This window comes from Pituophis catenifer, unplaced genomic scaffold, assembly GCF_029215685.1.
Source record: "Pituophis catenifer annectens isolate HBS135680 unplaced genomic scaffold, rPitCat1.0.hap2 SCAF_2, whole genome shotgun sequence".
NCBI classification, from domain to species: domain Eukaryota; kingdom Metazoa; phylum Chordata; class Lepidosauria; order Squamata; family Colubridae; genus Pituophis; species Pituophis catenifer.
The window spans coordinates 40,860,923-40,932,046 of record NW_027256882.1 but is presented as its reverse complement, the minus strand read 5'-3'; the positions used below and the strand labels follow the sequence as shown (position 1 = coordinate 40,932,046).

The 71,124-nt window shown below is 43.4% G+C and overlaps 3 protein-coding genes and 1 long non-coding RNA gene across 6 annotated transcripts; all 4 read right to left on the bottom strand.

Annotated features, from left to right (window-relative positions):
* Positions 1-11,628: 11,628 nt before the first annotated feature.
* Positions 11,629-21,178, bottom strand: LOC139309413 (cholinesterase-like). Of its 3 annotated transcripts, XM_070933476.1 has the most exons (7): positions 21,131-21,170; positions 20,895-20,965; positions 19,700-19,765; positions 17,941-18,041; positions 14,892-16,397; positions 13,732-13,895; positions 11,629-11,813 (listed from the first exon to the last, which is right to left on the bottom strand). In XM_070933476.1, the coding sequence occupies exons 5-7, from the start codon at positions 16,340-16,342 to the stop codon at positions 11,803-11,805; spliced, it is 1,626 nt and encodes a 541-aa protein (XP_070789577.1). In that variant the 5' UTR covers positions 16,343-16,397; positions 17,941-18,041; positions 19,700-19,765; positions 20,895-20,965; positions 21,131-21,170; the 3' UTR covers positions 11,629-11,802. The 3 variants fall into 3 exon arrangements, with proteins under 3 accessions (XP_070789577.1, XP_070789576.1, XP_070789578.1); XM_070933475.1 differs by lacking the exon at positions 20,895-20,965 and having other exon boundaries at positions 21,131-21,178; XM_070933477.1 differs by lacking the exons at positions 20,895-20,965; positions 21,131-21,170 and adding an exon at positions 20,966-21,049.
* A 759-nt stretch (positions 21,179-21,937) lies between these two features.
* On the bottom strand, positions 21,938-26,172 carry LOC139309412 (uncharacterized). Its single transcript, XR_011599861.1, has 3 exons — positions 25,924-26,172; positions 24,604-24,745; positions 21,938-23,702 (listed from the first exon to the last, which is right to left on the bottom strand). It is a non-coding gene; the product is annotated as an uncharacterized lncRNA (long non-coding RNA).
* Positions 26,173-26,561: 389 nt separating this feature from the next.
* On the bottom strand, positions 26,562-40,300 carry LOC139312140 (cholinesterase-like). Its single transcript, XM_070936694.1, has 4 exons — positions 40,093-40,300; positions 31,257-32,721; positions 29,882-30,045; positions 26,562-27,782 (listed from the first exon to the last, which is right to left on the bottom strand). The coding sequence occupies exons 2-4, from the start codon at positions 32,708-32,710 to the stop codon at positions 27,751-27,753; spliced, it is 1,650 nt and encodes a 549-aa protein (XP_070792795.1). The 5' UTR covers positions 32,711-32,721; positions 40,093-40,300; the 3' UTR covers positions 26,562-27,750.
* Positions 40,301-48,336: 8,036 nt separating this feature from the next.
* LOC139312144 (cholinesterase-like) lies at positions 48,337-64,282 on the bottom strand. The gene is made up of 5 exons (XM_070936699.1): positions 64,161-64,282; positions 60,802-62,311; positions 54,747-54,910; positions 50,163-50,211; positions 48,337-48,494 (listed from the first exon to the last, which is right to left on the bottom strand). Exons 2-4 carry the CDS (start codon positions 62,283-62,285, stop codon positions 50,177-50,179), a joined length of 1,683 nt encoding a protein of 560 aa, XP_070792800.1. The 5' UTR covers positions 62,286-62,311; positions 64,161-64,282; the 3' UTR covers positions 48,337-48,494; positions 50,163-50,176.
* Positions 64,283-71,124: the final 6,842 nt, after the last annotated feature.

Sequence of the window (71,124 nt, the reverse complement as noted above, 5' to 3'; positions counted from 1 at the left end):
ACAGATGGCATATGGCCCCAGCTAGGATTGCGAAGATCTACCCCAATTCGAGCCCTAAATGTTGGAAATGTGATCACCAGCAGGGTACTTTCTATCACTGCTGGTGGACTTGTAATCAGGCACAAAAATTTTGGAGGATGATATGGACGTGGATTAGAGAAATAATAAAAGAAAATTTTGATTTCGAACCAAAGGCCTTTCTCCTGGGAATCCTGAAAATTGAATATGCAAAAAAGAAAAAGTATTTAATTATACATATTCTGACAGCCGCTAGAATTTCCTTTGCCCAGTATTGGAAAGAAAAACAAATACCACCTCAAGAACATGTTATTGGGAAAATACTGGAGTGCGCTGAAATGAACAGACTGACTTCAGAAATTAATGACAGAGAAGATTCGGAATTTTATAGCGTGTGGGACATGTGGTATGAATGGATGGGGAAAAGAAATAAAGAAGGAAATAGAGTATAGATATTAAGTAATAACTAATCAACAAAGTACATAGAGAAATGAACAGTATTATATCTATCTATAGAGATAGGAGTACCATTATCCCTAACTGTCTTAAAACGAAATTTAGCTTTAAGAAACAATATCAAACAAAAGACAAGTAAAAATGCATGTATATATTTATATGTATGCATGTATGTATGTATTTGCACCACTGAACTGAAAATGTATTGAGTGTATCACTACTTGTAATAATAAAAATTCTATAAAAAAAAAAGATAATCTGTTTGTTTGTTTTCTTGGCTGTCAATCAGTGGTGGGTTGCTACCGGTTCGCCCTAGATCGGGCGAATCGTTAGTAGCGGGAGGCTCCACCCACCCTCCCAGACACTTCTGTGCATGCGCAGAAGCATCGCGGGCGCATGCAAGCACCCACAAGCGAACCGGTAGCGGCGGGTTTTGAAACCTGTCCCTGCTGTCCATGGTACTTTCCAGGAGTCTTCTCCAACACCGAAGTTCAGGGGTGTCAATTCTTAGCCTGCTTCTTCAAAGTCTAACTTTCACTTCCATAGAGTATCACAGCAAATACCTTTCCTTGCACTATTCTGATCTTTGTAGACAGAGACACATCATGGTATTTAAATGTCTTTTCCAAGCCCTGCATAGCTGCTCCACCAAATTAGTCTGTGGTGTATTTCTTGATGCTTCTTCCTTTAGTGTTGGTGGTTAAAAGGCAGACGCTACCCTTCACTTCAATATGTTCATTGGGCAGTGTGATGAATACTACAGAAATGTAACAAATGAATAAATTGCCAGTTCTGGTTGTGGTACCTGTTGTTATTAATTTGGTCGTCTTCTTTATATTTGATTTTAGTTCCATTTTTTTTCACTGAAAGTCTAATTAGATATCACCAAAAGTCACTAAAACAGGAACAGTTTTAGGAAAAATGGCTTGTTTCTCTCAATAGAACCTTTCCAACAGTGGTGAAATCCAAATTTTTCTACTACTGGTTCTGTGAGCGTGGCTTGGTGGGTGTGGCTTGGTGGCATGGCAGGGAAAGGATACTGCAAAATCCCCATTCCCTCCCCACTCTGGGACCAGTCGGAGGTGGTATTTGCTGGTTCTCCGAACTGCTCAAAAGTTCCGCTACCGCCTACCGGATCTCCAGAACCTGTCAGAACCTGCTGGATTTCACCCCTGCTTTCCAAGCTAGATTTAAGTTGGTTAATAACAAATAGGTAAGACTTAATTAAGGAAGTGAAAACATGAGGATCTTTGTGGGAAATGATCATATCGTGGTGTAGTTCCTAACCGTACGAGAATTTAAAATAGAGTGTGACTGAAGGTTTATCTTGGACTTTCAGAATGCAGATTTCAATAAACTCAGAGTAATGATAAATGGTATTCCATAGAAGGAAAAGCTAAAGTAAAATGAACACAGCATGGATGCATTTTCCTACGAAAGGAGACATTAAAGTACAAGTAGTCCTTAACTTATGACTACAATTAAGCCCCATTTTTTTGTCTCTAAGGCAGGCAACTGTCAAATGAGTTTTGCCCAATTTTACAAGCTTTCTTGCCAAAGTTGTTAAGTGAATCACTGCAGTTGTTAAGTTAGTAGAAGGTTGCAAAAGACACTTCAACCCCCCACGCCCACCCCCATAAATATGGACCAATTGCCAAGCATCCAAATTTTGATCATGTGACCATGGGGATGCTGCAATGGTCGTAAATGGGGATGCTGCAATGGTCGTAAATGGTCACATGTTGCTTTTTTTTTCAGTGCTCTTGTCATTTCGAACAGTCACTAAACAAACTGTTGTAAGTCAAGGACTACCTGTACAACACAACTGTAAATTATTCCAGTGGAGGATTGAAAAACAGCAGAGGTCAACATGGCCGTGGAAAAATTTTAGTAAAGATCTGAAAACGAAAAGGATACCCAGGGGAGATATTTTTAAAAAGGCCAGTCACCAAAGAAAGATACGTAGAGACAAGTGATAGAAAGCCTAAAGCAAACAATAACAATGGATGCCAAGTGAAGCTAAACATTTTCAAATACAGTATATTCTGACGCACATGTATTGATTTGTACTCAAGGCACCCTTTGTGGTTGTACTCAGCATCCTTGATCCTTATTATTCTATACGCAACTGCAGGGGTGGGGAATGCTGGCCCCTTTATGACTTGGGTGGCTCAGGAATTCTGGGAGTTGAAGTCCACAAGTCATAAAAGGCCATAGTTCCTCACCTCTGCCATATTGGAACACGGCTGTTCTACAATATTTCAACTTACTGTAAATAATTTGGATTTTTATGCATCCGTGTTCCTTCTTTGGAAAGCAGATAGTGGCTTTCCTATGGCAGCTTTCCCCAGGATCCTTCCGAGGACAATAGTGGCACTTCAAACTATATGCTGCAGAAGCAGAAAGACAAAACTCAGCTGGTTTGGTGATTATAAGCTGTTGTGTATGAAGGTACCATGTTTTTATATATTTTTGGAATGTTATTGCATGCATTGGCTGAGTGCCTATTCTTCTTCTTGAAGAGAATGCTTAACGCATTGTAAGCTGCCCTGAGTCTCTGGAGAAGGGCGGCATATAAATCAAATTTAAAAAAAAAAGAAGAGAGAGAGAGATCTGATAGATGCAAGCAGCCATTTCTTGGTGCCCACGAACTCTCCAGAATTACAGTTTACATCAGGAGTATCCAAGCTTGGCAACCCTCAAGAAATGTGGACTTTCAATTCAGAATAGAGCTGGAAGGGGCTTGGAAGTCTTCTAGTCCAGCCCCCTGCTCAATCAGTTCAGTTTAGTTTAGTTTTATTGAACTTCTATACCGCCCTTCTCCCAGAGGACTCAGGGCGGTGTACAGCCATATTAAAACACATATAAATCCATAAAATTAAAAACAATTTAAAATGAATATATAAAATTTGGCCCAACAAGGTTAAAAGCTAACAAAACGCCCAATTTAAAATTCATATTAAGCCAGCTCGGCCTGTTGGAATAGAAGAGTCTTGAGGGCGCAGCAGAAGGTATGCAGGTCGGGGATCATACGAACCTCTAGAGGCAGCTCATTCCAGAGGGCAGGTGCCCCCACAGAGAAGGCTCTCCCCCTGGGTGTCGCCAGTCGACATTGTTTGGCCGACGGCACCCTGAGGAGTCCCTCTCTGTGGGAGCGTATTGGCCGGTGGGAGGCTATCAGTGGCAGAAGGCGATCTCGCATATACCCAGGTCCTAAGCCATGGAGCGCTTTAAAGGTGGTAACCAACACCTTGAATCGCACTCGGAAGACCACCGGGAGCCAGTGCAGCTCGCGCAGGAGAGCTGTTACATGGGTGCGCCATGTTGCCCCCATAATCACCCACATGACCGCATTCTGGACCAGTTGGAGCCTCCAAGTGCTCTTCAAGGGGAGCCCCATGTAGAGAGTGTTACAGTAGTCCAGACGTGACGTGACGAGGGCATGAGTGACCATGCGCAAGGCATCCCAGTCCAGAAAGGGACACAACTGGCATATCAGGCGAACCTGATAAAAAGCTCCCCTGGCCATGGCCATCATATGGTCTTCGAAAGACAGCCGTGCATCCAGGAGAACACCCAAGTTTCGAGCCCTCTCTGAGGGGGCCAAGATGTCGTCCCCAATTGTCAGCGATGGAACCAGCTGACTATACTGGGGTGCCGGGAACCACAGCCACTCGGTCTTGGAAGGGTTGAGCCTGAGCTTGTTTCTCCCCATCCAGATCCGCATGGCCTCCAGGCACCGGGACATCACGTCAAGGGCATCATTGGGGTGGTCCGGGGTGGATATGTACAGCTGAGTATCGTCAGCGTACTGGTGGAGCTTCACCCCAAAACCACGGATAATCTTACCCAGCAGCTTCACATAAATGTTGAACAGAAAGGGTGAGTGCCCTTGTGGCACCCCACAAATAAGGCACCTCGAGGTCGACCTCTGTCCCCCTGCCAACACAAACTGTGTACGGTTGGAGAGGAAGGAGGAGAACCACCACAACATGGTGCCTCCCACTCCCAACCCCTCCAATCGTTGCAGCATGATACCATGGTCGATGGTATCAAAAGCCGCTGAGAGGTCTAATAGGACCAGGACAGAGGAACAGCCCATGTCCTGAGCCCTCTAGAGATCATCAACCAATGCGACCAATGCCGTTTCCGTGCTGTACCCTGGCCCTCACTAGATCGAGCTCTAGCCCCCTCCCTGGTGTCCACCCCTGCACCCCTTATGCCACTGCCCCCCACCGGACCCGGTCTCGACCCCATGGGTTATCCCCCAAACCCACTCTGGTCATCCCTGAACTCCTTAAATTTATTTTAAAAAACATATTTAAAAAAACCCTCAATCTCCTCTTTGCCGCATGCCATCTCTCGGGGTTCCAAAACCCGTCATCAAGATAGGCCCTTATAGCATGGAGGGCCAGACCTGCGAGAGGGGGGAATCTTGCAGCACAAGAAGCTCGGCCGCTGAGTACATCAAAAGGCCGCAAGGGATGAGGATGAAGACAAATCCCGACCGGGTTCCATACGATGGTTTAAATGGTCCGGAGCGAGGATGACAGTTCAAAACGGGTGGCTGGGCTCTCATGCTCTCTCATGCTTTCTCACAGGAAGAGGAAAAACCATGCCATTTCGACAAAGTCAGGGGACTGCTCCTCCAAGTCACTCTCTCACAGTGGCTAACAGTGGAGAGTTCGGTGGTAAATTCCTCTGAAAGTGAGATGGCAGTATAAACCCATTCCCACAGCCATACGTCTTAAGCATCCACGCTCCATCAGTCCAGGGTGTCAGTTGGAATCGGCCGCTGAGTCATGAAGGCAGAATAACACTAAGTCCAGGGAGGGCAGATGAGAAAAAATCCAGAGTGGACAGGCTTGCAACATAGGAGCAGGCTGGGGTGATAATCGGGGTAAAACACGAAATCCCAGCAAAAAAGGGGTGGGTAGAAAAGGGGGAAAGGGGGAACAGCCAGAGGTGACCACAAGGCCCTCCTTCCGCCGTCCTCCAGCCTCCCTGCCCCCAGATCTTCCGCCTTCTGGTCTTCCGTGCCCCCACTCTCCAACCCCATGATCTCCATCGGGGGGGGGATGACCAAGTCCCCTAACAAGGGGGCCTTCAAAATAGGCCCAGCCCCTGTCCAGCCAGGCAGCCCTAGAAAACTAGCAAGCCTCTCCCGGCCAACGCCCAAAAATGCCGTCAGCCGCCCGCCGCCAGCCACCGGCCCAGCACGCTCGCCCTCATCCAGCACCCACCAGGACCACCACAGCATCTGCCGTCGCCATTGCTGTCTCTGCCAGGACTCCCCTCTCAACCCTGAGCTCCCAACATCCCAGGGAACCCAAAGTTCGAAGCGGAGACCACCACATCTCCATCGACGACAACGCCAGGCCGCCACCCCAACCACCACCAACTCAAGTAAGCAAGAAAGGCCGCCGCCGGGACTGGCCGCCGCCACTGTCTTCCCCCGGTGCCTTCAGCCGGCCGTATCTCCACCGCCCCGATGTCCCAGAGGGCGGAAAACCCCTCTATGGGTGGGGAGGGAACTCCCCTGGCTGGGACCAGGACCAAGCTGACCCAATTGGTCCCCAGGCACCCCGAAAAAGCCAGGAGTCACCCCATCCTCCGGGCGCGCCTCAAGCGGTATTGGCCATCTTGGACATCAGGAGACCCTATACTCTTTAATAGCTGTCCAGTCTCTTCTTAAAAATCTCCAATGATGAAGTACCCACAACTTCTGAAGGCAAGCTGTTCCACTAGTTAATTGTTCTCACTGTTAGGAAGTGTCTCCTTAATTTCCTGCTTTGTAGCGAATTTAAATCGTGCGGCACAGCTGATCGTCGGAAATACCAGTTCGGACAAACTGGTAGCTTTTTTTTACTACCAGTTTATCTGTAGTAAACCGGTACCAGTAGTGCGAACTGATAGCATTTCACCACTGCTCCAAGGTCCCTCTCAGAGTTACTGTTTTGGAGCCGCGTGTTGCCTAATCTATGCTTGTACCTTTGGTTTTTCCACACGGTGGAATGTGTGACTGACCTTGGGGAAGGAGGGGAAGAGATGCTGCCTAGGAAACAGTGACTGTGAGTTCTAGTCCTGGCTTACATGAAATGGTTGATCGTGGGACAGTCACCCTCTCTCATCCCCAGGAAGAAGAGGGCAACAATTTATTTATTTATTATTGATTGATTAATTTGTTTGTTTGTTTGTTTGTTTATCAACAAGCACAAGAAAACAAGTAACAGTATAGACATAGACATGGACACGTGAAAAAAATTGGCACAAATAAAAGGAAATAAATAAGCAAAACATAGTCATAAACACATAACATGAGTACATATAAATGGGGACAGTAGGACATGGACGGTAGGCACATTGGTGCGCTTATGCACACCCCCTTAGGGACCTCTTTAAAAACATGAAAGGTCCACAGTAGACAGTTTAAGGCAAAAGGTAAGGGGGAGAGACTAACAACGGGATCAGGTAGAGTGTTCCAGACATTTACTACTCTATTGCAGAAGTCATATGAACTACTCTCAAAAATCCTGCCAAGAAAACTACATGGATTATACTCCTTGTACCTGCTAGTAATAAAGAAAGTCTTGAAGGCATATAATTGTAGTTTAACAGGACTTACCTATGAGTGCAAAGCCAAGGCAAATGCAAATTGTGAGATGAAGGACTCTCTGCATACTTAGACTGCCTTCTAAGGTGCCACGGAGCATTTGGCTAAGTGTTCTTCAGGCAGACAACCTGCTTACCAAGCAAAATCTGGAGGAGGGATTGAGCCCTTGGTCTTCCTCCTGGGTAGTTTATCATGATCATTAGGATCTAAATGAAATGGAATTCCTCAGGGTCTGAGTCTGTTTTGTACTAAGAACTGTAAGAAGTGGTACAGCTAACATAAAGGAAGTGCCCTTTAAAGCACCTATCAATAAGCAAAGACTTTTTTTTTAAAATTAGGGTTTATTGTAATAAAAAGTACAAATAAAAATAAAGGTCAGAAAAAAGGGGGGGGAAAGAAAAAAAAAGAGCAATACTTCCAATATTTTTCAATGCAATAGGATACAAAGCACAGTTTCAACCTCAATTTATGCTTTACATTTCTAGTACATCTGTGCAATTTCTATAGCTACAAAGTTAATTTGGTTATCAAAACTTAAAATCAAGTTTTCATATATACATAAACATAAACATAAACATAAACATAAACATATACATATTTTGAGCATAAAGTCCAGAAAAAGTTTCCAAGTGAAAACCAAACTGAATAAGTGCTTCTCTTTAATTAAATCAATTAGCTTTGCCGTCTCCATCAATAAATAAAGACTTGAAGAGAATTTTGCTTTTGCCATCACTAGAGATGCTGGTTTTTGAAGCATTCCCAAACCTTAATGTAACATGACTCTGAGATCCCTTTCTTGCTTCTCGAATTTTGGGCAAGCACTCAGACATTCAGGAATCCACCGGCTATAATTATTCTTTCCTCAACCAATACTGCAAAAAAAGAAGACATCACCAAATCTCTGAAATCTGGAATGATCTAACTGGATCAAGAATGGTTGCAGGAGTTGGGTATGGCTAGTCTAGAGAAAAGAAAGGCCAAGAGGTGACACAGTGTTCCAGTATTTAAGAGGTTGCCACAAAGAAGAGGGAGTCAAGCTATTCTCCAAAGCACCTAAAGAAAGAACAAGAAAAAAAAGGAGATAAACTAAGCAAGGAGAGAAACAACCTGGAATTAAGGAGAAATTTCCTAATAGTTAGAACAATTAATCAGTGGAACGCCTTGCCTCCAAGATCTTGTAGATGCTCCAACACTGGAAGTTTTTAAGAAGAGATTAGACAACCATTTGTCTGAAATGAAACTGGAATACTGTGAATTCTAGCCTTGGCCAAGAAAGCAACTGGGTGAACTTGGGCCAATCAGTCACTCTCTCTCAGTCCAACACCCAACTCACCTCACAGGATAATAGTTGTGGGGAAAATAGGAGGAGGAAGGAGTATTATGTTTGCCACCTTGAGTTGTTCATAAAAATAATAAAGCCGGGATATATAAATGAATAAAAGGCTGTCAAACTGTGTTTGGGGTTCACTCCAGGAGTGGGTTCTAAATTTTTTTACTACCGGTTCTGTGGGCGTGGCTTATTTTGTGGGTGTGGCTTGGAGGTCATGTGACTAGGCGGGCATGGCTAGTTGATCAGAGTCATTTCTGGAAGATCCTCGCACTTACGACCAGTCCTCGCACTTACGACCCAACTCATTTGTTTGCTTTTAACACCGATCAGCTGTAGGACGGCCTGTTGAAGCCCGGCGGCAAGAGTTTAAACAGTTTTTTCCCCCTCTAGTCATCAGCTGGGACTCAGGAGGCAGCAATAGATTGGGGGTGGAACCAAATAAAAGGTAAGAATAACGTGGGGGGGGTGGGAGGGCGGGGGGGTGGAGAACCAGTTCAGTGACATCATATCGTCACCACTACTGGCTCGGCCAAACCGGACCGAACCAGGAGGAACCCACCACTGGTTCACTCCCACTTTGCTAAGTTTCTGACAATAAATAATTGTCTGTTTGAACATCATTGATATATATCATTTATTATTTCAAGCCTGGGCCATGAAATGTTTTTTCGGAGGTGTAAATGATACTTAAAATTGCTGATGAAGAAAGGCCTAAAATGGGCATTTTCTGCACTACTAAGTAACCAAAACTAACCCACACAACTGAAATCCGGAGGAAGAGTTTTTAACGTCATTAGTCAACATAGTGTCTCTCCTGAGTAGGTGGATGAAGAGAACAAAGAGTGATACAAATGTTATTTTGGGACATATTAAGAGCAGCATTAAGTCCAGATCTCAAGAAGCAATCATCCCATTCTACTCTGCCTTGGTTGGACTCTGCTTGGAATACTGTGTCCTGTTCTGATACCTCAATGCCATCTAAAAAGGACTTTGACGAATTCACAAACTATAGATAGTCCAAAGGAGGGCCACTACCTTGTTTCCCCGAAAATAAGACCCTGCCTTATATTTTTTTTTGAACCCTGAAATAAGCGCTTGGTCTTATTGCCATGTGCTCAAAAGCCCAATTGGGCTTATTATCAGGGAATGTTTTATTTTGGGGAAAACAGGGTACATGGTGGATGGCTAGCCCGCAGAAGAGAACACTGAAGGATAGCAGTCTTCATACATTTAAAATGATGTTAGAAGACTTGTTCTCTGCAGCTCAGCAGGACAGGCCTCCAACCAAAAGGTTGAAAGTATGAAGAAGGAGATTCGAGTTAGATATTGGAAGGAGTTTCTTGATGGTAAGAACTGTGAGCCAATGCAATAGGTAGCTTCTTCTGAGATACTTTCCAACTATGTAATTCTGTGCACTCTTTGTGTTTTCCATAAGAACCATCCAGCAAACTTTCTGTCTACTAATTTCTTCATTAAATATGTTGGACCGTTATGTTGTTATGTTATGTTACGTTGTGTTATGATGTGATGTGATGTGATGTTATTGGATTTTATTATTATATTATGTATTTGGATAGACATAAAGCCTCATAATTAAGGTTAATGACTTACACAGGAGTTGCAGGATCCAATCTGGGTCAGTCATCAGGACCAGAGGTTTTGTCTTCCGAACTTTCAGGCTCATGCTGGAGCCCATCTTCATGGGAACTTCCCTCTGGCAGAGGGTGTGTGTCTCACCAACCCAGATTTGATCCTGCAGCATTATCCTGGGACACGTATTTTTGCCTTCATTCATTACACAGGAGTCTTTGAGGAGACATTTACATAATAATCAAAAGGGCAGAAGGAGGTTGTCGGTCCATGAAGTTAAGACTACAGGTAGTCCTTGATTTACATCCATTCATTTAGTGACCATTCAAAGTAACAACTGCACTGAAAAAAGTGACTTATGACCATTTTTCACACTTCAAAAAGAAGGCTGTGAAAATATTTACAGACCCCTCGCATCCTGGACATAAACTGTTTCAACTCCTACCCTCAAAACAATGCTATAGAGCACTGCACACCAAGACAACTAGACACACGAACAGTTTTTTTCCGAACACCATCACTCTGCTAAACAAATAATTCCCTCAACATTGTCAAGTAGTTACTAAGTCTGCACTACTATTAATCTTCTCATTGTTCCTATCACCCATCTCCACCCACTTATGACTGTATGACTGTAACCTTGTTGCTGGTATCCTTAAGATTTATATTGATATTGATTGTTTCCTGATTGCTTATTTGTACCCTATGACTATCATTAAATGTTGTACCTTATGATTCTTGACGAATGTATCTTTTAATTTATGTACACTGAGAGCATATGCACCAAGACAAATTCCTTGTGTGTCCAATCACATTTGGCCAATAAAAAATTCTATTCTATTCTATTCTATTCTATTCTATTCTATTCTATTCTATTCTATTCTATTCTATTCTATTCTATTCTATTCTATTCTATTCTATTCTATTCTATTCTTATTACTATTGCAGCATCCCCATGGTCACATTTTCAAAATTCGGATGTTTGGTAATTAAGCTCAGAATTATGACAGTTGCAGTGTTCTGGGGTCATGTGATCATCTTTTGTGACCTTCTGACAAGCAAAGTCAATGGGGAAGACAGATTCACTTAACAACTATGTTACTAAGTTAATAACTGATTCAGGACTGTCATTCTGCTGCACCAGCCATGTTTCACCAGATGCCAGTCTGCCATAGATAAGGGGGGTGGGGGAAGAGTTGCAGGGAGATAAAGGGGAGGTTTGGATGAGGGGACTTGAAACTACTCTTTGTGTTATTTGTTTGAATGTAATTGGACACTTTGAGATAGCCAGGGAAAAAGTGGGGAGAAGGGAAAAGTTCACTAGCTGCTTTGAGCAGGAAACCTCAGATCTGGCTTTGCTACTCTGTAACCACTTGGCTTTAGTAAAGTATACTTTCATTAACAATGGATTCAAGAGTCTTTTTTTTCTAACTGACCAAGTTAGGATGGCTGACAAACTGTATGGCTCACTTAACAACTATGGCAAGAAAAGTTATAAAATGGAGCAAAACTCACTGAATAACTGTCTTGCTTAACAACAGGGATTTTGGGCTCAATTGTGGTCGTAGGTTGAGGGCTACTGGTGTACCACACAAAATCATGCATCTGAATTTTCCATCACTCTTTTATTTGAGTCTGATTTTTAAGAAAATCCTCTCCATTCACATCCACTTTCAGTTGTTCTCCGTATATCTCCTTTACTATATTTTCCTGTACACACTTCACAGTAAAGTTGCCTGAGAATTCCTTTCATTAAATTCTGGTCAGTGGTTGTCTTTGGTTTGGTCTGATCTCTTTATGCTGCACCTGAAAAAAGGAAAAAGAAAAGAAATTATTAGAGCCATTACTGTGTAACTGTCAGTGATTCCACAATGTATGTACAGTAGTAATGATACAAAAACACCAGAGTTCAGTGGAGTTTCCTTGTACAAATGCTTTGCAGAAACACTGGCATAATATCACCCTACTTAAAATAGCACAACTGCTATGTCCATTTTCAAGCTATTCACAGTTTAATCAAATCATAATAAAAAATATTCAGATTTATACCACTCAGTGGCATAAAGCTAGAGATGAAACTGTTGTGGACCGCCAACAGCCAGCGGAGCTGGTGGCAGACTCAGACAGTGAGGAGGTTGGGGAGGAACGTGGGCCAATCCTGGAGTCTGGGGAAGTTTCTGCGTTGGAGGCAGAGAGGGAGCCAGGGCCATCTGACAGTTGTCAGCTGCCTTTGGAGTCGGACATCAGTGGGGCAGAAGAACAACTGGAGCCTGTACCCAGTGTGTGCATGTCAGAGCTGCCAGGAGAAGGGAACAGCTCTGGAACAAGGGTCGACTCAGGAGTAAAGCCACAGACGGTGAATGGCCCCTCCCATAAAGAGGAGTGAAAGGGGAGGGGAGTTTGCAGGAGACAATTAGTTCACTTAATTGGTTTGTGACTCTCAGAGACTTCTTGCCAAGTTTTGAAGATATCGGCCTGGCAGCTCTCCAAGCCAGATAAGGTCTGTGACTGTAAATTCTCCCTTGAAAGACTTTGCTGGGTGTGAATGAGAGGAATTCACAGTAACTTAATAGAAAGGGGTTTTTGTCGGGACAAGGAGTCTGCTTCATGCTCTTGGGAAGCCTAGGTCAGAACAGAAACCTGGAGACTATGAGTTCTACTCCCACCACAGCCATGAAAGTCAGCTGGGTAGCTTTGGGCCAGTCATTCTCTCTCAGCCCAACTCACCTCACAAGGTTGTTGTGGGGAAAATAGGAGAAGGAAGGAGTACAGGTAATCCTCAATTTACAAATGTAATGGAGTCTGCCAATTACATTCATAACTCGAGGATTCATAGGAGTGAATCACGTAACTGGAGCATGACCACTTCCTGCTTTCACCCATGCATTCACTAATAAAATGTGCGGGTCGTTAAGTGCACAAAGTATCTCGGTGCGGGGAAGGCCATGGGGGGGGGCTAGTGATGGAACAAGCCCCCAAGGCCTCCCCTACTCCCTGAGATACCTCATGCTTCCCCCCTCCCCACAAGATCATTTCACTCTTGGCATGAAAAGCATTTGCAAGCTGACCAGTCACTGGATGCAAAATCATCCTGCTCTCCTCTCCCTCCAAGGGAAAGAAACCACGGCAGAGAGGAGACAAATCTTTGCAAGTAAATGAGTCTGGTGCAGCAGGATGGGAGGGAGGAAGCAGTTGTGGGGAGCGGAAGAGGGGGGAAATAGAGTGAATGTTGCAGAGCCTCTGCGGTCATTCATAAGGGCGAATGACTGCCATGGGGCTACAACATTCATAATTTCAGGACTTTGTCGTAAACACTAGGGGGCGCTTATTGTGTAACTTCAAACAGTCACTACTTAAACTTGAGGTTTACCTGTATGAGATAGGTTTGCTGCCTTGAGTTAACGGTATTTGTAAAAATAATAAAGGCAGGATAAAAAAAATCTAAATTAAAATCCTTAAAGTGATACAACTGCCTTGTGCATTTTCAAGCCACTCACAGTTTAAATCAAACTTTAATCAAGACGTAATCCAAAATATTCGGATTTACACCATTCAGTGACACAAGGCTAGTGATACATGTCAAAACACCCTCTACACTTAGAATGACCAATTCTGGGGGCCAATTGAGATCAAATGCATCTTTGGCAACTATATATGATAGGAAGGAAAAATGGGTGATGTGAAGTGATTTGAGTTGACATAAAGGAACGGAGTAGTAACTCACCAATTCCTGTTGTGTTATAAACATGGGTTTCCAAAAAACTGCACTTCTCGCATGGCAAAAACTGCATGATTTGAGGTGCCTCAGTGCTGATATGGTAGATGTTTTGTTCAGTAGCATTGTAATGTGGCCATTGAACTTCACCGGGTGTGAATTTGGAAGGATTCCTGTCAAGGAAATAAAATGATCAGATTACAAACAACAGTCAACTTGAACTACAAGATTAAGGATACAGTGACTGACATGTCAACTTCACATTCCCTCCTGACGAGCATTTTCAAGTGATATTAGTTTTGGTTACTCCTAAATCAATTATTTTCAGCAGTGGAAGTCAATCACAAGGCAGATCACAATGCCTAGAGCAGAAGTCTTCAAACTTGGCAGCTTTAAGACTTGTGGACTTCAACTCCCAGAATTCTCCAGCCAGCATAGCATAGTGGTGGCTGCAGGAGGCTCCACCCACCCATCTGGACATCATCACGTCCTGTTTTTGATGCTCTGAGCATGTGCGGAAGGCCCTGCGCATGCGCAAAGGTGGTGTGTGCGAGTGAAGCAAGCGCACGAGCGCGCACGCTCACATTTGCGAACCGGTAGTGAAGGTAAGTGAATACCATCCCTGGTATTTACTATTCATTCCTTCAGGAATAGAAGTTGATGTGAGCCAAACTTGACTTTGGTGAAATTGTCATTTCAGCATCAGGATGACAGAGTTGGAAGGGACCTTGGGGGTCTTCTAATCCATTCCTCTGCTCAAGCAAGAAACCTTATATACCATTTCAAACAAATGGTTATCCAATCTCTTAAAAAACCCCAGTGTTGGAGAACTCACAACTTCTGGAAGTAAATTGTTCCACTAATTAATTGTTCTCACTCTCAGGAAATTTCTCCTTAGTTCTAAGTTGCTTCTCTCCTTGATTCGTTTCCACCCTTTGCTTCTTGTCCTGCCTTCAGGTGCTTTGGAGAATAGGTTGACCCCCTCTTCTTTGTGGTGGCCCCTGAGATATTGGAAGATTGCTATCACGTCACCCGTAGTCCTTCTTTTCATTAAACTAGGCATACCCAGTTCCTCCATACTGTCTATCTAATAAAAATACCAGAACCCCAGATTCATGGAAGAACTGCCCTAGTGCTGTGCTTAAGCACATCTCACAAGTGTGTCTTACCCACTTCTGGCAAACTGGGCCCAGTAGTGCATCACCCGTTGACTTAGTACCCTGTCAGCTTCTTCATCTGATTGATTGAGTCCTGGAAGTGATGAGAGGGTTCCAAAGAGAAAAGGGACCTCAACTCCATGAGCTGCACCCATCCATTCTTGCCAGACGGAAGTGGAAATTTGGTGATCGAAGGAATAAACATACACAGAGCCCTCCGCTGCTGCCATCCTTGCAGCAACTTCAATGAGCGGGCACACAAAATAGTAATCTCTGCTAAAGTGAGCTAAGATCTGACGGTTCAGATTTGACCCGTGTTTCATTTCACTGTACTTAAGCAATACAGCCTTGACAATATCTTCTTCAAAATCTCTTCGTAATATGATGCCTACAGCTGATAAGGCCTGCTCCCAGGTCCTATTTTTGTCATCTACATTGTTCAGAACTCGAGGTATAAAGACTGTGCCGTCCTCCCTTGTAATACCTATAAGTAGTGGCTTTGCTGGAATTTTCCCCTTCTGTAGAAGTATCTTTGGATCTTCGGGAAGGAAATCGCCATCATAGGTGGGTAAGAAAAAAGAACTGAAATTCAGAAACGCATCGGCTTCCTTATTTTGGAGACAGCTCATCACAGCACTGTCGTTCCTTTTTCTGCAGTTCAACAGACCAATTATATTAACGGTACGTTTCTGGATCTTTTCAGGTGGCATCGAAGCCCAGGGTGCATTGGGAGCTCCACTCTGGAGCACCGCTCGGTCAAAAAGGGATTGGCTTATAGGAGAGAGGAGGTGGAAACCCACAGAGGCTGCTCCAGCACTGTGGCCAATGAGAGTCAACTTATCTGCATCTCCACCAAAGACTGCTGCATTTTCCTTCAACCAATTCAGTGCCAGGTATTGGTCCCATAAGCCCATGTTCCCTGGGGCTTCCGGTGGGAAGAAGAGAAAGCCCCAAATCCCCACCCGATAGTTCATAGACGCCACAATGACATTTTCGGTAGCAGCTAATGTTGACCCATTGTATAAGTCCAAAGACCCTGCACCAACAGTAAATCCTCCACCGTGGATCCAAACAAGGATAGGGACTGACACAGAGGGCTGGGGGTGAGGCACCCAAATATTGAGGAAAAGACAGTCTTCGGAATGGGGCTTATTGGCAACCCATATTCTTGAAGAAGGATAGCCAAAAAAGCTCCATTGGTGACAAGGTTTCCCAAAGCGGGTAGCCTCCAAGACATGGCTCCACAGTTGATGTGGGACAGGTTTCTGGAAGCGCAGTCTCCCTACCGGAGGCTCAGCATATGGAATTCCTAGATAGGCATTTACGGCACCAGATCTAGTTAGGACTGTCATGCCTTTAATGGATCCAGAGCTGGTGACCACCACGGTGTCATTTTCAGAGATGTCGCCGGAAATCAGTTGGCAGAAACAAAGTCCCAGGAATGCAGGGAGGAGAATAGGCATGACAGCAATCGGAACGTATATGACCCAGGATCAGAATTTACACCTTGGCTCTGATCTGTTGAAAGACAGAAAGAGACCAAAAAGAAAAGAAAAGAAAACCAGCTGCTGTAAAATCTAGCCCATCATCTTTAGTCATTAGTCAATGGGATACAGCATATGGCAGTACCTGGCCTCAGAAGACAAATAGGGTTGCAGTTGGTTAGGGAATTCTTCCAGGAATGGTAAGGCTATGGGCTTGCCTGGGAAATAGGAAAGCTATCTCCAAAGAAGGAACTGAAGAGGCCTTCCATATTTTTGCTGGAAGAACTACAAAGACATGCGAATGAAGTCATCAGAAATCAAGTTTGACTCAAAAGGTCCTGTCCATAATGTGGATCAGCCAAACCTGTAGACATTTGTTTGCTTGTTTATATTACATGTTTCTAGACCAAGGGTGTCAAACTCAATTTCATTGAGGGCTGCATCAGGGTTGTGTTTGACCTCGAGGGGCCGGAGTGGGTGTGGCCAACTCGACATCACTCGTGTCTCCTGAGCTCCATTTTCAGCTGCGACGGCCTCCTGCCAGTGAAAGCGGAGCTTGGGAGGCCCGCCCGCAGCCCTCACAAGCTCTGTTTTCTGCTGCAACTGCCTCCTGCAACCCTCTGCCAGTGAAAATGGAGCTCTGTTTTCACTGGCAGAGGCACCGTGGGCCGATCCTTTGCCTTTTCCAGGGTGGGCCCATAGGCCGGATCCAGCCTGCGGGTCTTGAATTTAACACCCCTGTAGACAATCCATCTCTCTCATATTTCTAAACATACCAAAGTTTAAAATAAACAAACATTCGCAGCTGGTCAATAGTTAAAACAATAAATGATTACACAACCTGAGAGTCCCCAGTTGCATGATATTCGGTAAATATGCCTCATACACTAGATCTAGACCTCTGGCTGCAGTACCCATGAGACTATTTATTTATTTATTTATTTATTTATTTATTTATTTATTTATTTATTTATTTATTCATTCATTCATTCATTCATTCATTCATTCAATTTATATGCCACCCCTCTCCAAAGACCCAGAGCAGTTCACAATACACAATACACTATGACTCTTTGTGGAGAAGAATTATCCAGTTCTGCTTTTCCAGTATAGATTGACAAACGAAGAAGAAAAGGAAATGCAATTATACAACTAAAAAAAGTTAATTTTTCGGGATCTGTTGCTCCATGACAGCCGAAAGATACCACTGATTTAGCCAACCTTGAACTTCTTTAGCAAATAAAGCTGTAGCTATTCAACAAAGCTGTGGCCTTTGGGATTTTGCGTCATCCTGTTTTGCTCATTTGGAGTAAATTTAAAAAATTTACTCCAAATTCTACCAAATTCTACCTTTTGGGGTACATAGTAAGTAGTAAGGCCTAATGATCAACATTAACAACACACAGAAAGATGCATGCCCCTGTTCAATATTTCCTGTCAATGAAGATTCATCTAAATACACAATTAATTTCCAAAATACTAAACAAAAGAATGGAGTGGAAGCGTATGAGGCTAAAACAAGATTTTATCTTCCTTTCTGGGGCCATACCTTCTCTTTTTTCCCCTAAAGCACGCACCTGTTCTCCTCCTTTGAAGTACATGGACCTTCTTTCCACCACAAATTCACATCTGTTCTCCCTTGGAGACACTCTTGCTCCTCAGAGATTCCTGTGGTCATCTGAAAAGAATAAAAGCAGGTACAAAAACAACCAGTTGGTTACAGCCGAACAATAAACGAATGAATGAAGTTGTGGTATAACGTGGCAGGTATTCGAAAAAGAAAAGAAAAGGGGCTGAATGCTAGATTCTTGTTGTAGCGGTCTGGAAGGAAAGAGAATAAATAAAGAAAATACTTGAAGAGACGAAAGCAAAATAGAGAGAGAGATTAAGGAAGAGATAAAGATGCTTTTTTAGACAGCAGGGAATTGATAAGGAAAACTGGAGGCATCTAGAAAGCAGTAAACGTGTCTCAAACAGAAAAACCAAACCAGTTGTTGAGTTTTTATTCCATTTTACAACCTTTCTTGTCATATTTTCAGTTAAGTGAATCACTATAGTTGTTAAGTTTATAACATGATTGTCAGTGGTGGGATCCTCCCGGTTCGGCCCGGTTCCACTGAGCCGGTAGCGGTGACGATATGACATCACCGAACCAGTTCTGCCCCCCCCACCCCCCGCCCCCGCAGTTATTCTTACCTTTTATTTGGCCCCACCCCCAATCTATTGCTGCCTCCTGAGTCCCAGCTAATGGCTAGAGGGAAAAAAACTGTTTAAACTCTTGCCGCGGGGGCTTCAAAGGGCCGCCCTACAGCTGATCAGTGTTAAAAGAAAACAAATGAGTAGACCGGTGCCTGCAAAAATACATGAGTAGACTGGTGCCTGCAAAAAATAAATCAGTAGACCAGTGCCTGCAAAAATACATGAGTAGATCAGTGCCTGCAAAAATACATGAGTAGACCAGTGTCTGCAAAAATAAATGGGTAGACCAGTGCCTATAAAAATACATGAGTAGATCAGTGCCTGCAAAAATAAATGGGTAGACCAGTGCCTGCAAAAATACATGAGTAGACCGGTGTCTGCAAAAATACATGAGTAGATCAGTGCCTGCAAAAATAAATGGGTAGATCGGTACAGCTCTGCAAGCAGTTAAAAGCCTGATAGACCAGTACCTCTGCTAAATCCTAAATAATTGTCACATGACCATCAAGCCACGCCCACAAAATAAGCCACGCTCACAGAACCGGTAGTAATAAATTTTAGAACCCACCCCTGATGGTTGTTAAGTGAATCTGGCTTCCCCATTGACTTTTCTTGTCAGAAGGTCACAAAAGGTGATCACAGGACCCTGGGACATTGCAACCGTCATAAATACAGGTCGGTTGCCAAGAGTCTGAATTTTGATCCATGGGGATGCAGAAATGGCTGTAAATGTGACAAACGGTTATAAGTCATTTTTTTAGTGCCATTGTAACTTAGAGTTGTCACTAAACAAATGGTTGTAAATCAAGGACTACCATTAGTTGGAGACTTGGGAGTAGGCTTATGTAAAAGGAATTGAACAGGAGTTGAAATGGATTCTTCTAGACCAGGGCTGTCAAACTCGCGGACCTCAGGCCGGATGTGTCACGTGCTGGCCACACCCACCCCCGTTTTAGCAAAGGGGGGGAAAGCCATGATACATCACGTGACAGCAATGTGATGACGCAAGTTTAACACCCCTATTCTAGGCGATCCCATTAAGAGTCAGTTCCTTAAACTCAGAACCAGCCACTGTGTTAAAGCCGGAGCTACACAAACAACAACTGCAGAGGAGACCGCCTTCTACTATGTACATACCAAGGGCATTGACCACTTGAATTCTGCTTACTCTTGAAGTGAAAACAGCATTTCAGTTAAGAGCACCTGCCAGAGAGACAAGATAGATGGGAAAGTGAACAAAACAAATGCCAGAGATGGCTAGTAATATTCCTGGCTATGAATAACAGCAATGGAATTTTCAAGAATAAATTGAAAACTATTGCTTAAATGGAACCTTTGGCAGATTAGATACTTACTGCTAATAATAATATTTCCTAGTATGTGATTGTCCCATCATGAATATTTGTTTCTAAAGAGCAGCGGCAAGGCACCTGCACAATTATTTCCTTCTTCTTTTTTCCTTCTTGTAATTGGAGTGCCATAATTTTTTGGGGAAAGGGTAGGTTTATACTTATAAACATAAGCTATGAAGCAACAAGGAAACCATAATATCAAACCAGTATCGAGAGTAAAAATAATGCAGTGTATAATGTCAAAGTAAAAACAGTAGACAGTAAGACTGTGGCAAGATCTAAAGTCATTATAGATCCGTTCAACTGCCTGCAAGAACCAAAAGGTCTTCATGTCAACCAAGATGATTCGAAAGCAAGAGTCCCCAAACTCTTTAAGTTTGGACACTTTTAAGACTTGTGGACTTCAACTCCCAGAATTCCCCAGCCAAAATTCTGGGAGTTGAAGTCCACAAGTCTTAAAGTTGCCAAGATTGGACATCCCTTTAAAAGGGATGTTTTAAAAGTTTCATAGTCGAATTGGTCTCTGTCCATTTTCCTCATTACTGGGACATCTGGAGAGAAGCCTTGAATAACGAACTTAGAGATGTTCTGAATGGTATCCACCAACCACTTTTTCTTCCTTAGTTGCTAACAAAAATATGGGGCAAACTTTATGAAAGCAGGAGGATAAGTATGGCGATTGCATCTTGACTTGTGAAGAGGGTTCATTTGTCTTGACCTAGTTTTCATCAACAGACTGGAATAAGCTCGTAACCAGAGCATTTTGGGGTTGAGGAGAGAGAGAACTGGGTAGCAAAGGAAGTTGTTTACCTAGTCAGTGAATTCCCAGCTAATCTGTCTTCCCTGCCTGTGATTCGACCTGTTGAAATTCTTTCCAGAATAACAAACCTCATATGATGCACAAGAGTTCCTCTGATGCCAAGCCCAATCCAATTATGATAACAATGCATGAATAGTTATCAGCAGCACTGTTTCCTCACCTGTTCCACCCTCCAAACATTTTCCTTTGCTTTCTCCAAAACACCCTAAAACTCCCAGCCGGCATACAAACCTGAAAAGAAGACAGCAGCAAATTCATCTCATTCCATCTCTTCCTAAGGCAACATTCTTGGAGTAACCCCCATCCTCCTTTGTGCTGCACCCTGTGGCAGCACCCTATAAACAATTCAATATCCAACTTCAAGAAGAAGACAAAGGCCATTCGGCATGGTCTTACCTGCCCAGCTCTGTCCCTGCAGGGCCTGCCTTGTTTTTTTGATACAATCCTGAGAAGAACTGAGAGGAGTTTGCTCCCCGTTGTTGTTCCTCCTTCTGCCCTTTGGTACTGTTTGCTGCCTGCCTCTTACCTGAAATGGCCCCTAATAAGCCTCCCACCACATGAAAACCTGGCTTCCTTTCCCTTTTTGTCTCTCATGCATTCATTCGGATTTTCATGCATTTTCCCAAGGGGAGGGAGAAAAGAAAGGAATTGAAGTAATGGCCAGGATTGTACATTCTTGCCTTGAGAAGGGCTGAGCTGAAATTTCTCAGAAGAACTTTCTACACGCAGTCCTTGACTTACAATCATTCATTTAGTGGCCATTCAAAATAACACCAATTTTTCACACTCAGAATTGTTGCAACATCCCCATCGTCACTTCATCAAAATTCAGATGCTTGGCAATTGGCATGTATTTATAATGGTTGCGGTGTCCTGGAATGAATCCATGCTGCTGCAGCCATCTTTTCGTTTCTCAGCTTGCCACACACTATGGGGGGAGGGGTGGGGGAGGGAGAAGCTTGGAATGTGAGACCAGAAAATGACAACAGATCATCCCATGGGAACCAAGGTCATCCCAAAAGGTGCTGGCCAGCAACGTGAAGGAATTACCAGAGAGACGCCAGAACGCCTAATTTAGGGGTGTCAAACTCAAGGTCCGGGGGACAGATCCGGCCCATGGGGTACTTAGATCTGGCCCATGTGGCCTGTTGTAGCACGGGAATAACAAGAGGCACAAGCAGGCTAGTGACAACAGCTCTTTAATTCAGGGTGAGACTTCAGCAAAGAACCACAGGCAACAGCCCTCCTTATATGCAGTACTGAAACACCCGTTAACCAATCACAAAGCATTGTTGCATTTGAATTTCCCGCACAAAATAGATACATACATAACACCCCTCCATTCCCAGAAGGCACTTATCCTATCTATTTACATATTTACATACAAAATCACGCAGGTGACCAGGGCGTGACTTTACTCTGGTTGACCTGCGCAGTTCAGTTGCTGGAGAGGCGTCGAGCCGGTCAGAGGGACCTCCCGTCTCTCCTGGCTCCGCCAATGGAACCTCCTGGATTTCTCCAAAGGCGTGGCCATCCCCGGCTGGGAGTGTCGACTTGCTGGGGCGGCGCTGGAACTCAGGCTTGCCCAATAAGTATTCCGGTTTACTCGGGCTTGAGATAGCTGTTTCGGGGAAACTTTGGAAGTTAGGTTTTACAGTGTTGGAGTTTTCACAGGCTTCACAATGCAAATGTTTACGCAATTGATCTATGTGCCTTCTCCAAATTTTACCATGCCCTACGTCCACTGTGTATGATTTTGGACCGGTGATCCCTACAATAACTCCCTCGATCCACAGTGGGCCATTGGCATAATTCCTAGCGAATACCGGGGTTCCGATTTGGAATTGTCTTAATCCTCCCTCTCCCCCCTTGTAATTGTCTGTGGAGTAGTTTGGGTGTAAGCGATCGAGAATGCACCTGAGTTTACGACCCATTAAAAGCTTGGCTGGGCTATACCCTGTGGAAGTGCACGGGGTTGCGTGTTGTATTGCTAAGAATTGATCAATCCTAGCTTGCCAGTCTCCCGCATCGAGCCGGGACAGTGCTTCCTTGGCTGTTCGTACAAATCTCTCTACAAGGCCATTCGAAGCCGGATGAAAAGGAGCAGATAATGCGTGTCATATGCCTAAGTCGGCCTTCGAAGATAGCCTTCGAATTGGGTTGCTGTGAATTGGGGCCCATTATCCGAGACCAGGGTGTCTGGCAATCCGTGAGTTGCGAAAAGTTTCCTGAGGACTTTAATTACGGCCTCAGAAGTGGTTGAGGGCATCAAAGCAATTTCTAGCCACTTTGAAAAAGCATCTACAATTATAAGAAAATTCTGGCCGTGGAAGGGGCCTGCAAAATCGATATGGATCCTCCCCCATGGTCCCTTTGGCTTTTCCTACTCTCTAACGGGAGCTACAGGGGGATCCGGGCGGGACTCCTGGCAGGGCCTGCATTTCCCACTCAGTGACGTCTTGGTCGAGATGTGGCCACCACACATAGCTCCGAGCTAGACTTTTCATTCTAACGATACCGGGGTGCCCTTCGTGTAGCAACTCAAGCACCCTATGCCTTAAACGAGAGGGAATAACCACCCTGTTGCCCCACAGCAAACAGCCCCCCAACATTGACAGTTCATTCTTTTTGTTGAAAAACAATTGAAAATCCCCACTGTCCACCTTAGTAGGCCAACCCCGCATTACCCAGCCCATCACAGTGCGTAAAACAGAGTCCTTGGCAGAAACCCTTGCCACCTCGCCAGAAGAAAGGGGCTCCAGGGACACAACATCAATCAGTAAGACAGGGGCTTCCAGAGTCGGGTTCTCCAATAGGTCAGGCAAGGGGCATTGGCTGAGGGCGTCAGCATGGCCCAGAGTTCGGCCCGGTCGGTGGAGTAGTCTGTACGAGTAAGCAGCTAAGAAAATAGACCATCTCTCTGTAGGTATTTCCTCATTTTTCCACGGTGCAAATACAATTCTTGCTGCTGTCAAGACATATAATATTAAGTATAAGTTCCCTTTATCATACTTTTAGGTATTATCCCTAGCAAAATATTTCTGACTTAAAATCTATGTGCTGTTTTAACATTTTCTCTAACCATACATGTACTTTTGTCCAATATTTCTTTGCTTTTACACATGTCCACCACACAGGATGATACATCCCCAGTGTCTGGTTACATTTCCAACATCTGGCAGACATGCTTTTAAACATCTTTGTTAATCTTGCCGGTGGTAAATGCCACCTATAAAACATTTTATATAAATTTTCCTTAAAATGCAGTTGCCATTGTCAGTTTACAATTTTTCCCCCAAAGTTTTTGCCATTTGTCTAAATCTATAGCATATCCAAAGTTTTTTCCCCATACTATCACTGTCTTTTACCTGTTCATCTTCCATTTTTAAGCTTAACAAGAAATTGTATAGTTTCTTTATCAACTTTTCATCTACTCCTAACATTATTTGGTCAAATGTCATAGGCTCTTTATAGAAACCATAGTCCTTAATATCTTTCTCATATCTCAATTTCATTTGCATATGCAGCCAAGGTGTGATAAGTCCACACCTTGATTGCGCAACTCTTGTTTGGTTTTAAATTCCCCTTCCACATTTAAAATATCTTTATATGTTACATTTTTTTCCAGATTTACTACATTTGGATGTATAAAAGCTTCCATTGTTGAGAGCCAGACTGGAATTTTAATGTAAATTTTTTGCTTTCACCTTTTCCCATACTGAAAGTAGAGCATTTCTTACATTGTGTCTTTGAAAATGTCTATGAGTTTTGTTTTTATTACACCATAAAAAAGCATGGCATCCTAATTGGAGATCATGGCCTTCTAGAAGCAGTAATCTGTTATGTGTAAGAGTTATCCATTCCCTCACCCATGTTAATACAACTGCATGGTAGTAGAGCTCCCAATCTGGTAGTCCAAAGAGCCCATCATCCAGTATGGTTAGCTGACTTCCTCAGTTTTGATTTTTCAAATCTGGCGACAGCCAATGACGATCTTGGAGGCAACTGGAGCTGATATAAAGTGATTGTTTGGTGTGAGTGACGGAAATATTTGAGTGCTGTGGCATTTTGTCAATTGTTTTAATTGTTTGCTATTTAATTGTGCACATGCCCCGGATAAAAGGACTAGGTGGACCAATGACTTAATCCTTGGTAAGAGTAATGCTTTTGAATATTGCATAAACCTGTATATCACCCTTCAGCACCTCATGTTTTATGGCCAATAGTTGCTCAGATATCAAGCTAACAGTCTATTTTGTGAGCGGACTTTGTTTTGCCGTAAAGTCTGTTGAGTTTTCCCATGGCTTTTATCTTTAAATTTATTTTCAATTCACCTAAGACTAGTCGAAGGATTAATTAGTTGCAATGGTGACACACAATAGTAACAGTAACAGTAACAGAGTTGGAAGGTACCTTGGAGGTCATCTAGTCCAACCCCCTGCTCACACAGAAGACCTATACTAGGGATTCAAACCTCTGAACTGCCAACCTTTCTGATCGACAAGCTCAGCGTCTTAGCCACTGAGCCACCTAGCAAGTCCATAAAAGAATTTCAACTCTGGTTTAGTTCTTCCCTGGCTGATAAGGAGAGCTCTGAGGTACTGTTCTTTTTCCAACTCTGAAGTTCTAATTCTAGTGCATCACATTCGCTGGAAATAATAGTTTGTTTCGTTTACAGATCATTTTTGTGCAAAGTGTTATATCTTTGGTTGTTTAGCTGACTTGCCCTTTCTTCCTAATGTCAGTGAAATCGTATCCACTAAGTACCAATATAGTCAGACTTTCCTTGTTTATTTTGGACTTTTTCCTTTTCTGGTATACTTCCCAAAAAAATTCAGCTATAACTATTTACTATATTTGTTTGGGACGTCTTCTTGATAAATAAAATTGATGTTCAGAGATGCAGATTGCTTAGTAAGTTTTTAGCCTTACAATTATTTTCTGGTAATGTAGAAAAATTGGATGGGTGCCGAAACTGGTACATTAGTACCCATATGTGTCATGGCAGACTATAGTTCAATTTTTTTTTTTTTAATTTGATTTATATGCCGCCTTTCTCCGGGGACTCAGGGCGGCTTACAATGCATTAAGCAATAGCCTTCATACTTTTGTATATTTAAGTATATTTAATATGTATATTTAATAAGTCAGCTTATTGCCCCCACAAACTGGGTCCTCAATTTACCTACCTTAGAAAGGATGGAAGGCTGAGTCAACCTTGAGCCTGGTGAGATTCGAACTTACAGTAATTGCAGACAGCTGGTGTTAATCACAATGCTTTTAGTCTGCTGAGCTAATTTTCCAGTAATTTCAGTCAAATTAAGATTCCTTCAGAGAGAAAAGATAGGAAATAACTTGACTTTCGTTGCATAGAAGGCAAGAATTTGATTCCCAATAAATGACCAAGGACCTTTAATTTATATAGAGATACATGAGTAGTTAAGATGTGATAGTTAATATAATTTGTAAACGTCACAGAATCCGTGGTAAGATAATAGGCAAAACTGTGCAGGTTGATAACAGAACAGCCCCTATTAACCAATGAGAGAGAATCCCAAAAGTGCTTTTTCAAAAGGCAACTGGACTCTCTGGTTTTTCTTTGATGATGTTTCGCTTCTCATCCAAGAAGCTCTGTTGAAGAAGCTTCTTGGATGAGAAGCAAAATATCATCAAAGAAACACCAGAAAGTCCAGTTGCCGTTTGAAAAAAGCACTTTTGGGACAACCATGACCTCGATGACTGAGAATCTCCATAAACATTGAGAGAGATATAATAATAATAATAATAATAATAATAATAATAATAATAATAATAATAATAATAATAATAATAATTTTATTTTATTTCTATACCGCCCTTCTCCCGAAGGACTCAGGGCGGTGTACAGCCTATTAAAAACACAAAACAACATCAGTTAAAATAGTTTAAAATTATTAAATAAATTTGGCTAAATTTTAAAACCCCAGAAATTTAAAACCCAATTTAAAATTGTTATGTTGATAGCCCAGCCTGGCGGAATGTGATGTGTTGCTATTATAATTTACAGACTACTAATAAATCTTTTTATTTCTATATAGTTTTTAAAAGGTTTCACAGAAAAATAATGATATAGAGTTTACTTTTCATTTTAGAATGCACTTTATTTGATGTTAATGGTTTAAAGAATCATATGTGGAAAGAGGCTAAAAGGAAATTCTGTTCCAAGAAAGGGGGGGGGAACCCAAATATGATTGGAAAAAAGATCACTATTAGTAAGTTTGATGACAGCTCATGAATATGATGTTATCATTGGAGGCTTTGTTGATGGTGGTGGTGGTGGTAACAGCAATGATAATTATGATGATGATAACGATGATATGAACAGCATTAAGATGTAATGGAGATGATGGGAAAAAAATGGGATTCCCCAACTGACCTCAAGTAGAATATGGGTGCAATGGCATTCATGCTAACGGCCCACAGTTTTAGAGCTATTAAGTGTTTTGTAGTAGATGTGAAGCTGTCCCAAATGAACAATCCAGCCATACTTATAGATGTATTCACACTCACCACCTCCCATTTTTAATTGGCCTATTTCTGAGGAAACTGTATCTATACATATAGCACAGGCTTCCTTCCAGGAAATGGGAACTCTGATTAACTAGGATTTCCCTTCATACAAAGAAAGAATATATGGGTTATTCCTTAAGATGCCCAAAGCCCAATGAATATATCTCTAAAATCAGGTGAATGTACTTGCACCCAAGACTAAATATACCTAGTCTCTTGCCTTTCTATTATACCACCTAAAGGGACAGATTCAGAAGTGGAGTTGGCATAGGCTGAGACACACATGCCACCATTACACTGGGTTCACTCAGTGATTTTTGTTGAACTAAAGCTCAGCCAGTCACTCCCAACCTCTTCATAGGACTATAGTTCTTCCCATATAAAGCTAAACAATGCTCATATCTTGATTCAACTTGTATTCTTGGTTTTATATGTCATATTCTATATTCCTGGTTCAACTTCCCAATTCATGAGTCCGGGTCTTCTGGAGATTTCTTTGCTAATAGAAAAAAGCAAGGGAAAAGGGTAAAAAGAAAACATCAGAGGACCAAATAATACTTCATATAACAAACTAGCTTAGTTCACTGACCAAATTGTGGCTTTAATTGAAATACACAGCTAACAGAGCCTTGGTGGCGTAGCAGACTAAAGTGCTGTTAACTAGCACCAGCTGCCTGCAATTACTGCACGTTCAAATCTCACCAGGCTCAAGGTTGATTCAGCCTTCCATCCTTTCGAGGTACGTAAAATGAGGACCCGGGTTGTGAGGGCAATAAGCTGACTTTGTATAAAAAAAGAACACAGCTTAGGGGATGGCTGAAAGCTCTACTAAGCAGGTATATACAAAAGTATGAAGGCTTTTGCTTAATGCATTGTAAGCCGCCCTGAGTCTCCGGAGAAGGGTGGCATATAAATCGAACCAATAAATAAATAAATAAATAAACAGGACTGGTTAACCTTTATATCAGAGGTGGGTTTCAGCAGGTTCTGACCAGTTCTGGAGAACCGGTAGTGGAAATTTTGAGTAGTTCAGAGAACCGGTAGTAAAAAGTCTGACTGGCCCCGCCCCCATCTATTCTCTGCCTCCCAAGTCCCAGTTGATTGGGAGGAAATGGGGATTTTGCAGTATCCTTCCCTTGGAGTGGGGAGGGAATGGAGATTTTACAGTATCCTTCCCCTGCCACACCCACCAAGCCACACCCACAGAACCAGTAGTAAAAAATTTTGAAACCCACCACTGCTTTATATTATTGTCAGCTGCTCCCAGGTGCTTTTTGACTCATAGCATTATCTCTTATATGAAGTAAAAAGGTAAAAAAAAAATATGGATAAGGTAAGTATCCATCCATGTACCAGATTTAGTGGTCATCCATATTCATGAAGCAAGAAGAGAGAAAATAAGATACATTGCTATTTTACTTCCTAACAATTGCTTCCTAATGATTACTACTTGCAATCATTCCTTTAGAGACTACTCAAAGTTATAACAGCACTAAAAAAAAAAAATAGCAGGTTCTCACACTTACTACCATTGCACCAGCCCCACAATCGTGAGATCAGAATTTGGGCACTTGGCAACTGGCACGTATTTATGACAGTTGTAGCATCCCTAGGTCACATGATCAACATCTGCAACCATCCAGGGGTGGGTTCTAAAAATTTTTACTACCGTTTCCGTGGGCGTGGCTTATTTTGTGGGCGTGGTTTGATGGTCATGTGACAATTCTTTAGGATTTAGCAGAGGTACTGGTCTACCAGGCTTTTAACTGCTTGCAGAGTTGTACTGTCTACCCATTTATTTTTGCAGACACCCGTCTACTCATTTGTTTTTGGAGGCACCGGTCTACCACCACACTGCCTTTTAACACTGATCAGCTGTAGGGCGGCCCTTTGAAGCCCGGCACAAGAGTTTAAACAGCTTTTTTCCTTCTAGCAGACCAGCTGGGACTCAGGAGGCAGCAACAGATTGGAGGTGGAGCCAAATAATAGGTAAGAATAATGTGGGGGGAGGGGGCAGAACCAGTTCAGTGACGTCATATCATCACCACTACCGGCTTGGGGGAACCGGGCTGAACCGGGAGGAACCCACCACTGCAACCGTCCCAGATGGCTTCTGACAAGCGAAGTCAATGAAGGAAGCTGGATTCACTTAAAAACCACACAACTCACTTAAGAACTGCAGTGATTCTCTTAACAACTGTGGCAAAAAGGCAATAAAACCGGAAACAATTCAATTAACAACCACCTTGCTTAGATCCCAAAATTCTGATCCAATTGTGGTCGTAAGTCATGGACCGTCTTTATCCTCCTACTCCACTTCTTCTTTAGGAGCTCAAGAGCATATCTCTTCCTTTCATCCTCATTAACAATGATCTTGTGAAATAGGTGGAACTGGGCTCTCCGTGAGCATGTGGGACTTGGACATGGTCGTCCCCGGCCTCAGACAGACACTTATCCGCTACAGCCTAGGCAGTTTATCTTGCCCATAATATACTATTCTAGCCATTTTTCCTACAGTATCCTCACAAACCCAGATGTTCCTCCTCCTGCTCATTGCCATGCTGCTCTAAAGTGAGAGGATTTATTTCCCCAACTCACACGATGGTATGTCGTTCACAGGAAGCGTAGCCAGGAAGTCGCAGAGTGGGGCAGGTGACAGGCGTTTGATCTGAGGTGCTCCTGTGCTGATGTGAAAGAAATTTTGCTCTGTGGCGTCGTACAGTGGCCATTGTACCTCATCTGGCTTTGACCCTGTTGGAGTTCTACAAAGGCAATTGAGAAATTATGGTAGGAGTACAAAGAATCTCTTGCCTGTTTACAAGAATTACAGGCATTGGAGTCCATTGATATTAAATAATTATTTTCAAATCTTAAGGCCTTCCTTCCTTCCTTCCTTCCTTCCTTCCTTCCTTCCTTCCTTCCTTCCTCCCTCCCTCCCTCCCTCCCTCCCTCCCTCTCTTTCTTTCTTTTTTTCTTTCTTTCTTTCTCAATACAAGATGGTGCTCACAAAATGGGTACTTTTATTCCAAAGAATCATCAAATATGAGCATCATAGCTGCCTTGTTCTCCACAACATGTACTCTCAGTTTTCCTTATCATTCCTCCAAACATTAGTATAAGGAATTGCTACCTTTGCCCATGACAGGCCATTAGAAAAGAAACAGGCCAAGGTCTGAGGACAATTCCCAACCGAGATGGTTATATAATATAATGCTCACTGTTTGATTAGGAAATGGACCTGATGATCAAGCAGTGAGCATTATGTCCCATTGCTGAAGTCCCGTGTTCTTCTGGCTGGTTACTCAGAACCACAGCAAAGTTGCTACCATATAATTGATGCAATAGTTATGGGAAATATAATAGTTACAAGACTCAGTTGCTGTTTGGAATACTACGGGGGTGGGGTAGGTGTGGGATTAATGGCACTCCATATCAGCAACAGACAACTACTGAGAAAACCTTTCCCTAATCATATGTTGGGGGCAATATGCTGACACTGTAAACCGCTTAGAGAGGGCTGTAAAGCACTGTGAAGCGGTATATAAGTCTAAGTGCTATTGCTATTCCTACTGAATTATTCTCTGCAATTGCACAGTTCATGCTATCTGGAAAATAGGAAATTGGCGAGAGATGAACCCCCAGGTTCGTTCAGGTTAATCAATTCCACGACTGCCCCAAACCAGGAGTCTCATTCTCGAAAAGGACAAGCAAAGATTGTGTTTTATGGGCTGGAGAGGTCAGTTCAGGGGTAAAATGCTACTGGTTTGGACAGGTTCAGCCGAACCGGTAGCGGCGGCAGCGCGAGACTCTGCCCACCCACCTGGACGTTGTTACTTCCTGGTTTAACCAGGAAGTAACCTGTTTTTGACTCGCTGCACATGCACAGAAGCTTTGTGCATGCACAGAGGGTCCAAGCGCACACGTGATCCGGTAGGGAAGGTAAGTTGATTTCACCCCTGGGTCAGTTCCTTACCCGCCTCTGGCAAACTGTGCCCAGTATCTCATCGTCTGACAGCTCAATGCTTCCTCAGCCTCCGTGATGGATCGGTTTGTTGCTGACGCCATGGTTCCAAAGACATAAGGTATTTCTGCTCCATGGGGCGTCCCTACCCACTCAGGCCATCCAGAGCCAGAAGGGTGGTGACTGAAGGAGTAAACATGCACCGGCTTCCTAGCTTTTCTGATCTTCGCAGCAAGTTCAATCAAGGGACACACCATGAAATAATCTCGCATATACTGAGAAAACGCCAAACGGTAATGCTCATGATTAGCTTCACTGAATTTCTGGGCGACGGTGCGCGCAACTTCTTTTGTGGTCCCTCTTCGCAGAGTTATTGTCACACCTTGGAGAAGCTGCTCCCATGTTAATATTCCTCCGTTTGTTTTTGTGCTCGGATACATAAGCAATACAAAAGCAGAGCCTTCATCATCAGTGACCCCAGTAAGAATTGGCTTTCCCTGAAGAATTGCTGTGTCCAGCAGATTTGGGACTTTGCCTGGGAGGAAATGGCCATCTGTGGTCAACGAGTTGATCAGGATCAGATGAGTAAAGTTCTCATGTGTAAAGTCTATCTCCTGTAGGCAGCTCACCACAGCTCTGTCGTTATCTTTTGCGCACCCCACTTGTTTGCTGAGCATTATCGCATCTGTGCGGGCCTCTTGGGGGCTCTTCCAGGGCCAAATGGCATTGGGAACGCCACTCTGAAGCACCGCACGGGCAAAAAGGGGCTGGCTCAGAGGGGAAAGGAGATGGCAACTCACCAAAACTGCTCCTGCACTTTGCCCAACCAGAGTCAACTGAGCTGGATCGCCTCCAAAAAGAGCTATGTTCTCCTTCAGCCACTTTAGAGCCAAATGCTGGTCCCACAAGCCCACGTTTCCTGGGGCGTAGGGTGGCAAGTACAAAAAGCCTAGACCACCCAAGCGATAATTCATGGAAACCACTATGACCTTCTCTGTAGCAGACAATATGGCTCCATTATAGATATCTAGTGAACCTGTGCCAGTGATAAAGCCCATGCCTGGGATCCATACAAGGACAGGCACTGGTCTTGAGGGTCGAGGGTGGGGTGCCCAGATGTTAAGAAAGAGACAGTCCTCTGAAAGAGGTGTGTTGGCGACCCATATGTCTTTATCAGGAAGGCCAGAAATATTGGTCTGGGGACAAGAGTTGCCAAAACTGGTGGCCTCCAATACTTCACTCCATGGCTGACGTGGGACGGGCTTTTGAAAACGGAGTTTATTCACTGGAGGCTCCGCGTAGGGGATTCCCAGATAGGCAGTCACGGAACCAGATCTAGTCAAGACTATTTTGCCTTTAATAGGGCCACTGCTGGTCACTATTGGAGTGTCATTGTTGGAAGCACATTTGCAAACCAATGAGAGGAAGAAGAAAAAACTCAAACGTGACCAGAGGTAACGATGCATAGTAGCTATATCTGAAAGAATCAGAAACACAAAATGGTTGACTGGATATAACTCCTCCTTGTGTAAGGCAACCTAATTTGAGTATATGAATGCATAAAATCCATTTAAATATATATTTTGGAAAGCTTAAATTGGTTTTGACACAGCTCGCTCAACCCAAGCCAGGCTGAGCAGCTGTGAGTTTTTGCACCTGCTGGTTCAAGATACCTTCTATCTTTGGTTCTAGATGGGTGGTTTTGACTCAGAAAGACCAAGTACACAATCTGGGGGCCATGTTGGACAGATAAGAGCAGATGGTAGCCATTGCTAGAAGGGCCTTTGTGCAACTTGGGGCTGTGTGTCAAGTATACCCATTCCTGGATCAACTCACAGTCACTCATACCCTTGTGATTTCCAGATTGGACTACTCTAACATGTTTTAATATGGGGCTGCTCTTGCTGCAGGCAATTACTGGTGCCAATTACCCAGAATAGGTGACACCACTGTTCGCGAACTGCATTGGCTCCTTGTGTGCTTCTGGGTACAATTCAAAGCACAGGTTGTCAGCCGGTTACTTAAGACTGGGTTACTTATGAGACGATCTCTCCCCATTGGTTTCCCTGGCCTATCTGATCTAGCAGGAAACGCATGATTGGACTACTGTTAACTAGGGTTAGGACAAGGCATGCAGGAGGAAGTAAAACCACAGGCTTGCAAATATTGCTAAACTATTACTAAAGTAGAACATAAGAATTTCCGGAATGACAGTTATATTATGAAAATTTGTGGTTAACCTATGCACACCTTCAGCTATATGTGTGTACACAGAGAGATGGGTGGCAAACAAATTTAACTGATTAATAAATAAAATAAAATAAATAAGTGCTATAGGAGTCTTAGCCATAAAACAGAAAGGTGACATCTTGGTTGTGGCTTTTGTGGTTTGGGGGTATAAAAGACTTGGCTGTAAACAATGAGGTTACATGGGTTTTTAAGAAAACCTCCCCATGTTAACAGCCGTGGTGGTGCAGTGGTTAGAATGCAATATTTCAGCCTAACTTTGCCAACAAGCAAGAGTTCGAACCTGACCGTCTCGAGTTTGACTCACCCTTCCATCCTTTTCTGTTATCAGTAAAATGACCCAGATTATTAGTGGGGGGGGGCAATATGCCAATATTGTAAACCACCCAGAGAGTGCTGTAAAGCACAATGGAGCAGTATATAAGTCTAAGTGCTATTGCTACTGTATGTCCTCCTCCTGCGCAGAATAAAATTGTGTTGTGGGGTGCTTGGTGTTCTCTAAGCTTGGTGGTTTTCTTGCAGATGTTTCATTACCAAAGTTGTGTTGCTTCAATCTCCACCTTGGTGTGTTCAATTGGGCTTCAAATAATTGGTCAAGGACCCAGTCTTGGTCAAGAACCACAGTGGCACCCACTCATTTAATACCTTCCCCCAGAGATCAGATGGGCCCCATTGCCTTTTGTGATACCTTGAAAACATTACACTCAAGCTTGGGATCGTGGGCATCTTCTGGTTATATGGATGGTAGATTAGATGATGCCCACCTGCAAAGTGTTTTTATTTTGGGTTTCCATGGTGTATTTTGTGTTTTTATGTATCTGATTGTAAGCTACCTAGAGTCACATAAAGTGATATGAGGGGCTATATAAATTGAGCAAATCAATCAATCAATAAAATTCTGAGATATTGTGTGCTTTCAACCAGAGGGAGAGAAAGAGGGAGGAAGAAATTCTTGGCTCAGGTTCAAAAAAACTCAAAGATCAGGAAGAGAGTTGGGGAATGAAGAAAATAAAAGGTTCTTTGACAATGGCAGGGTAAAGATTAGCTTATCAAGGACACAAGAAAGTCAATTTTCCACTTGACATTTTCAACCTGCCAACATTCAATCAAGTCAATTTGTCTCAGTGGCAGATATAAACTCATGCAAATAAAGCGATGATGATAATGATGGTATCCACTCAATTATGTCCAACTCTTGGCAAATAAAGAATGGTTACTTAATGATCTGGGTTCTTCCTCTTATTAATTCCTTCTTCCGCCTTTTCTCAATCTATCCTATTCTGTAGCATTTCAAAACCCTGGGCCTGGTGGCTCAGCAGACTGATAGCATTGTGATTAACACCAGCTGTCTGCAATTACTGTAAGTTCGAATCTCACCAGGCTCAAGGTTATTATTATTATTATTATTATTATTTATTAAATTTCTATACCGCCCTTCTCCAAATAGGACTCAGGGCGGTGCACAGCCAAGATAAAAACAAAGCATACAAAATTTAAGAACAATATTAAAATAATTAAATGTTTTGGCCGAAATTAAGATAACCCAATTTAAAATCAATTTAAAATTTAACTCAGGCCAGCCCAGCTTGTTGAAATAAATAGGTTTTCAGGGCCCGACGAAAAATCCGGAGGTCTGTTATTATACGTAACTCTGGGGGAAGGTTGTTCCAGAGGGTGGGCGCCGCCACAGAGAAGGCTCTCCCCCTGGGGGTCGCCAGCCAACATTGTCTGGCGGACGGCACCCTGAGGAGGCCCACTCTGTGCGAGCGTACTGGCCGGTGGGAGGCTATTGGTGGCAGAAGGCGGTCTCGTAAGTACCCTGGCCCTAAGCCATGGAGCGCTTTAAAGGTGGTCACCAACACCTTGAAGCGCACCCGGAAGACCACTGGGAGCCAGTGCAGCTCGCGCAGGAGAGGTGTCACATGGGAGCGCCTCGTCGCCCCCATAATCCCCCGCGCGGCCGCGTTCTGGACCAGCTGGAGCCTCCGGGTGCACCCCAGGGGGAGCCCCATGTAGAGAGCGTTGCAGTAGTCCAGGCGGGAAATGACTAGTGCCTGAGTGACTGTGCGTAGAGAGTCCTGATCTAGAAAGGGGCGCAGCTGGCGTATCAGGCGAACCTGATAAAAAGCCCCCCTGGCCACGGCCGTCAAATGATCTTCTAAAGACAGCCGTGCGTCCAGGAGGACGCCCAAGTTGCGAGCCCTCTCCGTGGGGGCGAGTGATTCGCCCCCAATAGCCAGCGATGGCGTCAGCTGGCTATATCGGGACGCTGGAAGCCACAGCCACTCGGTCTTGGAGGGGTTGAGTCGGAGCCTGTTTCTCCCCATCCAGGCCCGCACGGCCTCCAGGCACTGGGACATCACTTCAAGGGCATCGTTGGGGTGGCCTGGGGTGGAGATGTACAGCTGGGTGTCATCAGCGTACTGATGGAACTCCACCCCAAAGCCACGGATGATCTCACCCAGCGGCTTTACATAAATGTTGAACAGAAGGGGCGAGAGGACCGACCCTTGTGGCACCCCACAAGCAAGGTGCCTCGGGGTCGACCGCTGCCCCCCCGTCAACACAGATTGCGACCGGTCAGAGAGGTAGGAGGAGAACCACCGCAGAACGGTGCCCCCCACCCCCAACCCCGCCAACCGGTGCAACATGATACCATGGTCGATGGTATCAAAAGCCGCTGAGAGGTCTAACAGGACCAGGATAGAGGAGCAACCCCTATCCCGAGCCCTCCAGAGATCATCCACCAACGCGACCAATGCCGTTTCCGTGCTGTGCCCAGGCCGGAAGCCGGACTGGAGCGGGTCTAGATAGACAGCTTCATCCAGGTACCGGGGAAGCTGTTGCGCCACCACACTCTCAACAACCTTCGCAACAAAGCGAAGGTTGGAGACTGGACGATAGTTAGCCAAAACAGCCGGATCCAGAGAGGGCTTCTTGAGGAGGGGCCTCACAACCGCTTCTTTCAAAGCGGCCGGCAGGACCCCCTCACTCAAAGAAGCATTAACGATCTTCTGGAGCCAGCCTCGTGTCACCTCCCGGGAAGCCAGAACCAACCAGGAGGGACACGGGTCCAATAAACATGTGGTCGCGTTCAGCCGTCCCAGGACCCTGTCCATGTCCTCAGGAGCCACAGGATCGAACTCCCCCCAGATAACACTCTCAAGACCTGCCTCAGTCATCCCATCCGGACATACCCAGTCAGAGGCCAGTCCTTCCCGAATCTGAGCGATTTTGTCATACAGATACTGCACAAAATCCTCGGCTCGGCCCTGCAAGGGGTCATCCCGCGCTTCCAGATGGAGGAGGGAGCGGGTCACCCTGAACAGGGCGGCCGGGCGATTATCTGATGACGCGATAAGAGCGGCAAAATAACTAGATTTCGCCGCTTTTATCGCCACTAGGTAGGTCTTAATATGAGACCTCACCAGTGTTCGGTCGGATTCGGAGCGACTGGTCCTCCAACTACTCTCCAGGCGTCTTTTCCGGCGCTTCATCTCCCTGAGCTCCTCGGAAAACCAAGGAGCTAGGTGAGTTCGGTGCCGGGTCAGAGGCCGCAAAGGCACGACACGGTCCAAGGCCCCGGCAGCCGCACTATCCCAGGCGGCCACCAGGTCCTCAGTCGAGTCATGAGCCAGAGTCTCAGGAAATGGCCCAAGCTCCATCTGGAACCTATCAGGGTCCATCAGGCGCCTGGGGCGGAACCACCTGGTCGGTCCCGCCTCCCTGCGGCGGGGTGCAGCGGTTAGAAAGTCCAGTCGAAGGAGCGAGTGGTCAGACCATGACAAGGGTTCGATGACTATATCCCCTGTATCAAGGCCACTCAACCACTGACCAGAGACAAAAACTAAGTCCAGAGTGTGTCCACCCGTGTGAGTGGGGTCATGAATTAACTGAGTAAGGTCCATGGCCGTCATGGAAGCCATGAACTCTCGAGCCACCTCAGACGTTTCGCCGATAGATGGCAGGTTGAAATCCCCCATGACTAGAAGTCTGGGGGTACCAACCGCCACCTCAGCTATGACGTTGAGCAGCTCGAGCAGGGCCGTTGCCACGCGGCAGGGAGCCAGGTACGTGATCAACAAGCCCATCTGTACTCCACGACCCCACCTCACAAAAAGGGACTCACATCCGGCTATCTGTGGAACAGTGGTCTCCCTCGGATCAAGACTTTCCTTTATAATAACCGCCACCCCCCCCGCCCCTGCCCTGAGCTCTCGGCTGATGGAATGCTCGGAAACCTGGTGGGCACATATCCACGAGGGGAACCCCCCCCTCATGGCCCAACCAGGTCTCCGTAATACCTGCCAGGTCCGCTCCCCCCTCCTGAATAAGATCGCAAATGAGGGGGGCTTTATTTACCACGGACCTGGCATTGCACGACAGCAGCCGAAGGCTCGGGCCCTGAGAGTCTGAACAGCCTGGGATACGAGAAGGGCTATGGGGACCGGGGCGTGCCACCGCTCGAAGATAGCGAGTGCGCGCCCCCACTACATGATGCGGCCCCCTGCTCCCACCATATCTGCCCCTCCCACTCAACACATTGATAGAAAAGCCCTCGACAGAATGGACTCTGATGTCCCTCTTACCCCCGGAATCTGCACCCTCCGTGGCCCCACTAACAGCTGGGCCGGACCCCTCCCCCCGTGGGTTAACCCCCAAACCCACACAACCCTCCCGCCCCTTAAAATCCCTTAAAAATCTATCAAAAAGTTTCCCTAAAAAACCCCTTAATCCCCTTTTTGCAGCATGCCACCTCTCGGGGTGCCAAAGCCCGTCATAAAGGTAGGCCCTTGATAAAGTGGAGGGCCACACCTGCGAGAGGGGGGAGTCTCGCAGAATAAGAAGTTCTGTTGGCGAATACATCTAATCAATCAATTAATTAATCAATCAATCGGGGGAGAATCAATGGCCTGGGGGTAATCAAGATAGTCCAAAGTCTGGAAAGGGATATTCAATCAATTCCAAGACTCAGCCTTCCATCCTTTCTAAGGTAGGTAAATTGAGGACCCAGTTTGTGGGGGCAATAAGCTGACTTTGTATAAATATACAAAAGTATGAAGGCTATTGCTTAACGCATTGTAAGCCGCCCTGAGTCCCCGGAGAAAGGCGGCATATAAATCAAATTTTTTAAAAAAACCCATTCCTTGGTTGCGTCAAGGGTAAATGTCTGTCTCGATAAAATTATGCTGCCCAGGGTCACCTTGTAGGGGTGATGGGTGGCATAAACATTTAATAAATACAATAAATAAAAGAAGATTCCATTTGTGATTAAGGATCCCCGGACTGTTTCTAACACTTGGTGTCTTGTTATCTTTTACCTCTATAGAAATCTTTCCCATTTTATATCTGATTATGGACAAGTTCAAGACCAGATGAAAACTTCTTTCACAGAACTTGCCTAAGGTTTGTTTTCTCTTCTTTTTATCCCTCCTAATCCATCCTGCTGTGTAAACACAATGTAAGCATTGTGTAAGCATATCTGGAAGATCCAGATATTTCAACGATGCCAGGGGAAATTGGTATAAAGGAGATACATGTAGTCCTTGATTTACAGCCAGTGGTGGGATTCAGCCAGTTCGCACCACTTCGGGAGAACCGGTTGTTAACTTTCTGAGCAGTTTGGCAAACTGATTGTTGGAAGAAATCATTAGGGCAAAGAACCGGTTGTTAAATTACTTGAATCCCACCACTGCTTACAGCCATTTGTTTAGTGATCTTTTGCAGTTACAAGGGCACTGAAAACAGTGGCCTATGACTGTTTTTCACACTTACAACCGTTGCAGCATCTCTATGGTCACATAATCAGAATTCGCCCACTTGGCCACTGGCATGTACTTATGATGGTGGCAGTGTCCCAGGGTCATCTGATCACCTTTTGTGACCGTCTGGCAAACAAAGTCAATAGGGACACCAGATTGACTTAACAGCCAGGTTACTAAGTTAACAACTGTAGTGATCCACTTAACAACTGTGGCAGAAAGGTCACAAAATGGAGCAGAACTCTCTGAACAACTGCCTTGCTTAGCAATGGAAATTTTGGGCTCCATTGTGGTCATAAGCTGAGGACTACCTGCATTCTGCTGGCTCTTCGTGCACTAATATTGCCCATTAATTTGCACCCATACGCTCAAAGAGATTGTGTGCCTTTCTGTTCTTCACCATCCAAATAAGGAAATGTTCCAGGTAAGTGGTCTTTTTACCAGGTCTTCTTTTTTTTAAGAAAAAGGGATAAGTAATCAAGCACTAAAATTAAGCAGTTTTACTCTCTTTCTGTACCACCTCTCTTCAATGCTAGTGAAACCCTAGTATATAGAAGATAGTGTCCTCTACACGAGGTAGCAAGATTCATTATATAGTGTAACATTTTAGAGATCATCTGGTTCACCCAAAACAAATAGCCAGATGGTTGCCATTGCTGCCTCCCACCTGGCCAGATCCTTGCTATCTGAGGAGATAACCTAATTAATGACAAGGTGGGCCAAACACAAATCTAGAATAACACCTCTTTTCTTTCTCTGCTTTTATTTCCCAACTGCTTTCCTAACTTCAACTCCAACCTGTGAGTAATTAGAACATACTCATTCTTGTCGTATCATACCTGCCTTCTCATCGGCACTAGCTGGGACTGGATATTAGCTGATGGTCTGTCCGTCCAGGAAAATAAGATTGTCCTTGATCTTGCTTCTTGGTGCTCTCCTGCCAGGGTGTGTGTTAGGGAAAGAACCTGTTCCCTTCTCTTCTCCTCTTCTTTATCTTCTGCTTGCTCTCCTCCCCTTCAAGCTGTGTGTGTGTGTGAGAGAGAGAGAGAGAGAGAGTATGTGTGTGTGTGTGTGTGTGTGGCAAGCCTCTCCCCTAACAAGCCAAGCTACTGATTTCCAAAGTTAGTAAATCACCAAGACCAGATACAGGGTGAAATGCAGCCCAGTACAAAAAGATCAGAATACACAATCTCCACAGATATACTGTACAAGTGGATGTATTCTTGGAGCTACTTCAGCTCCAAAGAGGGGGGGACAGGTAGTCCTCGATTTGGTGACCACAATGGAACCCAAAATTTATGTTGCTAAATGAGAAAGTTGTTAAGTGAGCATTGCCCCCCTTCTACAATCTTTCTTAAGAATAGAATAGAATAGAATAGAATAGAATAGAATAGAATAGAATAGAATAGAATAGAATAGAATAGAATAGAATAGAATAGAATTATTTATTGGCCAAGTGTGATTGGACACACAAGGAATTTGTCTTTGGTTTATATGCTCTCAGTGTACATAAGGAGAATAAAATACATTCAAGAATAAAAAGATACAACACTTAGTGATAGTCAAGGTTATTAATAAGCTATTAAATCATACTAGGAAACAAATAAAAACAATATAAATCGAAAGATACAAGCAACATGGTTATAGTAATGGGAAGAGATAGAAACTAGTAAGGAAGAGAAGAATAATAGTAATACAGTCTTACTGAATTATTTGACAGTGTTGTGGGAATTAGTTGTTAAGCAGAGTGATGGCATTCGGGGAACTGTCCTTGTGTCTAGTTGTTTTGGTGTGCGGTGCCCTATAGTGTCATTTTGAGGGTAGAAGTTGAAACAATTTATCTCCAGGATGTGAGGGGTCTGTAGATATTTTCACAGCCCTCTTTTTGATTCGTGCAGTACAGTATACAGATCCTCAATGGAAGGCAGGTTGATAACAATTGTTTTTTCTGCAGTTCTAATTATCCATTGAAGTCTGTGTCTGTCTACTTTGATTGCAGAGCCAAACCAGACAGTTATGGAGGTGCAGATGACAGACTCAATAATTCCTCTGTAGAACTGGATCAGCTCTTTGGGCAGTTTGAGCTTTCTGAGTTGGCACAGAAAGAACATTCTTTGTTGAGCTTTTTTGATGACGTTTTTGTTGTTTGGTGTCCATTTTAAGTCTTGAGATATGATAGAACCTAGAAGCCTGAAGGACTCTGCTGCTGATACTGTGTTGTCTAGTATTGTAAGAGGTGATAGTATATAGGAGGTTTTCTTCTAAAATCCACCACAATTTCCATGGTTTTGAGTGTATTTAGTTCAGGATTGTTCTGGTTGCACCACAAGGCTAGTTGTTCAACTTCCTGTCTGTATGCAGATTCATCTTTGTCTTGAATGAGACCAATCACTGTTGTATCATCTGCAAACTTCAGTATTTTAACAGAGGGATCTTTTGAGATGCAGTCATTGGTGTATAGAGAGAAGAGTAGTGGAGAGAGCACACAGCTCTGGGGGGGGGCGGGCTCCTGTGCTAATTTTGCAGGTATTTGATGTGATTTGTCTTCACCTGCTGCTTCCTGTCGGCTAGGAAGCTTGTGATCCATTTACAAGGGTGGTCAGGTACAACTAGCTGATTTAATTTAGTTAGAAGAATATCTGGAATGATGGTATTGAATCCTGAGCTGAAGTCTACAAAGAGGACCAGGGGTAGGTTCTACTTACCTTTACCACCGGTTTGCAATGGGGCCGCGCACACACACGCTCTTCTGTGCATGCGCAGAAACATTTTCATGACGTTAAGGTTAGTGGGCGGAGACTCCCGCCGGTTTTACTACCAGTTCTATAGAACTGGTGCAAACCGGGAGCAACCCACCACTGAAGAGGACCCTTGCATAGGTCTTTGGAGATTCAAGACGTTGTAGGATGTGATGCAGAGTCATATTAACAGCATCATCTGTCAATCTATTTGCTTGGTAGGCAAATTGCAAGGGGTCTAACAGAGGATCCATGATTGTTCTCAGGTGGCCAAGCCAGGATTAAATTGCTACCAGTTTGCTCCGGTTCGGGCGAACCGGTAGTGATAAAACTACTGGTTTGGGCAAACCAGTAGTAAAAAAAAGCTACTGGTTCAGTCAAACTGGTAGTTTAAAAAGCTACCAGTTCGGGCAAACTGGTAGTTAGCTACCGGTTCAGTCGAACCGGTAGTTTAAAAAACCTATCAGTTCCTCCGAATCGGTATTTCCGACAATCAGCTGTGCCACGTGGTTTAGTTTTGCTAGAAAGCAGGAAATCCTACTTTCTAGCAAAGTAAATTGCGTAGCACAGCTGATCTCGCCTCGCTGTTCTACTTACCTTCCCAAGCCTCATTTTGGCACGCAGTGCCCACACACAGCCAGCGAACCAGTAGCAAACCGGTTCAGATTTCACCACTGGGCCAAGCACTAGTCTTTCAAAGGTCTTCATAACTACAGATGTTAGAGCAACTGGTCTGAAGTCATTCAGTTTCTTGATGGAGGGTCTCTTCAGCACTGGGATGATAGTAGAGCATTTGAAGCAAGAAGGAACATAGCACATCTCTAGTGATTTATTAAAGATGCGGGTGAAGATGGAGGCTAGTTGGTCAGCACAAGTTTTTAAGCAAGAAGGAGTTATCTTGTCTGGACCTGGTGTTTTTCCTGGTTTTTGTCTGTGAAATAGGCTTTGCACCACATTCTCTAATCACCAGAGGTGGTGGCCCAATGAGATAGGTTGTAGGAGGCTTAGCTGTTGTTGGTGTGTCTAAAATGGGGATTATGGAGATGGGTGGTAGTAGTTTTCTCTCATACCTGCAGTAAAATACATTCAGGTCATCTGTCAGTTGATTTCCTTCAGCTTGGGAAGGTTTGCCATAACCGGTGATATTTTAAAGAGTTTTCCACATGTTTGCTGGTTCATTTGTTTGATTCCTTAGCTTTTCAGAGTAGCTTCTTTTTGCTGCTCTGATCTCCCTTGTTAATATGTTTCTGGCCTGATTGTACAGCATTTTATCGCCTTTTCTGTAGGCTTCCTCTTTGGAACGACGTAGCTGCTTAAGTTTAGCTGTGAACCAAGGTTTATTGTTACTGTATATTCACAAGTTCCTGGTAGGCACACATAGGTTTTCACAAAAACTGACATATGATGTGACAGTATTTGTGAGTTCCTCCAAGTCTGCAGAGGTATCTTCAAAAACATTCCAATCAGTGCATTCAAGGCAAGACTGTATTTTTAGCTTTGCCTCCTCAGTCTAAATCCTCACTGATTTAATTCTTGGTTTCATGGTTTTAAGTCTTTGTCTGTAAGCAAGAATAAGGTGAATCATGCAATGATCTGTGTGTCCCACAGCTGCTTGTGGTAAATGTTAGGTCAGGCAAGGAGTTAGCTCTGAAAGATACCTTGTAGATTGTACATAGAGGTTCAGCTATGGAAGTGGCAAGTTTTTTTAAAGAAGTAGGCACATAATCCATCAGGGCCAATAGATAGAGATGTCTTTAGGTTACGTAGTGCCATTTCAACTTTTATCTACTGTAAAATCAATATGTAGTAAATCATTATAATTTGTTGTGGTATGACTAGGGAATGTGGGATGTACTTTAAGACAAGGCATGCAGGAGGAAGTAAAACCACAGGCTTGTGAATATTGCTAAACTATTACTAAAGTAGAACATAAGAATTACCGGAATGACAGTTATATTATGAAAATTTGTAGTTAACCTACGCACACCTTCAGCTATATGTGTGTACACAGAGAGATGGGTGGCAAACAAATTTAACTGATTAATAAATAAAATAAAATAAATAAGTGCTATAGGAGTCTTAGCCATAAAACAGAAAAGTGACATCTTGGTTGTGGCTTTTGTGGTTTGGGGGTATAAATGACTTGGCTGTAAACAATGAGGTTACATGGGTTTTTAAGGAAACCTCCCCATGTTAACAGCCGTTGTGATGCAGTGGTTAGAATGCAATATTGCAGCCTAACTTTGCCCACAGGCAAGAGTTGAAACCTGACAGGCTCGAGTTTGACTCAGCCTTCCTTCCTTTTCTGTGATCGGTAAAATGAGGACCCAGATTGTTGGGGAGGGGGAGCAATATGCCAATATTGTAAACCGCCCAGAGAGTGCTGTAAAGCACAATGGAGCAGTATATAAGTGCTATTGCTACTGTATGTCCTCTTCCTGCGCAGAATACAGTTGTGTTGTGGGGTGCTTGGTGCTCTCTAAGCTTGGTAGTTTTCTTGCAGATGTTTCATTACCAAAGTTGTGTTGCTTCAATCTCCACCTTGGTGTGTTCAATTGGGCTTCAACTAACTCGTCAAGGACCCAGTCTTGGTCCGGGACCACAATGACACCCACTCATTTAATACCTTCCCCCAGAGATCAGATGGGTCCCATTGCCTTTTGTGATACCTTGAAAACATCACGCTCAAGTCTGGGATCGTGGGCACCTTCTGGTTGTATGGATGGTAGATTAGATGATGACCAGTTGCCAAGCATCCAAATTTTGATCACATGACCAAGGGGATGCTGCAAAGGTCATAACTGTGAAAAATGGTTGTAATTCTGGTTTTTCAATGCTGTTGTAACTTTGAATGGTCGCTAAATAAATGATTGTAAGTCAAGGATTACCTGTACATTTTAATCACCCTAGAGGTGATGGTAAGATGTCTATTAGAATTCCAGCCACCAGCAAATTCAAAGACCTGATTCTGATTTTCTTAGCACATAATTGTAATTCTGCACATCTCACTTTTTTTTCCTATAAAGAATGGAATCTTGTCCTACTTTTACAATCAACCTGCTCAAATCAGATTCTGCTCTGTCCAAAAGTTCAAGTCTATTTACTTTCCTTCTGTAAACATTCTCCGATCATTCACCAGTGTGGATTTTGCCTTCAAAACGACGCTATAGAGCACTGCGCACCAGAACAACTACACACAACAGTTTTTTCCCAAACACCATCACTCTACTAAGCAAATAATTCCCTCAACACTGTCCAACTATTTACTAAGGCTGCACTACTATTAATCTTCTCATCGTTCCCACCACCCATCTCCTCCCATGTATGACTGTATGACTGTAACCTTGTTGCTGATATCCTTAAGATTTATATTGACTGTTTCCTAGTATGATTTGATTGCTACTTGTTCCCTATGACTATCATTAAGTGTTGTACCTTATGATTCTTGACAAATGTATCTTTCTTTTATGTACTCCGAGAGCGTATGCACCAAGACAAATTCCTTGTGTGTCCAATCACACTTGGCCAATAAAGGATTCTATTCTATTCTATTCTAAACGATCATTCACCAGTGTGGATTTTGGCTTCTATGGAGTTCTATGTTGTCTTTAATTACGTAAAAAAAAAATCTTTTTTGTTACATAAAAAATAAATTAGAAATGTGAGTGGATATACTTAATAAAGTATAGTGAGTTTTAAATTAAGAACTGATAATTGGTAGTGTACTTCCATGCTTATTTTATATAAATACCAACAATGACTTCACCGTCATGAGGATGGATGTGGGACTAGGTTATGAAATATACAATGTGTAGAGGAGATATGTAAAAGAATAGAAATGAAATGTCAAATATAAGATATGATCTATGTATATGAATATTTTATTATGGTTTTAATTGTTTTTACAATTGTTTGATAATTTAATAAAGTTTGTTTAAAAAAAAAAGAAATGTGAGTGGTGCAACAGGGTTTATTTTTTGCATTTCCAAGCTAAGTTTTAATGTGTCATGGCTTAGTCATATGAATGAGGATCAAACTGCAAAACAACTATATAAAAGAGAAGTGGCTGCTTTGAGAGGAAGACCTTGGTTGGATAGAATTGATGAGATTCTGAAAAAGAGAGTTTAAAGAGTAAAAAGCAATGGTTGAAGAAGTGGATCCATAAGGTGGAAGCAAGAATGGTTTGCAAGGACACAAGGAAATAAAGAGAGATTGGGCAGATGTGCATTTTCTGCTTACACACTCACTATTTTAAAAGGAAGAGAGGAAAGTGCTTCTTGAATGCAGAGACAGATGATGCTGTCCTCCACTATGACCAGCCTACTGCACATATACCCTATGTCCATATTTTCTAGCTGAACTTTAAGAGTGTTTTTTTCCAAGCAGGTCTACCCTCAGAAAATAGAACATCCTCAACTTATGACCACAATTGGGGCCAGAGATTCCATTGTTAAGCAAAGGGCTTGTTAAGTGAGTCATGTCTTTTTATGACCTTTTTTGCAATGGTTGTTAAATGAATCCCTGCACTTGTTAAGTGAATCACATGGTCATTAAGTGAAGGGAAATTATTTTTTAAAAAAGTGAAGATGGTGGCTACATAAGTACCCAGTAATTGGCTGACCAACCGCACTCAACATGTAGTCCCCAATGGAATTGCATCTACTTGGAGGGAAGTATGCAGTGGAATACCCCAAGGCTCTGTTTTAGGCCCAGTACTCTTCAACATTTTCATCAATGATTTGGATGAGAGGATAGAAACTTATCAAATTTGCAGACAACACCCAAGCTAACAGGAATAGCCAACACTCCAGAAGATAGGCTTAAAATACAGAATGATCTTGACAGACTTGAACATTGGGTGCTATCTAACAAAATGAAATTCAATGGTGAAAAAAAGTAAGGTTCCACATTTAGGCAAGAAAAACAAAATGCACAGGTACAGTATATGTGGTACCTCGCTCAATAGTAGTAACTGTGAGAGGGATCTTAGTGGACAACCATTTAGATCTGGGCCAGCAGTGTGCAGCAGCTTCCAAAAAAGCCAACACAGTTCTGGGCTGCATAAACAGAGGGATAGAATCAAGATCACGTGAAGTGTTAATGCCATTTTATAATGCCTTCGTAAGGCCACACTTGGGATGCTGCATCCAGTTTTGGTCGCCACGACGTAAAAAAGATGTTGAGCATCTAGAAAGAGTGCAGAGAAGACCAACAAAGATGATTAGGGGACTGGAAGCTAAAACATATATGTCTAGTTTAATGAAAAGAAAGGCTAGGGGTGACATGATAGCAGTGTTCCAATATCCAATATGTGAGGAATGTAGTCTTTTTTTATTTAAAACATCACATGCAGTTTAGGGATTTCCCTATGTGGACAGTAAAGTCTTCTGCCACTACTGTAAAAAGATTGGGAAATATATCAACCATCTAATAGATATTCTTAAACTTTGTTTTTTAATGTGAATAAATTGCGATAATCTGATTTAGTACTTCATCATCCTTTTGCTTCTTCTCTCACTCAATTGATATATTCATGTCAATTGAATATATTTCAATTGTCTGTTCTCCTCCTTAACTTTGTATGCCATTCTTTCTTTTTGTTAAAAGGCAGATTTTAATTTGTAGGCTTATCCTGCTCATCCATTCCTCCTGCAAATCATTCATGTAGCCATTTCTATCTTTTAAAACATTGTTATGTGTGACTTTTCTGTCCTCTTGTAGGAGCAGAAAATGTTCAGCCTGCTCCTTGGGCTATTCTAACACTTGTGTCTTTTATTATATTTGACAATATCATCCATGGAATCCAGATTGAAAGCAAAAAGAATGGAGATGGGTCTTCCCAAAATAACTTTCAAGAGAAACATTGGGAGTTTGGGGTATGGGAAGATAATGTAGGTGGTTTCAGGAAGTAGTTGCTATGAGGAAATCTTTGAAAAACCCAACTCTTAATGTTATGAACTTCTGCTGCTTGGGCAACAAATGGATCTACATTTCCAAATCAGGACATGTGGATTCTAGTAACTGCTAGAATCTGAGATCGAAACTGTTTTTTAGCACATGAGGAAACATCTCTAATTAAATGGCTCACATGCTAATTTAGGTATCTTGCCTAAACTGGTTTCTCCATACTGGGATATATTAGATTAAATTGGATTACAATACACAATCTGTCCATTTATTAGATTTAAAGAGTTCAGTCCTATGAAAAAGACATGTGAGTTTGGCAATCAGAATTCCTGTTTGTTTTATTTTGCTTTTCCATACAACAGGATTGTTATCCAAAGAATTCTGACAGTATTTTATTTAAAAAAGTTATTTATTAAGAGATAACATATTACTCCTAACAGTTTATTATTTTACAGCAAAGATTATGTGAATTTTTAGTTGACTCCTTATTCTTCTTCCAAGTTCCCACCTAAAAGAACAATGGATCCTTCTGGAAGGTTCTCTGGCACATCTTGTCATCATTTCCCTAGGTTTTTAAGAAAAGTCTTGATTGGTTCCTGAGAGAAACAAACAAACACATAAATGCTATTTTGAAGCCAACATAACTAGATCAGGTCTTCAAATGGCGCCTTTAAGATGTGGAAGCCATTTTCAAAGGGGTTCAACCTAAGTGGCAGCCCTTCATGGTAGGCCAGTTCAAGACACAGGCAAAGCAGAGATTCCAGGATGCTCTTCTGTGTAGTAAAGTAGAATAACAGGGATTGATTTATTTATATCCTACCTTATTATTTTACTAATAACTCAAAGCAGCAAGCATATTCAACACACCTTTCTCCAATTTTTCCCACAACAGCAACCTTGTGAGGGTGAATTGAGCTGAGAAAAAGTGATTGGCTCAAGGTCACCCTGCTGGCTTTCATGGCTAAGGCAGGATTAGAACTCACAGCCTCCTGATGTCTAGCCTGGCGTCTTCATCTTCATCTTAATAAGTCCATCCAAAGTGGTCTCTGTGTTCCCATCATACGCTAAACAAGGTGAGGTTTGTGGAATCAAAATGCAGGACCCAAAGCAAGTAATCAAGGATTGCTGCAGTGTTTACAGTCAACAGTGCGCACTGGAGAAATTCCCTCCAGAAATTCCCTCAGAAAATAGTGGGAAGAACTTTTGTAGATGCGCTCATATTTATACATTTCAAAATGGAGGGGGATTTATATGCAAGCGTACATATTGATAAGTAATAATATAACTGATCTCAAGTTATTGCCTGCCCTTCTGTTATCTGAACAGGACAATGGTCTTAGAAGAAATATTTGCATCTTAAAATTCAGGGTTGCCCATCGGAATGGTCTGACAAAATTTATCACAAGCCGCTATGAGCTACAAGGACACATTCCTTATGCAGGGGTCGGCTTCAAAAATTTAAGCAAGGGGTTCTCTGCCTGGTTGCTGGGTCGGCGTGGCCATGGTGGGTGTGGCCTAGTCAGCTTCCTGCACCATGATGGTGGTGGTGGGGGTGTTTTTTGCCCTCCCTGGGCTCTGGAGGCTTTCTTCGAGCCTCCGGGAGGGCGAAAACAACATCCCCAGGGTCTGGAGGCCCTCTGGAGGCCAGAAACGCGCCCGTTTCCAGCTTTCCCAAACTTCCAGTAGGCACTTTTTTGCCCACCCTGAGCCTCTGCGTGCGTCCTGCACTTACCTGCATCCAAAACGGGCCATATGGGGACTCCTGGGAGGGGAGGGGCAGGGTGGTCAGGGCCAGCCAGGAGTGGGATTTGGGGGTTCTCCGAACTGCACAGAATCTTAGCTAGAGGTTCTCCCGAACCCCTGCGAACCCCCAGCAGCCCACCCCCGTCCTTATGTCTCCATTTGTCTATTAAACAATTCTCATCTGAAATGCTCATTTGCTGCACAGATTTCCCCTCCTGCTTCCTCTTCCTCAGCACTGTGTAATCTTTTCTACAAGTTATTCTTAATGGCTCATTCATTTATTCTTTATGTCCAAGGTCTGCATTTGTTTATGCTGAGAGAGATCCTCCAGCTTCCTCTTCCACAAAAGGCCATTGGCACCAGCTTGGAGAGCTTCCACTCCACACAGCGAGGCTGAGCCACAAAAGTGCCACTTGTTTGGAAAACCGATGGAAAACCACTATTTAGAAAAAAAAGTCTACCCCCTTTTGAAATTATCCAAATTGATTCTGATTGACAGCTGTTAAGCATTGAATTCTTACCTCCTGTCTTCTGTCTAGCCTGATGAAACAGAATCACCTTCGCACTTATCTGCAGAACAAAGAAAAATGAAATATTAAGGTAAGGTGGACGTCTTATCTCTAAAGAATCCGAATCTTGAGGGGTGAAATCCAGCAGGTTCGGACAGGTTCTGGAGAACCGGTAGCGGAAATTTTGAGTAGTTGAGAGAACCGGCAAATACCACCTCTGTCTGGCCCCAGAGTGGGGTGGGAATGGAGATTTTGCAACATCCTTCCCCCAGGAGTGGGGAGGGAATGGGGATTTTGCAATATCCTTTCCCTGGAGTGGGGTGGGAATGGAGATTTTGCAATATCCTTCCCCTGCCACACCCACCAAGCCACACCACACCCACCAAGCCACGCCCAGAGAAACGGTAGTAAAAAAAAATTGGATTTCACCACTGGGCAAATGACATGGGTTTTGTAATTTGTTAATGAAGGGAAACAATGATAAGGATATAATAAATAATACTAGAGTATAATATACTGGTATACTAGAATTAGTAGAAACTTGTTATTCTGTAACCATCAGGTTCCTGTAATACATATATAGCCTTTGTATTTGTATAACACACTATATTGTACCTTTATATCTGTAACACAAATATGCCTTTGTATTTGTATCACATATATTATGCCTTTATATTTGGATCTCCTATAACAAACATATTCTGTTATTAGGCCTCTGTAATGTATCTGGTATTTGTCAAACATATGTTCCTGTCATTTGATCTGAACCCATATCAGTCTTCTTCCTGTTTTTCTCGTGCCATCTAAGAGCATAGTACCTATCTCAGTTGGAACTTCAGACATCATCCGGGAGATAATTTACACTTCAGCCCTAACTTACACCTTTGATCTGTTCCCTGCAGGCCAGGGGGCCAAATGAGCAATTGGGAGAACAAAGGAATGCTCAAGGAAGAGATAACGCTAATTGGGAGGCTTCTATTCCTTTGCAGGGCAACAAGGAATACACAAACCTAAACTAGGAGGCCAGAATTGGGTACTAAACTGATGTCTCTGAGGGTATAAAAAGGATGCCATATCTTCCCCAATGGGTGGCTATCTCCTCAAATGCATTGTATCTTTATGTTCTGGATATAGTCCCACCCAGTATTTTGTTTTTGGCCATAAATAAAATCTGCTTCTTTTTGCAAGCCTCATCTTGAGTCCCTCTTTTTGACATTCTGGTGACTCAAATACATTTTGGGACCTTACATTTCCTATTACAGTTACTTTGTATTTTAATCTGATTTATATTCTTTCTTTTAAAGTGATGTTCAGATTTATTAGCTTTTTACATTCCTAAACTGATAAACGAGCTGGAGACTAGCTCCTGATAAGAAAAGTTTGTTAGTACAACTTGGGGTCTGGCTTATCTCTTCTGCCAACCCTAAGCAACCTTTCTCCTTACAATTCATGCCCCTTCGGACCTCATTTTAATAAACATGTATGCTATTATCCTGTCCAATCAACTTTCCTCTTTCAGATTTCTTTGTTATGTTAACTATAAAAGGGGGTGTAAGCTAAAGTTTAGGGTTCCCTCTTTGAATGAGAGGAATCCCTTTTATCTGAATATTCTAATAAATTGTAGTAAAATGATCTTCCTGTCTCGGTTTGTCTCATTGGGGAATATGCATACCGAGGCACAAGCCTGAAAAGGCCATATTTGGCCTTCAATCTAGAAGTTGGATTCTGAGGAATACATGCATTCACAAAATAATATATATTTATTAAATATATGACAAACCTATTGCTCCGTCACACTGTCAGCCAGATATTTAGAATGGATTTGACATTTTTTGTCCATCTATTCAGTCCTTCCCAAAGAGCTGGGAGAAACAGATATTGTTTGATGGTGTTAAAGGTATTGTTGCAGGATGTAAGCTGTTCCAAGTAAAGCTGCCTTTTGCAATTGACTGATGGGGATTTTGTCAATGCCAATGGTGTTCAAGGGGTGATGCAGATATTCTGGGACTTATTATTATTATTATTATTATTATTATTATTATTATTATTATTATTGCTGTTATCTTTATGTGAGCAACTAGGGCAGTGATGGCTAACCTTTTCCGGACCGAGTGCCCAAAGTGCGCACCCAAACCCCCAAAATGCAATGCACGCGTGGTCTCCAGGCACATACCCTGCCCCCTGTGAGTGCATACATGCCCACACACACATGCCCCCACCCCCCACGCATGCATGCGCGGCCCCTCCATACATGCCACGCCCCCCACGCATGCTGTTCTGCCCCAGCTACGGACCCCAAAGAACGCAGCACACACAAAGTCCGTTCAAACCTTAGTTTACTAAATAAACCAGTTTTTTACAACAACGGCTGTTAATTAACTGCATTAACAGCCGCCAAGAATTCAAAGAATAATACTGAAAGCTTACTGTGGTTGGCAGAATGCCCAGAAGCAATTTGCAGGAAGCTGATAAGATAAGCAAGACAAGACATGAAGGTATGTGAACGAAGATGTTCCCTGCAAATTGCTTCAGTCGGCGTTCCTCCTTAAATAGGCTAAGGGAGTAGCCCATTAGCCCCAAGTCTTACTCTCGAGGAGACCTCCTCCTGAGGAGCCACTCCTGCTTTTTGGCAGCTCTGCGCACCTGTGCATCAAGAAGAGGCTCCTCCTCTTCGTCGGAGCTTCTGGAGGTTCTGAAGGCCCTGGCTGAATCCCCGCCTCTGGCACCACATCTTCTCCAGCCTCCTCATTGTCCGACTCAAGTGCCAGCTGCACAGGTTGCTGGCGCAGCACCACACCAGCCTCCTCGCTGTCTGAATCAGCTACTAGCTGCACAGGCCGCTGACGGGCCACAACACATGCTCAGTAGAGACCCAAAGACCAGCTGGCTGGTGGGAGACATGGGCGCATGCACGGCGGAGCTGAACTGGGGCGACAGCTTGAGTGCCCACAGAGAGGGCGCTGCGTGCCACCTCTGGCATGTGTGCCTATTACAAAATAAAATTATGTTTTTTCAGCCCCTGCAAAAAAGTGAGCAAAAATAATTTAAAAAGATTTTTAGAGATCGCTCTGTGAGTCAGATGATTGACCTTTAAATTTGATCTTGCAAAAAATAAATATAAATAAGATTTTTAGAAATATCTTTTTCGTCAGCTACTATTCCCATTCAAAGCTCCAATGCACGGAGACGGCATTGGTCGCATTGGTGGATGATCTCTGGAGGGCTCGGGACAGGGGTTGTTCCTCTGTTCTGGTCCTGTTAGACCTCTCAGCGGCTTTTGATACCATCGACCATGGTATCATGCTGCGCTGGCTGGAGGGACTGGGGGTGGGAGGCACCGTGTTGCGGTGGTTCTCCTCCTATCTCTCTGACCGGTCGCAGTCTGTGTTGGCAGGGGGGCAGAGGTCGACCTCGAGGCGCCTTGCTTGCGGGGTGCCGCAAGGGTCTGTCCTCTCGCCGCTCCTGTTCAACATTTATGTGAAGCCGCTGGGTGAGATCATCCGTGGTTTTGGGGTGCGATGCCATCTGTACGCTGATGACACTCAGCTGTACATTTCCACCCCAGACCACCCCAATGATGCCCTCGAAGTGATGTCCCAGTGTCTGGAGGCCGTGCGGGTCTGGATGGGGAGGAACAGGCTTCGGCTTAACCCTTCCAAGACCGAGTGGCTGTGGATGCCGGCGTCCCGGTATAGCCAGCTGGTGCCATCTCTGGCTATTGGGGGCGAGTCACTGACCCCCACAGAGGGGGCTCGCAACTTGGGCGTCCTCCTGGACACACGGCTGTCTTTAGAAGAGCATATGACGGCCGTGGCCAGGGGGGCTTTTTATCAGGTTCGCCTGATACGCCAGTTGCGCCCCTTTCTGGATCGGGACTCCTTGTGCACAGTCACTCATGCCTTGGTTACGTCACGCCTGGACTACTGTAACGCTCTCTACATGGGGCTCCCCCTGAGGAGCACCCGGAGGCTCCAGCTGGTGCAGAATGCGGCCGCGCGGGTGATTATGGGAGCGACGTGGCGCTCCCACATAACACCTCTCCTGCGCGAGCTGCATTGGCTCCCGGTGGTCTTCCGGGTGCGCTTTAAGGTGTTGGTTCTCATCTTTAAAGCGCTCCATGGCTTAGGGCCAGGGTATTTGCGAGACCGCCTGCTGCTACCGATAACCTCCCACCGGCCAATACGCTCTCACAGAGAGGGCCTCCTCGGGGTGCCGTCGGTCAGGCAATGTCGGCTGGCGGCCCCCAGGGGGCGAGCCTTCTCTGTGGGGGCACCCGCCCTGTGGAATGAGCTGCCTCCTGGAATACGATTGATCCCGGACCTCCGGACCTTCCGTAAAGCCCTGAAGACGTTTTTATTTCATCAAGCCGGCCTAGCCTAAATGGTTTTTAATTGGGATTTTAAATTTTATGGATTTGGGGTTTTAAATTTGGGTAGCCAATGATTTAATTCTTTTAATTATCTTAACTTTTGCATTTGTATGTTTTTTTAATTTTGGCTGTTCACCGCCCTGAGTCCCTTCTGGGAGAAGGGCGGTATACAAATTAAATTAATAAATAAATAAATAAATAAAGGCAGGACAAATAGCCAAACTTACGTGGGTGTTCAGACTTTGACAAATGCTTCTTTAGAAAACCGCAGCGGTGGATAGGTTCTTTCTCTGTTTCCCTGGATGACTCACTATTAAGAACGAAGAAATTCTGCTCTGTGGCATTATAGAGTGGCCACTCATCCTTGGTGGCCACCAACCCATCAGGATTCCTATGGAGGAAGAAAAGGATACGGATTTTCCAAAGAGACTTGATCTGAGAAACTACACCCAAGAGAAACTCCCAAAGGGGACTTGAGGAAGGGGTGAGGATAGCCTTTAGTGCCCCCTGCTGGTTGGAGACTTGGCAACAGGGTTCATGCAGGCTTTTAAATATAATAAGGAAGAATCCAAGTCACCAACCGGCAGGAGACTTTAAAGGGCATCCCCACCAGGGGTGAAATCAGGGGTGAAATGCTCCCAGTTCGGACCGGATCGCTTGATCCGGTAGCGATGGCAGCGGGTGGTTCGGAGAACCGGTAGCAAAAATCCCTGCGCGCCCCCCCCCCCCATTCCCACCTGAGCCGCACGATCATCAAAGGCTTTTTTTTTTTACTTTTAAAAGCATTTTTTCTATAACCTCTTCCCACGAAAAAATGCTTTTAACATTAAAAAAAAAAAAAGCCTCTGATGATTGCACGGCTCAGCTGGGATCATCAGAGGCTTTTTAAAGCATTTTTTTCTGCAACCTCTTGGCCGAAGAGGTGGTAAAAAAATGCTTTGAAAAGTCTCTGACGATCCCAGCTGAGTTGCCTGATTGGCAGAGGCTTTTCAAAGCATTAGAAAAAATGCTTTGAAAAGTTAAAAAAAGAAAAAAGTTAACCATGCCCACCCAGTCACATTACCCCCCGCCCCACCAAGCCACGCCCACAGAACCGGTAGTAACAAATTTTACATTTCACCCCTGGGTGAAATCCAGCAGATTCTGACAGGTTCTGGGGAACCGGTAGCAGAAATTTTGAGCAATTTCAGAGAATTGGCAGTGGAAATTTTGAGTAGTTCAGAGAACTGGCAAATACCACCTCTGTCTGGCCGCAGAGTGGGGTGAGAATGGAGATTTTGCAATATCTTTCCCCTGGAGTGGGGTGGGAATGGAGATTTTGCAGTATCCTTCCCCTGCCACGCCCACCAAACCACACCCACCAAGCCATACCACACTCAGCAAGCCATGCCCACAGAACTGGTAGTAAAAAAAAATTGGATTTCATCACTGATCCCCACCTCCTCCCTCAGTCCAACACGATCCATGATCAGCTTCTGGTTATGAACAGTTTTAACTTCATAAATAGTTTTAACTTTAACTCTTTGGCCCAGAGCCAAAGAGGAAGAACTTTGCTTCACTACTTTCTTCAAACTACTCACTACACAGATCTACAACTGGTACGAGGTATATATCCTCAACTTATGACTGGTCGCTTAACAACCATTGGAAGTTGCAATGAACTTCTATTAACTAAAACTCAATGGGATGGAATGTCAGGGTCTGGAGTAGTGCTTCTCAATCTCAGCAATTTAAAGATGTGTGAACTTCAACTCCCAGAATTCCCCTAGCCAGCATGGTTACCTGGGGAATTCTGGGAGTTGAAGTCCACACTGTCAGGGTTCCAAGTAACACCCCCAATGAAAGAAGACTCTGAGGCTCAAAGTTCCTCAAAGTTCCATTTTTTAGAGATGTCATATTGGCACATCTGGGAAAACCTGAATCTGAAAGCTTCCAGGTTTCCCCCACCCAAATGAAAATCCAAATCCCTGCCCAACACCTACATGTCCATCATATGGCCCAATTAATACATTGTCCCAACTGGAGATGCCTCCCAGTCACACCCCTCCAGGTGCAGGGCAGGATGTCCTTGACTCCCGGAGAAAGGAATGTTATTTTGACTATATATCTCCCCAGCTCCATACAATCCCCCCTCCCTCCCAGTTTCCCACAGCACTAAATGTGGTAGGCCTGAAGGTCCAATGCAAAAGATGGCTTCCAGGCCTGACACACACGTCTTAAAGTTGCTGAGGTTATAAACTCTGGTCTGGAAGCTTCTTCATTGACTCCCTCGCCTATACCAGCAGTTTCCTTAAAGGGACACTTCATAATATGTTTACAAACATGCACTACATTCACAAGACAGTTCATGTTAGGGTATTTAAATTTAGTAGCTGGAGCAGTGTGGTTGTGCAGTGAGCCAGAACACACAGTTGTGGTTGATTGGTTGAAGAGTGCTGGCTCCTGCGTAAGGCAATCTGCACTGTGATTGGTTGCCGTGGGTGTGGTGGGGGAGTTTCCCTTCCCCCCTCCTCCCCCTTTTCCTTCTGTGTGCCCTGTGATTTACCATATGGTGCTCCGGTTTGCCTGACCAATGTGTTTGCTGTATGTATAGTTATTAAATATATTTATTTATATAAAACTACAAGTTTGTGTCAGTGTCTATGACTTCACTTGGACACCGGCTGCACAATTCCCTGACAGTTCAGAATCTGGCTTTTGATATGGCTGCTCAGTCATAGCAGACGAAGTTCAATATCTCTAGAGTTCACTCTAGAGATCTCATCTACTGTCTTCACAAGAGTGTCAGCCCTGAAACCATTTTGGAAATCTTCAGGGCTGCCACAGCAAGGCCGGCTACAGCTGTGGGAATGTGAGGGGGGGTAGATAGCAATAACTGGAGGAAAGCCAAAGTAATATTCTTTCCCGTGGAAGCCAAGGAGATCCCCACCAGGTGTTTGGAAGGCATGGACCAGGGGTGAAATGCTACTGGTTCGGACTGGTTCGGCTGAACCAGTAGCGATGGCGGCGGGTGGTTCAGAGAACCGGTAGCGATGGCAGCACAAGGCTCCGCCCACCCGCCCAGTCATCGTTACTTCCTAGTTTTAACCAGGAAGTAACCTGTTTTTTACCCTCTGCACATGTGCAAAAGGGTTTGCGCATGTGCAGAGGGTCCACGTGGCGCGTGCACTTCCAAACCAGTGCAGAAGGTAAGTAGATTACACCCCTGGCATGGACCAAAGACAGCCGCAGGAGGACTGTGACCTGATTGGACCATGTGATGGATGTGTGACCTGGGGACAAGAACTTTGAGTTTTGATTTGGGTGGGGAAAAGCTCAGGTCCTTCAAAGTTGGGTTTTCACCAGCTTTGCCAATATGGCATTCCTAATTTCTTATTTTGAGCAAACTCCAGGTCTCAAAAGTTTAGATTTCGTTGGGTCTGTTACTTGGAATCCTGACACAGAGTTTGTGAAGGGGGGCAGGGCTGCTGATCCAAACCAGTGGTGAAATTCAAATTTTTTTACTACTGGTTCTGTGGGCGTGGCTTGGTGGGCATGGCAGGGGAAGGATACTGCAAAATCTCCATTCCCACCCCACTCTGGGACCAGCCAGAGGTGGTATTTGCCAGTTCTCCGAACTACTCAAAATTTCCACAACCGGTTCTCCAGAACTGTCAGAACCTGCTGGATTTCACCCCTGATCCAAACCCAGGTCAACTCCTCATAAATCTTTGAAATCAACTAGGACAGTTGATTTATAGGTTGACTTACAACCATTCATTTAACATCCATTCAAGTTTACAATGGCACTGAAAAAATTGACTTACAACTGGTCCACGCACTTACATCTGTTGCAGCATTCCCATGGTCATGTGATCAAAATTTGGGGTCTTGGCAACTGGCATATACCGTGTTTCTCTGAAAATAAGACCTATCCCAAAAATAAGCTTTAGCTTGATTTTTACATGTATGCCCAATATAAATCCAACCCCCAAAATAAGCCCTACCGTATTTTTTAGTGTATAAGACACACCGGAGTATAAGATGCACCTTAATTTTGGGGGAGGAAAACAAGGAAAAAAGTATTTTACCTCTGCCTACCAGCATTTAAGGTGGCGCCGCCCTCCTCCTCCTCCTGCAAGTGAGAGGTGCAGGGACTACTCGCTTTCCCCCAAAGAGACCCCTCTCATGCTCTGTGGGGAGGGACAGAGCACAGCCTGAGGAACAAACCTCTTCGGGACGGTCGGGGGGGGGGAATCTGCCCTGCAGCTTTGGGGAACAAGGCGGGTGCCACGATTTGTGGCTGGTTACCCCTCTGGCCGCACGGACTTCACTCCCCAGCAATGTGAGGAGCCGCCGCTGCCTAAGCCCTCTCTGCGCCCAGGAGCCAAGCCGAGCTGAATGGGAGCCCCTAAAGGGAAACGTTCCTCCTTTCCAGCCATCGCTGCCCAGATTCCCCAATGCAATTCTCAAGAGTCGTGCTTCAGGTGGCAGCCAGTTCCCCTGCAATGTGCAGTGGGGAACTGGGAAGTGCTTTGGATTCAGGGAGGAGATTGTAGCGCTGCCGCCTGAAAGTGTATTTCTGCACATTGCAGAGCCACGCGCCCCCATACTCCTTCTCAGCAGATTCAACTTCTCTTTCCTCCTGGCCAGATCTGCCGCTTGAAACACGGTGCACTTTTTTTTGTCTCTGCACACCCCATGTTTGGAATCGGGAAGGGGATCGCGGGTCTGCCATGCTTTCATGGCATTAGTTTGTAGTGCTTGTTCTTGAGCAGCGAGATTAAACCTTCCATTTCTTTCTTGATGGTTCCCATCTTAAGCCTTGCCCATGTCAAGTTGTTATCACATTTTCCTTCAGTGTTTTTCAAGTGCTGTCCATGCAAAGCTTTGTTTTTCCATCCATTTAATCTGTCATCTAGCTGTTTTTCCTTATATTCTGCCTTTGTTTCTGTTGTTTTAATAATGTTCTCCATTTTCATGGCCTGCAGCAATTTTTCTGTACTTTGGTTCACATAGTCATTGAAACTTTGCTTTTCTTCTTTGTCTCTTCTTGTCTTGGTGCATATGCTCTCAGTGTACATAAAAGAAAATATACGTTCATCAAGAATCATAAGGTACAACACTTAATGATAGTCATAGGGTACAAATAAGCAATCAGGAAACAATACCAATATAAATCGTAAGGATACAAGCAACAAAATTACAATCATACAGTCATAAGTGGAAGGAGATGAGTGGTGGGAAAGATAAGAAGATTAATAGTAGTGCAGACTTAGTAAATAGTCTGACAGTATTGAGGGAATTATTTGTTTAGCAGAGTGATGGCATTCGGGAAAAAACTGTTCTTATGTCTAGTTGTTCTGGTGTGCAGTGCTCTATAGCATCGTTTTGAGGGTAGGAGTTGAAACAGTTTATGTCCAGGATGCGAAGGGTCTGTAAATATTTTCACAGTAAATATTAATGGCTTTAATTATGTTTCCAGCATTCAGTTTTGATTTTAATATTTTGCAGACCCTCCTGATGAATTCCTTTTGCATTGACTCTGACTTTTCCATTCAAGATGTTATCTGCTTCCAATATGCCTAAGTATTTGGAACAGTCATCCTTTGTTAATGCTTTCACAATGCTTCCATTTCCTAGTTCTTTCCTTCTATTTTTTCCATTTTTCCTCGCTGCATGGATAATATGGCACATTTTTCAAGTCCAAAGTTCATTCTGATGTCGCTGCTGAACAATTGAACTGTGTTGAGTATTGATTCAAGTTCAGTGGGGCTCTTTGTATACATTTTTAAATCGTCCAAGTACAGCAGATGGTTTATCTTGCCATGCTGGCTTGAGATTTGGTATCCCAGTTTTGTGTTTTGTAGGATTATTGTCAGTGGAATTAATGTGATGTTGAACAGTAGTGGCGGAAGTGAGTCCCCTTGGAAGATTCCTCTTCTGATGTTGACTTCACCAATGTTCTCCCCATTTGCTGTTAGAACTGTTTTCCATTTTTACATGTTTGCTTTCAAAAATGTACAAATATTTTTGCTGATTCCAAATTATTATTATTATTATTATTATTATTGTTATTGTTATTGTTGTTGTTGTTGTTGTTATTGTTATCTGTATTAATTATGTGACCTGTAAACATACACAAAGGAATAGTATGCATTACTTTATGGCAGAGTTACTTTAGATATAAAGTGCATTTGTTGAATGGAAAGGCTTTCTTTGGATTTAAAATAAAAATTATAAATATAAAATATAAATATATATTTATAAATATAAATATAAATTATAAAGTGAACCACTTACCCAGTTCTGGCAAACTCTGCCCAGTAGTGCATCATTTTATGGCTCAGTCTGGCTTCAGCCTCTGTGTACGTTTGATTGACAGGAAACACCGATTCAAGGGTTCCAAAAATATAAGCAATCTCAGCATCATGATGTGGTCCAGTCCATTGAGGCCAAGATGAGCTTGAAGGGTGATGTGTGAATAAATAGGCATATACAAGACTCCCAGTTTTCCTGATATTTCCTGCAGCTTCAATCATTGGGCATGCAATGGCCAAATCTGTAAAGAGGTTGGACAGAGCGGAGCGGTATTGGGCTGGGCCTTGATGTCCTTCACTGTATCTTAGTGCAATAGTTTGAACAACATCTTCAGTTGCACTTGGCACCAACATTCTTATCCCTTTCAGAAGCTGCTCCTGATTGATGAGACTTTCCTTGATGTCAGAAAAAAGATCGTGGATAAATGTGCTCCCTTCATCAGAGACTTTTCCTATGAGGACAGGTTTGACTTGAATTTGTCCCTCCTCCATGAGCTTTTCTGGATCACCAAGCAAAGAATCCCCATCTATGGTTGGCCTGAACGGAAAATTCAGAAGGCAGTCATTGTTCAAGAACAGAGAGCCTTGTTGCTGAATAAGTTCAGAAACACTTTTTGTTTGCAGACAATGCCCTATGCTGGTATTATTGTCCTCGGAGCAACCTAGCAAATGAACGAATTTCAGCGATAATCGTTTGGCTTCCTCAGGAGACCTCCAAGCCCAGAAGGCATTGGCTGTTCCACTCTGGATCACCGCTTGGGCAAAAAGGTCCTGGCTTTTTGGTGCGAGAAGATGGAAATGCACAGAAGATCCTCCAGCACTGTGGCCAAAAATGGTCACCCGAGAAGGATCTCCCCCAAAGGCAGCTGCATTCTCTTTTACCCACTTCAGGGCCAGCTGTTGGTCCCATAAGCCTAGGTTCCCTGGAGCAGCTGGTGGCAAGTACAGAAAGCCCAGGGCTCCCAAGCGATAATTGATGGTGACCACAATTACGTTCTCAGCAGCAGCCAAGGATGCCCCATTGAACAAGTTCAGAGAAGACGTGGCACCTGAATACCCACCTGAGTGTATCCAGAAAAAAATAGGTACTGGTGAAGAAGGTTGTGGGTATGGCACCCAGATGTTGAGGGAAAGGCAATCTTCTGACAATGGTGTTTTAGGATTCCACACCATTGCTGCAGTGTCTTCGTAGTAAATAGATTGAGAACAGGAATTGCCAAAGCTGGTGGCTTCCAGTGTTTGCTTCCATGGCTGATGTGGAAGAGGTTTCTGGAAACGCAACTTCCCCAGGGGAGGCTCAGCATAACGGATGCCTAGATAGGCTGTCACAGATCCAAGGCCAGCCAGGAACTGCTTCCCCTTAATGGGGCCACTGCTGGTTATGACCACTGTGTCCCCATTAGAAGCAGAACTGGAAGCCAGTGGAAAGAGGAGGAGGAGATAGCACGGGCATAGCAGACAAGGCATTGCAACAGTAGGACGAGTCGGTGGATCTGGAAAAAGTTGCAACCAATATGAGATTATTCCTCTTACTGCATAAACCCACCTAATCCCAATTCATCATTGATTTACTGTGATGAGGACACCAATGGTGATCCGGGAGTGACTTAGTCACCTTTGCCTTTCTCCATGATGTATCTCCAAGATTACAGAAGAACTGCTTAGAGCTCCTGATTACCGATCCCCTTGCTCAGCGAATGGACAGTTTTGACACAGAATTGCTAGTAGATCTTCTCTAGGGTTACCAATGCAGTTTTGTTATATATTGTTTCAGTGGTGGGTTGTCCCTGGTTCGGACCGGTTCTATAGAACCAGTAGTAAAACTGGCGGGAGGCTCAGCCCACTGACCCCAACGTCATCAGGAAGCTTCTGCGCATGCGCGGCCCCATTGCAAACTGGTAGTAAAGGTAAGTAGAACCCACCCTTGTATTGTTTGTGTTACATGTTGTTTCTGTTACATATTTTATCTTTTTAACTTATTCCAAAATCCCTTTCTGGAACTTGGTGTACCAATCCCTATATTGTGAATTATGTTTAAGATATAACTGTAATAAATAACAATGTAAAATCACCACAAATCAACATTTTTCCTGCTCCAATCCTGCTTTAAATCATCCAAATATACAGCTGAATCTCTCTCACAAACACACATACACAGCCATTTTTCTTAGTTTAGTATGGGACAGGATTTTCCATCTGAGACCAGCCTATTTCTAGACCTCCATAGTTTTGGGCAGTGCTCTTTACTTTTCAACATCTGAACAAATTTCCAGATTTTTTTTCTTTTTTTTACTGAGGCATAAAACTGAACTTCTGTTGGAAACATTCCCAAATCCCAAAACCCCATTAGCCTTTCAGAAGACTCTGAAAATGGTTTTCCCAAAAACCATGGGGAGCCCAGGCTGAGGCTGTATATAATGGTTACATTATCTTTAGGTGGATGTTTTTCTCCCTCAAGATTGCTTATATTTATTTCTTCAGATTTTTGTATTTGTGATATTGTTTAAATAGTTGATTGTACAGATCATAATCAGTCAAATAATAAATTTGTCAAATAAATATTTTTTTAATTTTTTTTTCTTGATATAGCCAGCCAGCCAGCCATCCCTGGGTGGCACACAACACAAAAATAAAATTAAACGAAATAATTTCCACAATGGAGAAAATCATTGAAAAACTGAGCTTTCTACCACTGTAGACCTTTCATACATAAAAATCTAGATTTCTCTGACATTCCCTTTTCCTGCCAGAGTTGTTCAACCAACTGAAAGGTTAATCAGCTTTGGGCATTTCCAATCTTGAATTTGGTCGCAGTACACATAATCCTCAATTTATGACCACAACTGAGCCCAACATTTCTGTTATTAAGCAAGACAGTTAAGTGAGTTTTGCTCTATTTTGCGACGTTTCTTGCCACAGTTGTTATGAATCACTGGAGCTGTTAAGTTAGTCACACAGTTGTTAAGTGAATCAAGTTTCCCCATTGAATTTGCTCGTCAGAAGGTCCCAAAAATGTGATCACATGACCCCAGGACATGCAACGATCATAAATACATGCCAGTTGCCAAGTATCTGAATTTTGATCACATGACTGTGGGGATGCTGCAATGGTCATAAGCTGCCTGGAGTCACTGAGAGTGAGTTGGACGGGCATACAGAATTTATTAAATTAATAAATAAGTTTAGTATTTTGGCTGAAGAGATTGTTGTCTCTTTACATATATCTAGCCTGGAATAGGACTAACAGGCTAGAAAAAAACAAAAAATTCTAGTCCTTTTCCTAAATATAATCTTCTAATTCTCTGGAAAATAATGATCTTTTTAAAAATTCTACAGACTTACCTGCTTGTCAGATTTAACAGGACTACTTGTAAATATCACCTTCTGCTTCTTCCAAAGAGGGAAGCAGTTTCTTAGATGACCAGACTGTATCCTGATACCGCACAAATAATGATCATGAAAAGAGAAACTTTATATATTGCAGGGAGGTGCACTGACCAACTGGATTTTGCCGATAAAGAGGGAGGAAGCTGCAAATATTGACAAAAGGTTCCAAAATCAAAGCGGTGGAAAAGCAGAGAAGTTTCAATCAAATGGGGATACAGAGGACAGTCACTATCTCTGGTGTGCAACCTGCAGCCTTGAAAAGAGCCATTACAACATCTGCCCAGATTTCAAAGCAATTAAAGAACCTGAAAGCAAATAACAAATACCTGAGGTGATCCTAAACTGGTTCTGATCAGATTCTGATCAGATTTGGTTTACTTGTTTCCTGCTGGGAATTGTTCCTTTTGAAAAAGGATGAATAACTATGCTTGTTACTAAAGCAGTGTTTCTCAACCTTAGCAATTCTATGACATGTGGACTTCAACTCCCAGAATTCCCCAGCCAGCAAGTCTGGCTAGGGAATTCTGGGAGTTGAAGTCTGCACATCTTAGATTTGGCAAGGTTGAAAAACACTGTACTAAAGGTTAATAACAGACATATGCTTTCATATAACTTTTTCATAGAATCATAAGGCTGGAAGGGCCCTTGGAAGTCTTCTAGTTCAACTCCCTGAGCAAGCAGGAGCCTTATACCAACCCAGTCAAATAGTCATCCAGTCTGTTTTTTGAAAACCTCCATTAATGCAGCACTCACAGAGACAAGAGGCAAGCTATAGCACTGATTAATTGCTCTCATTGTCAGAAAATTTCTCCTTACTTCTAGTTTGGATCTCTCTTTGACAAGTTTTCACTCACTACTTCCTGTCCTATCCCCAGGTGACCTAGAGAATAAATGAATCCCCTCTTCTATGTGACAATCCCTCAAGTACTGGAAGACAGCTACTGTATCCCCCCTAATCCTTCTGTTTGATAGGCGAGATAGAGGTAGAGAGGGAAAGATAAGTCATAGAAAAAGAAAAAAGACTGGAGAAAGGAAAAGGAGAGGAAGATTGGAGAAATTAAGAGAGAGAGAAGCCTAGACTTGAACACTGGGTCCTATCTAACAAAATGAAATTCAATGTAGAGAAAAGTAAAATCTTACACTTGGGCAAGAAAAACCAAAAGTTCACATATAGACTGGGTGAAACCAGGCTTAATAGCAGTAATTGTGAGAGGGATCTTGGAATCTTAGTGGACAACCACTTAAATATGAGCAGCAGCAGCCAGAAAAGCAAACACAATCCTAAATTGCATTAACATAGGAATACAATCAAGATCAAGTTTGGTACTAATACCACTCAATAAAGCTTTAGTAAGACCGCACCTAAAATACTGCATCCAGTTTTGGTCACCACACTATAAAAAAGATGTTGAGACTCTAGAAAGAGTGCAGAGAAGAGCAACCAAGATGATTAGGGGGCTGGAGACTAAAACATAGGATGAACAGTTGCAGGAACTGGGCATGGCTAGTCTAGTGAAGAGAAGGACCAGGGGAGACATGATAGCAGTGTTTAAATATTTGAGGGGCTGCCACAGAGAGGAAGGGGTCAAGCTATTTTTCAAAGCCTGGCAAGGAATAATGGATGGAAACCGAACAAGGAGAGATTCAACCTGAAAATAAGGAGAAATTTTCTGACACTGAGAGCAATCAACCAATGGAACAGCTTGCCTTCAGAAGTTGTGGGAGCTTCATCACTGGAAGTTTCAATAAGAGACTGGACTGCCATCTGTCAGAAATGGTGTAGGGTCTTCTGCTTGGGCGGGGGGTTGGATTAGATGATCTACAAGGTCCCTTCCAACTCTGTTAATCAGTATCAGTATTCTATAATTAATATGTATCACATATACCTACCACTCTCAACCACTTGTCATACAATTTAGCCTCCAGATTCTTTGTTATTGTTGTTGCTCTTCTCTGCATACTTTGCAGGATCTCAACATCTTTTTTATATCATGACCAGAACTGGACACAATATTCCAAGTGTGGTCTCATCATGTAAAGGAATACTATAACTTCTCATTGTCTTGACACCATCCCTCTGTTGATGCAGCCTAGGACTGCATTGGCTCTTTAGCAGTTGCAGCACACTCGCTCATAGTTAAGTGGTAGTCCACTACCACACCTAGATCCCTCTCACCGTTACAGCTATTGAGCCAGGTACCACCTATTCTATACCTATGTGTTTGGTTTTTCCTGCCTAAGTGTATAACTTTATTTTTCTCACTATTGAATTTCATTTTGTTGGATGGGGTCAATTGTTCAAGTCTGTCAAGATCTTTCTGGATCTTGAGCCTATCTTTTAAAGCATTGGCTATTCCTGCCAGCTTGGTGTTGTTTGCAAATTTGATGAGTTTCCATTCTATCCAGTGGTGAAATCCAATTTTTTTTACTACCGGTTCTGTGGATGTAGTGTGGCTTGGTGGGCATGGCAGGGGAAGGATACTGCAAAATCTCCATTCTCACCCCACTCTGGGCCAGCCAGAGGTGGTATTTGCCAGTTCTCCGAACTACTCAAAATTTCCACTGCCAGTTCTCCGAACTACTCAAAATTTCCGCTACCGGTTCTCCAGAACCTGCTGGATTTCACCCCTGATTCTATTCCTTTGTCTAGATCACGGGTGTCAAACTCATGGCGTCACGTCATCACATGATGTATCGTGACTTTTTCCCCTTCGCTGAACCGGGGGTAGGGATGGCCAGTGTATGACGCATCCGGCCTGTGGGCTGCAAGTTTGACAACCTTGGTCTAGATCATTTATGAAGATGTTAGAGAGTACTGGACCTAAGATAGGACTGTGTGGTTCCCTTACTGAAGTCCAAGTATACTATGTCCACAACATCTCTTTTTTTTATTGGTTTTTATTGTGAAAATATAGAAATACAATTCTGCGTTTTTCGGTTCCGTGGTGTTAAATTATTTACATATTATTTACATAGTATTGTATCTTTGCTTGTATATAGTTTGGGTATTATTACAGGTCCACAACATCTCATTCATAAAGCTACTTTATCCAAAAAAAAGAAAATTTGGGGAGGAGGGAAGTGTAGACTCTATTCTGGCTTGCTGCAATTTTAATGTCAGGTCCCTGTCAGAACGCTGCCATTCTGAGGTGGGGCCAGGGAGGCAGCTTTGTGGGTTGATTGTTTTGCATACTTTCGCTTTTGCTGTAACTGCTTGGGAGTTTGAGGGAGGGAGACTCAGCCATCTGCACAGGCTCCCCCTCAGCGTGTTCCAGCCAGGTGTTCAAGGTCCAAGGATGACCTCTTCTCACCATCCCAGCTGGGAGTTTCAAAACACCTTTGTGGCATTTTATTGGCTACAGATGGACATGGGCATTGGGGTGGGGGTTGAAGGGGAAAGTTAGACTAACGCTTCGCCTGACTTTCACCTGACTTCTTTGCAATCACTATCTCTCAATAAAAGTTCCTTTTGAACTTCAAGAGTTTTGCTTTCTTGAGAAGGTAGTTGAGGCAGGTCCTTGCAATTAGTCTATTAACTTTAGCCTTGGCAGTTGTATTTCCTCCTCTGATCCTACTTAATAGCCATAGGAGGTATGACTGGAATAGGTGGTGCTGAAAATTTTATATCTTTTCTGGGCTCAAGGTGGCATTAAATATAATATTGGTGCTTTAGCAAAGGCTTATGGTATCCATGTCACTCCCTAACTTCACCCGTGTTACATGGACCCGTATTTCAGGGAGATTAGGATTTTAAGACCCTAAAAAGGGGTTTGCAAACAATCTTATCTCTTCCTAAGGACAATTTTGTTTGTTAATTTATAGAACCCGATGAACCTGCCCTTTGGCTTTCTGACTCAAATAAGTGTTTTGTTGTGCAATAAAACTGAAGTTGCATTTTCAGTAAGCATTGGATAATCCATTTCAACACAGCACTTTTTGTTAGGGAAGTCAAACCCCCAACTCTGCAGAAGTGGATCTGGCATGTTTTGTGACTAAGAAGATGCCTTTATCTCTAAAGTTACCACAGTATATCTGCACAGTATGGACCATTGTGAAATAAATACCTTTTTAAAAAATGTAAAAATTTTCTGAGAGGCTGACCTTTCTTCTAATTTAGAAAAATGCTTAGATCATTTGAAATTCCCCTTTTAAAACCAAATTACCCCACAATATTTTTTCCTGTAATTTGCTTTGCTTAGTAATGGAAATTTGGGCTGGCTTGAGTTTAATTTTAAATTGATTTTAAATTGGGTTGTTTTAATTTACGGCCAGAATATTTAATTATTTTAATTATTGTTTTTAAATTTTGTATGCTCTGTTTTTACTTTGGCTGTGCACCGCCCTGAGTCCTTTTTGGAGAAGGGCGGTATAGAAATTTAATTAATAAATAAATAAATTATTATTATTATTATTATTATTATTATTATTATTATTATTATTATTATTATTATTTTATTTCTATACCGCCCTTCTTCCGGAGGACTCAGGGTGGTGTACAGCCTATTAAAAGCACAAAGACAAACATCAATTAAAAATAATTAAAATTATTTAAATAGGTTTGGCTCAAATTTAAAACCCCCAAAATTTAAAACACCTAATTTAAAATCATTACATTGATAGCCCAGCCTGGCGAAACAGCAGGGACTTGAGGGCACAGCGAAATACACGGCGGTCGGAGATCTTAGGCATTTCCGGGGGCAGTTCATTCCACAGGGCAGGGGCTCCCACAGAGAAGGCCCTCCCCCTGGGTGTCGTCAGCCGACATAACTTGGCTGATGGCACCCTAAGGAGACCCTCTCTGTGGGAGCGGACTGACCGGTGGGAGGCTATTGGTGGCAGAAGTCCGTCTTGAAGGTACTCAGATCCTATGTCATGGAGCGCTTTAAAGGTGGTAACCAGCACCTTGAATCGCACCCGGAAGACCATGTGCCCCCATCTATTCTCTGCCTCCCGAGTCCCAGCTGATCGGGAGGAAATGGGGATTTTACAGTAACCTTCCTCTAGAATGGAGAGGGAATGGAGATTTTACAGTATCCTTCCCCTGCCACACCCACCAAGCCACGCCCACAGAACCGGTAGTAAAAAAATTTGAATCCCACCACTGCCTAAGCCATTTACAGAAGTTAAGACACTTCCAGAGGAAGAAATGATGGATTGAAGATAGCACTGCAAAAAGCAAAACCAATGACCATGGCAAAGAACCAGTGAGTAGATCAGCTCTTTGAACCTCTATAGATAAAGGAAAGAACCAGAGATCCCCCACAAGTGTTCCAGACAGTTGTTCTTCACAATAACACTACAATATAGAGATTCCAGTGGATTTTGAGCACTGGGAAACAAAGGAGTACCATCTTCTTCAAACCATAGTTAATGCCTTTAAAAGGACACTAAGTTTACAAACTTCCTTTTCTAATAACTTTTGGAAATTGTTTATTAACCATATTTCAGCTGTTATAAACATTTGGAGAAACAAGTCTGAAAACACTAGATGAGTCTTCCTTCAATCCTTAATGAAAGAAAAAATTAACTAGAAGCTTAAAAATAAAACACCAAAAGGTAGATTAAAACTTTGGTTTTAGAAATTCACAAATGAACTAAGGATCCAGGTGGATTTAAAATAAGGTTTTGGAATTAATTATAAAAAATTCTTCCCTTGGGAAAATGTAATGTTTTGAATTTTTAAAAATATAATAAGATAAGATTTTAAACATCGGCCACTAGAGGGAACTAATGATTACAATTAATGGAGAAAAATGCAACAGTTGCAGAATGGCACAAAATATTCTAACACTAGATTGAAGGATCCAATATTGGAGGATTTTTTTGAAAAATTGTCAGAAATTAACATTAATGATAATGATAAATGCAGAGGTGGGCTGCTTCCAGTTCAGACCTGAGAACCGGCAAATAGGACCACCGGCTGGCCCAGCCCCCACCCATTTTTCGGGCTGTTTTCAGGCCATTTTGGGCCGTTTTCCTGACCAAAATCTGTCTGAAAATGGCCCAAAAAACCAGCCTGAAAACCAGGGCCGGATTTAGATGAAAAGAGGCCCTAGGCTATTCCACTTATGAGGCCCTTTCACCTATAGTGAAAGTGTAATTTTAATTTTGCTAACAATTTAAATGTAGGCCCCTCTTGATCTTGAGGCCCTAGGCTGAAGCCTAGTTAGCCTATAGGAAAATCTGGCCCTGCTGAAAACGGCCCCAAAAACGCCCAAAAAACAGGGCATTTTGGGGCCATTTTCAGGTCCAAAAACAGCCCAAAAACAGCCTGAAATGGCCCGAAAAATGGCCTGAAAACTGCCCAAAAAAGTTGGCTGTGAGAGGAAGAGAAGCCAGGTGAGCTGGACCCAGATGTGAATGTGTCCCGGGTCCCCTCGTCCCAGAAGCAGCAACCTCGCACTCTCCTCTCTCTGCTAGCCCCCTTCTTCGCATGGGATCACCCAGCAGCGGAGATGGAGAGGGAGAAGGGAGCAGTGGCAGCCACTTTTGCCACCCTTTAGCTGGTTTATAAGAATCTTTATTTTGGCACAAGACTGGGACCCAACTGGAGAGCAGATTGAGATTTAAGTTGAATTTAGAAGACTATTCTTGTTATATATAATGCTTTTAAAGTGTCCCCCCCACACACTGATTAAAGATGGGGAAATGAGTTGTTGTTTTTTATTACATTCAGTGGTGTCTCGGTTCTTGGAGATTGCCTGGATACGAAACTGGCTCTGGGGAAGTGAAAGGACTCGGTCAATTGGTGGACACATGAAGCATATTTTCTGAGGTGGAAGGAACTTTTTTGTGAATGAAATCAGTCAATATGGCCTTCAAAATTTTCCAGTTTCCTGAGATTCTACAGAAGCTTTCCACCTGTTGTTGACAGAAAGGCATTTTGCAACAGTAGATTCCATTCTAGCTTAGATCGATT

Bases quoted from the DNA above. Each gene is read 5' to 3' on its own strand.
- LOC139312144 (XM_070936699.1), bottom strand. From the start codon at position 62,285: ATGCCTTGTCTGCTATGCCCGTGCTATCTCCTCCTCCTCTTTCCACTG. The intron at 54,911-60,801 runs GTAAGTGGTTCA...CTTCCTCCATAG, and splicing joins GCAGAGTTTGCCAGAACTGG to GAATCCTGATGGGTTGGTGG. The intron at 50,212-54,746 runs GTAAGTTTGGCT...TTTGTTCTGCAG, and splicing joins GTCAAAGTCTGAACACCCAC to ATAAGTGCGAAGGTGATTCT.
- LOC139312140 (XM_070936694.1), bottom strand. From the start codon at position 32,710: ATGCATCGTTACCTCTGGTCACGTTTGAGTTTTTTCTTCTTCCTCTCA. The intron at 30,046-31,256 runs GTAAGGAACTGA...TTGCCTTTGTAG, and splicing joins GCACAGTTTGCCAGAGGCGG to AACTCCAACAGGGTCAAAGC. The intron at 27,783-29,881 runs GTGAGTTGGGGA...TTTTTCTATTAG, and splicing joins TGTGAACGACATACCATCGT to CAAAGAAATCTCCAGAAGAC.
- LOC139309413 (XM_070933475.1), bottom strand. From the start codon at position 16,342: ATGCCTATTCTCCTCCCTGCATTCCTGGGACTTTGTTTCTGCCAACTG. The intron at 13,896-14,891 runs GTAAGACACACT...TTTCCTTGACAG, and splicing joins GCCCAGTTTGCCAGAAGTGG to GAATCCTTCCAAATTCACAC.